Source organism: Arctopsyche grandis, chromosome 2, assembly GCF_051622035.1.
Source record: "Arctopsyche grandis isolate Sample6627 chromosome 2, ASM5162203v2, whole genome shotgun sequence".
Classification (NCBI taxonomy): Eukaryota; Metazoa; Arthropoda; class Insecta; order Trichoptera; family Hydropsychidae; genus Arctopsyche; species Arctopsyche grandis.
In genome coordinates this window covers 2,113,729-2,185,817 of record NC_135356.1, presented here as the reverse complement: position 1 = coordinate 2,185,817, position 72,089 = coordinate 2,113,729, and the positions used below count along the sequence as shown (strand labels likewise).

At 34.4% G+C, this 72,089-nt stretch overlaps 4 protein-coding genes across 5 annotated transcripts in view; 1 reads left to right on the top strand and 3 right to left on the bottom strand.

Moving 5' to 3' along the window:
• Positions 1-20,028: 20,028 nt before the first annotated feature.
• Positions 20,029-55,080, bottom strand: fry (microtubule binding protein furry). Its single transcript, XM_077446170.1, has 50 exons — positions 55,028-55,080; positions 48,100-48,201; positions 46,685-47,079; positions 46,410-46,609; positions 45,988-46,203; positions 45,312-45,435; positions 45,011-45,232; positions 44,438-44,672; positions 43,743-44,364; positions 43,488-43,671; positions 43,187-43,398; positions 42,924-43,120; positions 42,106-42,307; positions 41,857-42,033; positions 40,340-40,510; positions 38,441-38,611; positions 38,206-38,355; positions 37,433-37,596; positions 37,183-37,352; positions 37,005-37,115; positions 36,779-36,933; positions 36,543-36,706; positions 36,355-36,471; positions 36,134-36,267; positions 35,096-35,203; positions 34,010-34,144; positions 33,636-33,919; positions 32,731-32,860; positions 32,472-32,632; positions 32,275-32,391; positions 31,944-32,113; positions 31,795-31,869; positions 31,418-31,726; positions 31,005-31,171; positions 30,681-30,927; positions 30,494-30,610; positions 30,311-30,411; positions 28,605-28,820; positions 28,333-28,530; positions 27,895-28,203; positions 27,680-27,811; positions 27,219-27,593; positions 26,252-26,326; positions 25,501-25,683; positions 24,996-25,229; positions 24,325-24,642; positions 21,176-21,481; positions 20,817-20,957; positions 20,387-20,729; positions 20,029-20,307 (listed from the first exon to the last, which is right to left on the bottom strand). Exons 2-50 carry the CDS (start codon positions 48,191-48,193, stop codon positions 20,183-20,185), a joined length of 9,663 nt encoding a protein of 3,220 aa, XP_077302296.1. The 5' UTR covers positions 48,194-48,201; positions 55,028-55,080; the 3' UTR covers positions 20,029-20,182.
• A 4,408-nt stretch (positions 55,081-59,488) lies between these two features.
• Positions 59,489-61,569, top strand: LOC143922722 (uncharacterized). 2 transcript variants are annotated; one of them, XM_077446054.1, is made up of 7 exons: positions 59,489-59,792; positions 59,876-59,929; positions 60,019-60,190; positions 60,274-60,429; positions 60,509-60,532; positions 60,614-60,667; positions 60,746-61,569. In XM_077446054.1, the coding sequence occupies exons 1-3, from the start codon at positions 59,719-59,721 to the stop codon at positions 60,053-60,055; spliced, it is 165 nt and encodes a 54-aa protein (XP_077302180.1). In that variant the 5' UTR covers positions 59,489-59,718; the 3' UTR covers positions 60,056-60,190; positions 60,274-60,429; positions 60,509-60,532; positions 60,614-60,667; positions 60,746-61,569. The 2 variants fall into 2 exon arrangements, with proteins under 2 accessions (XP_077302180.1, XP_077302179.1); XM_077446053.1 differs by lacking the exons at positions 59,489-59,792; positions 59,876-59,929; positions 60,019-60,190; positions 60,274-60,429; positions 60,509-60,532.
• A 3,666-nt stretch (positions 61,570-65,235) lies between these two features.
• LOC143922821 (uncharacterized) lies at positions 65,236-66,888 on the bottom strand. The gene is made up of 2 exons (XM_077446169.1): positions 66,409-66,888; positions 65,236-65,993 (listed from the first exon to the last, which is right to left on the bottom strand). Exon 1 carries the CDS (start codon positions 66,886-66,888, stop codon positions 66,562-66,564), a length of 327 nt encoding a protein of 108 aa, XP_077302295.1. The 3' UTR covers positions 65,236-65,993; positions 66,409-66,561.
• Positions 66,889-71,396: 4,508 nt separating this feature from the next.
• Positions 71,397-72,089, bottom strand: part of LOC143922935 (kelch-like protein 1) — a 9,111-nt gene continuing 8,418 nt past the window's right edge. Inside the window, exon 12 of the mRNA XM_077446355.1 lies at positions 71,397-72,089. This exon is cut by the window's right edge and continues 341 nt beyond it. The gene's annotated coding sequence lies outside the window, so the exon portion shown is untranslated.

Genomic DNA, 72,089 nt, shown 5'->3' with positions numbered 1-72,089 from the left:
TGACTACAAGAGTCCCCTATCTGCAACTTGGGGACCTGAGCAGTTGCATGGAGCTCTGCTCTGAGCTTAGTGATTACTCCGTGCAGACGGACGTGTGTTTCCATTTATGATATATTTACATATATTGACAATTTATTCACAATCAAAATATTTATGAAATTAGTACCAAACATTAACGTTAACGTTGAGTACAAGTATCTAATATCAAATATTAAATTATCAACATTAAATATTAAACCATTCAACACTCAATATTAAATTAATTAAATATGAAATAATTCAACGTTAAATATTATCAATACTATCATTAATAAATCAATCGACGTTAATAATAAATTATTATCAAAAGAAATGTGATCGAAATTATGTGGGTAATTATCTAAATATGAAAATAATATAAATTTAAATTCCATTTAAAAAAAATATATGAAATCAAGCATAGGTAATGATTCTGAATATGTACTAACTTGCGAGGCGCCAGAAGAGTTAAATCCCAGCACCTGCTCTTTAGCTCCAATTTAACACAAAATTCTACATACTTTTCGGGACAACACACAAACGCACGTCCGCATCGACCTCGCTCAACCCGCGAATTATATAGATGTATATATTATATATAGATGTATATTATTTGTATTCATGGTATTATATAAAATGTTGACAGACATTTGTTACAATTCCCGGCGAGATAAACAACATGAGAAAAAATAAGAAAATTAAAAAGTACGCTTCGTTTGTTAAAAGTTTGTCAACATTTTAATTAATGTTGATTTTTTTTTTTATTCCATTTCTTATCCCTCGTCTAAGTCTTAATAATTTAGCTGCTAGCTCGACTGGTTTATAATACATACATATATGTAGGTATATAATTCCCTTTTTCTTTTACAAGACATTCCCTTCTTTGTTGTTTTTTTATAATTTGTAATTATTATTATTATAATTAGTTGTTTGTGTAAATATAAGTTTTACTTTTGTTATGTCTAATTTTTTTACCATTGTGGCGTATTAAGAATTCCTGTAATGCTACAATGGTCCAAACTTTAAATAAATAAATAATTGAAGGCAATGGTTAAATTCAATTTTAGTAACACCACTATTTTCTGAATAATACAATATGTTTGTATATATATGTATATATATATATATATATATATATATATATATATATATATATATATATATATATATATATATATATATATATATATGGAAGCATTTGTATGTGAATACAAATGCTTCCATATCGTATCAAGGGAAGGTTAAATAAAAATTTTCATTGATTTTAAGCAATGCCCTGTGCCACCAACCAATCGATTTATCCCGACAAAATTTTTCATATATCTCTTTTTCGAGAATAGTTTTGATGTTTTTTGCTATTTTTAAAGAAAATAAAAACACAATTCTCACTTATTGAAGTTTATTTGGGATGAAGTTTTGACTGACTATCGAGAATACAAAGTCGCCGTTTCGCTAGAAAGACCCCATACAAATGATGGAAGCGCTATTTTAGATAATCGTCATTTCTCTTATTTTCCTGTGATTGTTATGAAAATAAGTCATTGAGAGCTTCTTGGGTTAATAAATTAATTGATTTGAACACAAAAGATTAAGAATCTCGTTAAATGTAGAGGCCAAAATGACCTGTGTTGACGTAATACCTGACATTTTGCGTCAAAATAGGTCATTTTGGCTTAAAATAAAGCTGCGAGTTTGTTGAATGGAGTTGAAATCATGAGATTTTCAATTCTACCTTCCATCATTCAATTTCCAAATATCCGAATCATCATTTCGGCAATTATGACAGCCCTATTATAGTGCTATAAGTATGTACATATGTATATCTTCTATCAAAAATCTTACCACTTATTACGTTGAGTATTCAAAAGGCTAAGTTTCGACGGTAATATCAAATTTAAAAAATTTCAGTAAATGTGTGGACACACAAGCATGTCTTTACCCCCCCCCCCCCAAATCTGTATTCGAAATACATGTATGCATATGTATGTACATACAATCAGTTCCGATTATTCGTTTGGTAAACAACTACGTATTTTTCTATCTAATCTTTTACATTATGATATTTAATTAATGTATATTCTGTTCGATTGTTGATTATCAAATTTCCATTATGTTGCTTATGTGTATTAAATTTTATCACAATTAATCAAAACAGTTCAAAAGGATAATCTTACCATAAAAGATCGTCTATTTTATTTAAACGTATGGTTGTATTTTTTTATTTGATTGAATAAACTTTAAAAAATAATAATTGACTAACATACTACTTTTAACTTGGGCAGTATTAAGAGGGCTGGATACCCAAAACGTTAATTTTGTTACCGTTCTTCAATATATACATATATATATTGAGTGAATGCGACAGTTGTGACAGTTGACCAGATAATATCTATTTTAAATCGACAAAATCGAGGTTTCGTATTCTCCAGTTTTCTCCTCCGAAACTGGACCAATTTAAAAAAAAAAAATCATCATCGGTATGAGAAAGATATTTTCTATGTTTATGTCGTCGTATTTTTTTTAAAAATAAACCGTTAAATAAGCACGCTGGACTCTTTTCGTGGGTGTAAAAAAGATTCAATTTTATATGTAGATGTTTGGCGGCTCCTAACTCCTATAAAAAATAACTAATCAAAAAAATAAAACCACAGAAACATGGCAATGGTGGATATCCATATCATATTAAAAAAATAAATAATAATAATAAGACTTTGTACTGCGGTATGTGTGGCTCAAAATGTTTTAAATGATACGAGCCATGAACCCTTTAAGGATCTGCATTTGCCACATACCATCCTGTATATTATCAGTATTTACACGAATCTGAATTGAATTACAGATTTTGAGACATCGACCGAACAACACCAAGATATAGAAAAATCGCGTGATTTAAAAAACACATATATCTCCGAATCTCGAGCCAATCAACATTCATTTTTATATATATATATATATATATATATATATATATATATATATATATATATATATATATATATATATATATATATATATATATATGTATGTATATATATAAAAATGAATGTCTGTGTGTGTGTATGTGTCTCGAATAGGCTGCTAAACCACTGAACTGACAAATGGGAACGGGAACGGGAATTGCATCGTTATTATGGCATTGCAACGCATGCCGGGATTCGGCTAGTAGATCTATAAAAAAAGTCATATCTTGTCTCTGAACCATTGATGTATAATACACATAGATGGGCCCTGACGTGTGATTTTGGTCGGAGATCTTGTCTTCGCTAACTGAAGGGTGCGGGGGGTTTAACTAGCGGGGAAGTTGGGAAAAAAATGTTTTTTTCCCTACGACGCAGCGGTACCTACTTACCTACTAAGAGAAACTGTGCATGCGCCATGTATTTTGCATGCGCCAAAACGGAGACCAGTATAAGACGTGAGGGCGGATCTAGTGTATTTATTATACATCAATGCTCTGAACCAAAAAAAAAGTCGTCATTTATCGAAGATTGTTATCGGCTGCGCCCATTTTTCCATATAATAAAAGCTAGAACTAAGGTTCTTACTTTTTCACCAATTGCTCGAGTCTTACGTTGCTTGAATTTGGTCAGCAATCATATTGATATTTTCAATATTTCATCAGATAATCTATCCGCTTTTTTATTGTTATTTACTTTTAGTTCAATTTAAACAACCATTGTTTTTTTTATAATTTTTATTTCTCAATTATCAATTTTCAATTTTTTATTTTTGAATTTATTTTTAATTAGTATTTTTTTAATATTTAATTTTTTAATTTTATTTTTTTGTTGTGTATTTTCTGTAGTTTTTATTTACTTTATGTGAACGTTTATAAATTATTTTAATGTATGTATTTTATGGCCACAGTGTCGTATTGGGGTAGCCTGTTAAGACACTGTGGTATATTTTAAAGAAATAAATTTATGAAAATAAAATAGATATATTATCTAAGGTATTTGTACGTACGTAGCATATCTTATTTTGTGCGAATTTAAATATCATACGCACCTGTTTGTATTTGATATCTACAAATACAGATGTGATGTCATCAATCACGTTATATTGATCACAGGATAAATCTAATGAAATAATACATTGTTTATTCGATACGATTTCAGACTAATCTGTGACGTTGAGCGACAGGGCTTAAAATGGAAAAATTTACGAACCAGAACACTCGACTTTCTAAAAACCGCTATAATTATTGATGATTAACGTTAACACTCATTAAGTATGTATGGAATTGTAAATGAAACCTCCAAAAAGTCAGATTATATATGTAGTCTGTATTATCTGATTGAGTTTCTTTTGTAATATTTTATAATTTGTATATATGTAGAATATAGAATAGTCTTACTATATGAGACTTAAGTAATGCAAATGAGACTTACGTAAAACAACATTGCACGAGTGCCACAGCATGCTCGGTTCTCATGGGATCGACTATAGTCCTCCGATTTATCTGCCCACAGCCTCCAATTGATTAGCTAAGTGTTCCATACATTACTATACATTTTATTTGAAACAATACATTTGAAACGGGTGTTTGTCAGCTCTCTCTCTTTGTTTCGTGGTTGTGAATACGAGCGTGCGAGTGAGATGCACTAGGGGGTGGCAGTTTATGATTTTGGTATCACAAGCATTTGGTGTGCAGTTTAGTTTACGGCTCGTGACCTCTATAATAGAAAACCATTTTATATTGTTTTTGTTATAATTCTACATTCAATATTAGATACAAAATAGTGGAATTTTGTGGAAAAGTGGAAGTCTTGATATACACCAGCGCCTCCCATTTTTTTAGGGAGGCGTAGTAGCATAAAGTTTGGAAACCGCTGATATAGACCAAAACGACCCTTTGGACAATTTTCGATAAAATTGCATCCATGCTTGACAGTGTTCGATAACGAATATGGGATACACCATTATTAATCACCATCAAGCAAGGATACAATTTTACCGAAAATGGTTCAAAGGGTCGTTTTGGTATAGATCACTGTCAAGCAAGGATAAATACTACCATACAATTTCAACGACATACATAGGTCGAATGTGCCGTTTTGAGACATACCATGCATGCGTGCCATGAACGTCACACTTTTTCTATATGTTTAAAACTATCTAAAAAAAATCACGTGCTACATTCACTGCTGTGTGATTTCGCCCTAAATGTCGTTTTGACATACATATGTATGTCGGGTAATTTATTTTAAAAAAGATTATCCCTTTTTAATGTGTATTTTGCTTTTATTTTCTTATGTATTATTTTTCTTTTGTTTAATATCATACTTGGCTGGTTTTTAATTTTGAAATTTCTCCTTATTTTCTTATGTAGACTATTGTAGATTCTTCCTGCAATGCCGCAATGATCCAAAACTATAAATATATGTATACATATATATATATATATATATATATATATATATATATATATATATATATATATATATATATATATATATATATATATATATATATATATATATATATATATATATATATATATATATATATATTTTATGTATACAGAAAGTACTCAGTCATTGTTAGATTTTCTTCAGCGCAATCCTTTTGAGAGCGAACTCGCTTTCTTAAAAACAATGCACACCGAGTCTTGAAAGTCTATATCCTGAGAAAACAGGATCAGTCACGTTTTATGAGAACTACGTACATTGTTTTGAATTAAAACAAACATTCCATTAGTCTTTAAAAGCGTTCATCGGAGTGCTCGCCGTACCTACAATGTACATACGTGTTTATTAACAAACTATCGAAATGCTGTATATGTCTTAATGGTATTAATTTAATTTGCTCTCGGCTCTAGTTCTATCCGATTTACATATGTAACCTTCCCTCACCGAAGTGGGGTATGCAAGTGCCCCAATTTTTACGTTTTTCGTAATAACTTGTTGTTTTCAAAGCTATACACCTTATATTTCTCGGATTCCTAGAATGAACTACAAGAAATTTATTTTAATAGATTTTGTATGATTTAGAAAAGGGGTACATCGTCAAAAAATACATTTATACATTTCTACGTTCCAAAGTATGATTTCTAGGCGGTAGCGATAAGTCATGTTTTTGACTATTCGCTTGCATATTCTTGTTGATCGATGAAGCAATGCGAGAGAAAGAGACAGCTATCTTTTCGTAAGCTATTATTTTCGCCGCTTTTGGCGCGTGGCTATTGAGTCATGCAGTCGCCTGTTGGCCTTGCCTATGTGCGTTTGCATGTTGATGATTGTTGTTATTTTTTAATACAAAAATAGTCAAAAACATGCTATAGGACTAAAACTTTATTATGTTGATGTATACAATGATTAATAAGATATATATTGAACCCATTTGTATTGATTAAAAAATACTGGGGTCTTACTCGACCCCGGTTCGGGACACTCGTTCGATCTCGACGCTCCGTCATTCAAAGGTTAAAGGTCTATATAAGTATTTAATGGCAAACCTGGGCTTTGCGAACCCACTCCAATTACAGGTCGGTGTACATATTACAAAATGTGGTGCGATTTGACACGTTTCTCCTCGAAACATTTGTTTGGTGTCTATGTTACAGTGAAATTATAATTTCACTGGTGAGATTATAATTTCACTGACTCAAGTAGTTAGTACGGATATATGTATAGGTTTTTCATTCCAAATTGACCTCTTTTCAATGTCAATTTAAAATGAAAAAGGTTTAATTTTAAATAATAATAATAATCATAATCCATAAAAAGTCAGTGAATTTGTAATTCAAATTACAACGTACGAACTCGAATTACAACGTATGGATTCGAATAACAACGTACGAATTCGAATAACAACGTACGAATGCGAATTACAACGTACTACCTAAAAAAAAACCTAAAAACAACCTAAAAACAACCAGCAGAATAGACTAGTGGTTAGCATTTAATGCTTTGAACATGGTCACGGGTTAAAATCCCACTGGTTTCTGTTGGCCATACCATGGATTTCTGACTCCAGATCGATGGTTTCCTATCAGAATTTGCCATTTTATCTGATTTTCATTGAAACGGTCCCAACAAATTGGCAACCTTACCCATTTTCTCGAAAATCCCTAGTTTTTAGCAATCTCGAATTTCGCTGCAAATTTACACATTTGATCAAAAATGTCGCTGTAGAAGTTAATTGATATGTATTCACTTTGTATGTATAATAATACTTGTATCAAATGTACAATGTTTCTGGCTAGAAAGGCGCATTGGGGTTATCTGTTATATAGCAAATTATGTATATTGGGTGTATATAAATTTGGGCCCCTTATCAAGTTGGGGGCTCACGCTTTGTATGACTTTACTATGAGATAAAGTTGGACAATTTAAAACCTGTAAAAGCGCATCGAAATAATAATGTAGGAATCAATTTCAAAAAATTATTTGAAACTAATCGTATGCTATATTACAAATATGGTAGTAGAGATACATTGTATATACGACAGAAAGATTGGCAGTTTATATACCCCATTTTTCGACATACATAGCCGAAGAATCCAATTACAGTTCTAAATATATATAAAGTGGATATATATATGTACATCCGCGTTATTAAATTTGAGAAATTTATCTCGCATTTTTGTTTTCGGATTTCAGTTTGCGAAGATGCTATTTTATGAATATTTTTTTTATCTCAAATATTAAAATTCCATTTCATGTCCTGAGATTAAATTTCAAAGCCAAAGTTCAAACTGCGTCATCGATCATTTTGTTAAACACAATTGCATTTTAATAAACTACATTTTAATAAACACAATTGTTACTTTATCTGTGTACGTATTTTTTTATTATTTTTCCACTTAACTCAACGATTGCAATCTAGTTGACAAATATATTTTAATTCAGGAGCTCTGAAGCTAGGCTGCTATTATTTTATTATTATTTATAATGTAATATTTTCCGTTATTATAATCTAACTAGCTTTATTACCCGGCTTTGTCCGAGATGTATAAAAAAAATAAAAAAAAATTTAAATTAAAAAAAAAAATAGATTTATTTATTTTATTAGGGGCGAGGCTCCATCTGGCTGCGCCCCCTGCGGGGACTTTGAGTCCTTTGAATCGAAAAAAAATAAATCGAACGTGTTGTTCCCACCCAACGACGACCCAACGATGAACCCAACCTACGACCACGCACATGCACAAACTTTAGTGTTTTATATAGTAGATATAAGATGTATATATAATTTGGAAAGAGACTTTGTATGTACATATGAATATATGTATATATACTTCGTTTTTTTTTAAATTCGTGACGTCATAGAACAAATAATTCGCTTTTTTTCCGATTCAAAAGATTCGAAGTTCCCGGGGGCGTAGGCGCCGGGGGCGAAGCCCTATGGCTCCACCCCCTAGGGGGCGCAGTCGCCCAGGGTGAAGCCCAAGTTGTCGCAAATGCCGAGGGCAGAGCCCTAGTGGGCGCAGACGCCGAGGGTGGAGCCCTAGGGGGCGCAGACGCCAGGGGTGTACATATAATTTTCTATAAGAGACTTGCTATATATGAATATTTGTTTGTTCGTGACAGTCAATTTAATACAAAAAAATCAAATGAGTATTCAAATAAATTTATATAAAATAAAACTAGTCAAATAAATTTAATAAAATGTGTACTATTAGATTGGCCATGTTTAAGCGGTTTATATTACAAATACCAAGCGAAGCCGGGTAAAAACAGTAGTGTAATTATAATTGTGAAAGTAGGTGGTCTATTTGTTAGGGACTGTTTCAACAATGAAATCAGACGAATTGAAAAATTCTGATATGAAACGATTGACCTGGAGTCACATATATCCAAGGTCTGGCCAACAACAATGGTACATGGATCGAACCCGTGACCCCTCTGTTGTTAGCACTGTACGCTAACCACCGAGCTATGTTACTGGTGTAAATAAATGCGTTATAAATCGACTACGACAGAGTTTATCAGTATTAGAATAAAAGTAACGATTCTGTACATATGTATCTATCTACAATATATACATATATAAAAATCAATGTCTGTCTGTCCGTCAGTCACGTATGCGTTCCAATACCATTCAACCGATTGCGATGAAACTTACATGAGTTATTGTGTGTATGCCCGCAATGGTATCTGTAAAAAAATCGCCCAAAAACGGGAACGGGAAAAACGGGAACGGAGACGGGAACGGGAACGGGAATTGCATCTGTTATTGTGGCAACGCAAGCCGGTTTCAGCTAGTTACATATAATAATCATTATTATTTACATGGTATGTAGTTGTTTTTTATTGATTGTTTTCACAAAACTGTAAAAAAAAGATTACTTAAGATTACTTTTCAAAAAAAGTAATCTTAAGTAATCTTTGTTGTAAAACGTGATTACATATGTATGTGAATTATTTTTACTGTGTATGTATAAATTTAGCTGTCAATTGTAGAGATTAAATGCACAAAAGATATTTGGAATATCTTCTCACGCGATCTGTGAAAAAATAATATAATAATACGCGTCACAGATTTCTTATGAATTTCAATTGATAAATTTCAGATAAAGTTGTGTTTATTATTTTTTTTTTTTAATTATAAACAAGTATTACGTAAATGGAAATATTTTTTAATGTAATCAAATCAGGTGTTAACATACATATTAAAGTGATTTGATTTATCATTTATTCTTTACCGTACGAATATCATAATTATCGCTGTTTATTGTACTTAAAGATCGCAAAAAACACGTCACGTTTAGGCTACGTGAATAGTGACGCAACGCGACACGAAGAAACATCATTCAGTATATGAGTAGGCATATTTTTAATATATTATAAATATATAAATATTTCCCTTTCCAATGTATATTTTGGTAATTGGATTATTAGTCACATTGCGATCGCCCAAAAGACAATTTCTTACATGAAAATCGCGAATACGGAATATTTGGCACTCTAGTTCTCGTTAGTATGATAGTTATCGTTAGTGTGACGGACTTTTCGGCTGCCAGATGTTCCGTTATAGAGATTTTAGTGACTTTTGGGCGAGCGCATTGTGACCAATAATCACCGAACCATATATTTTACAGTATGAGAGTCAAATCTCGAATATACACTGACTAGTAAGTGTATGTCAGCTTTGATTTTTAGCTAAAACTTACAACTCTAGGTTCCGCAGATACTCTTACTAGACAAAGTATACATTGACTCGCAAATTCATGCACTTGCTGCTGCGCACTAGTAAATCTGCTAACGAATGAAATTTGTGTGGTTTGACAGATGATCTATCCAGCTCTATACATTTTTTTTCTCGCTTGTGACGTTCTTTGCATATTTTTTACTTTCTCTTGGGTACCATTCGAGCACTTCTCTAGTCCGCTTTTTTAACCAAATTACAGACGTCCCACCAAAAAGCCGTATATTTATATATATGTATAATATTGTAACATGAGAACCTGAGGGAGAGTATGCACCGTCTAATTGCATTCGTGAGTGAACAATAGAGACCCCGGATTAGGCTAACGAGACTGAACAAGTGCTCGAACAAAGGATACCCTGCAGTTCTCATAGACCTGGGCGAGTGCGTGCGTAAACAATGGACTCACCACGGTAGGCCTTTTCGTGCCTAGACAGTATATACATACATACATAGATGGATCGGGGAAGCTGTGGTGTGCAACTTGTCCTTTATAAGGAGGTACACACGGTAGATCAGATTATTCTGGAGTGAGCGGTGGATGCATGTGGATCTCTTGAAACGTTGAATAAATACTGTGAAGCGACTTTGGCTTTTCATTTGGATCTTTAACCCACCTTTACGCAACAATATTAAGAGGGCTGTACACTCGAAACCTTAATTTTCTTGCCGTTCCTTTCTTCGATATATATATTGAGTGAATGTATATATTGAGTGAAAGTGACAATATATATCAATATATATATATATATATATTGTCACATTGAGTGAATGTGACAGTTGCGCTTCGACCAGATAATACATATTTTAAATCGACAAAATCGAGGTTTCGTATTCTCCAATTTTCTCCTCCGAAACTGGACCAATTTAAAAAAAAATTTCATCATCAATATGAGAAAGACATTTTCTATGCAACTGTCGGCGTATTTTTTTTAAATCGACCGTTAAATAAGCACTCTGGACTCTTTTCGTGGGTGTAAAAAAGAGGCGATTTTATAGATGTTTGGCGGCTCCTAGCTCCTATAAAAAATAACTAATAAAAAAATAAAAGCACAGATGCATGCCAATGGTAGATATTCATAGCATATTAAAAAATAATTTCTCTAGTGCCATAATTGAGGAAGGGAGAAATGTTATACGTTTGTATGGACAAGGCGCTGGTGTCCAGCCCTCTTAAGAAACCCAAGAAAATAGAAAAATAAATATTTTTACAATTTTTATATTCGTCTTTATAAGGTTAATTACAGTTTTTTTTATTTAAAAACTAATAAAAACCCTCTAATAATTTAGGTAATCTTTGTCCATTTTGAATTACATTTCATTTTATTTTTATTTATTCATGATGTGAATGAGGAAAGGAGCGTTTTTCCGCAAATATTGGTTTTGGAATTCTTAATTACAGATTTGAAATAAAGCCTGGATGTTTTTAGAAATATTTTTTCGCGTAGTATACATAACTATGTCAGTTCAGTTCAGCCAACACAAAGAAACCCCGATAAAACGAAATTTGACTTTCATTTCAATGGTAGTTTATTTAATAGTTGAATTTACTGTGACTTTTGCCGGTTATTACATACATTGTATTAATAATTAGCGAACATAATATATCGCGTAATAGACTATCTGCAGTCAAATAAATTACTAAGATCATTGTTAGATTCATTGCGCGTCACAGACGATCACCTCAGATAAACCAGATAGTCATCTTCTTTATTATTTGATCACGGTCGAATCGAAAAAGATTTTAATCGTCTAAATCGTCATCATCGGCGTCGTCAGCATGTTGACGAATTGTACTTCATCGACTCTTCCGTACCGTGACATGGAAATTTCATAATAAATAACACTGAGCAACAAAATAGTGACCGAAGTGGAAAATATCGATCTTTACTAAGTTTGATGAACTAAATTCGAATAGGACATTGATTTTGCTGGCTTGTTCTCATTTGTGAGATATTAGCGTTTGAAAATATGCCAAATTTTTACAGATTTTTGGATTCTGTAGTCTTTAACTCAAAGTCTAGTATTCTTCTTCTTCTTTTTTATTCCTCTCCTCGTAGGAGGTTGGATATCATGACATATCTCTCTATCCATGGTTGCCCTGAAAAGTGTTGTGGAGTCACATTGGTACCATCCACGGAGATTGCCCATCCATGAGATGCGTCTTCTACCAACGCTTCTTTTCCCTTGTACTTTCCCCTGCAATATGAGCTGTATGATTTCATATTTCGGATTTCTCATCACATGACCCAGGTATTAGAGTTTTCTGCGCTTCACGACGCTTAGTAACTCTCGTTTTCTTTTCATTCGTTTCTGTCCACCCAGGGGATCCTCAACATTCTCCTGAAATACCACATTTCAAATGCTGCCAGCTTTTTCTCTGTAGCTTGAGTCATGGTCCAGGATTCGGCCCCATAAAGAAGTACAGATAGAACGTAGCAGTGTAGAATTCTCATCCTTAGGTCAAGATTGAAATCTCTATTGCAGAGGAGATCACGCATCTTGAAGAAAGCGTTTCGCGCCATCTCTATTCTGGTTTTAATCTCCTGTGAATGATCCCATTGGTCGTTTAGCCAGCATCCTAAATATGTATATTGATGCACTAGTTCAATGTTTTTGTCATTTATTTTTAGTGGCGTGGGAGGCATTTCCAGTTTTTTTTATTTTTGGTAATAGTCATAAATTTTGTCTTCGCTGCGTTCATTCTTAACCGCTTAGACGCCCAGCCGACGCGCTGAGCGTATAAAAGATACGGCTGTTTGCGCCTTAAGGCGCTTTGGGCAGCTAAGCGGTTAACCCACTGTTATTACTAGCCGCGTTAACTTTATCGATTAATTTTTGCAAGCTTTCCATGCTGTCCGTAAGAATGACTGTGTCTTCAGCATAACGAATGTTATTAATAGTCTGCCCATTTATGGTTATCCCATCTGATTTTAGTGGTCTGATTTAGTGATCTAGTATTGTTGTGTCAAAATTGATTATTAGAATCCATAGTCAGATATTTTTTCTATTCATTGTGATTTTTTATTTGTTTAAAATACTTGCATATAATTATCTAGCGAATTTTAAAAGTCAAAAACATATTTTTTTCTTACAATTTTTTTTCCCGTAATATTATGAGCTTATTTTGCTAATTTGTCACTTGGCCACGTTTATAAGGATTGATTTTTGTGTAGATATTTTTTTTTATTATCTAAATGCACTAATTCGAGTGGCAAATGATTTTTAAGTTGGTTGTGGCTATTTGCAGGTACTATATTTGCGACAGGCGCAAAGCCTTTTGCGCATGCGCGTGAACTTATAATCCGATTATAATTTCTTACATTTAATGTATGCTAGACTTGTTTAATCAATCGTTCATTATACATGAGGCAAATAAATTTCGCACGTTATTATAATAGATTTATATCATTTAGCTAGTTCGCGGCTTTTACTTGTATGTAGGTATTATATGTTGTATATGATTAACTAAATTAATAACAATTAATAATATTAACTAATTTGGATTATATTTTTTACTCTACGTCACTTAACGAGTTCGAACTAAATTTTAAGAGGTTTAGAACAAAATTTTAACAGTAAACATGCTGACAGTAACAGTTAACGCGCATACGCAGAAGGCTTTGCGCCTGTCGCAGATATATTTTTATTACTTTATCTATGTACGTAGTAACAATAGATGAAGTTTTGTGATCATGCGAAAATTCGAACTCGAGATTTTGACTGATTCGAACTCAGAATCGATCACTGATCACGTTTTCATGATCTAGAAAAAATGTGTGTGTGTCTGTGTGTGTGTCTGTGTACTTTGGGGATTTTTTCAACACCGTTAGTCCTATCGAACCGAAACTTAGTATCGGTTAATGAAATTCTTATAGACACTACGTAAATTTTTTTCAAATTTTTAAGTTGACCGGAAATGGTACCTCCCCTTATAGGTGTCCTCTTTTTTTTAAGTTTTTGAATTCGATTTTCTCCCAAACTACTAACTAAATCGGACTGAATTTTTTTTACATGTACTAGAAATAATAATTTTTATAATTTTATATTTTTTAAATATTTTTATCTGCACCGGAAGTAGTACTTTTACTCTAGAGAATCGAGGTTTTTTATGTTTTTCTCAAAAGCCTTTTGATTTATCGAACTGAAATTTCATATCGATCAGTTTAAGCTCAATACCAAGTTATGAATAAAATTTGGTAAGCGTTCGTCGACCGGAAGTGGCAGTTTACTCTTGTTCGATTTTTCTTCCACTATTTTTTTCGACCCCTTAAACATGTGTGGTCTTCACGAAAAAATGCAAGTATAATTCTTGTATCAATGTGATTAAAATAAAAAAAAAATCACTAAATTTAATAAACCGGAAGTGGGATTTTTTCCCTTCCGGAAGCATCCGGAAGGAAGATCAAAAATGTTGTCGCCTGGATCCTGTCCACACCCCTGAACGTATTAAGCTTAAAATTTATATTTGTGTTGTTTATGTACTAAATTAGATTTGGTAACGTTTTGGTTAGAATTGGTAAACCGGAAGTAGTATTTTTTTTAAAAACAATATTTCATTATTTTTTCATTATTTTATTTTGACCTTTTAAATTATTTTAAGCGTCTTGATATTTATTGTGTATAATAAAGTTAGTGATTTTAAGTCAAAATAAAAAATAAAACCATCAAATTTAATGAACCGGAAGTGGGATTTTCTCCTATTAGAAAGGTCAAAAATGTTGTCGCCTGGATCCTGTCCACACCCCTGAACGTATTAAGCTGAAAATTTATATTTGTGTTGTTTATGTATTAACTTAGATTTGGTAACGTTTTGGTCAGAATTCGTAAACCGGAAGTAGTATTTTTTTTAAAAACAATATTTCATTATTTTTTCATTATTTTATTTTGACCTTTTCAATTATTTTAAGCGTCTTGATATTTACTGTGTATAATAAAGATAGTGATTTTAAGTAAAATTAAAAAATTAAATCACTAAATTTAATGAACCGGAAGTGGGATTTTCTCCTATTATATAGGTCAAAAATGTTGTCGCCTGGATCCTGTCCACACCCCTGAACGTATTAAGCTGAAAATTTATATTTGTGTTGTTTATGTACTAACTTAGATTTGGTAACGTTTTGGTCAGAATTTGTAAACCGGAAGTAGCATTTTTTTTTAAAACAATATTTCATTATTTTATTTTGACCTTTTATATTATTTTTATCCTCTTGATATTTAATGTGTATAATAATTATACTGATTTTAAATAATAAAAAAAATTTGAACAAAATCCGACAACCGGAAGTAGAACTTTTGTCTTGTGCTAGTATTTGCATATATTTGCGCTCAATTTGTATCGCTATCATAGTTATTAGTTCAATATTGAATTTTGTTTTGTAACCTTCTTATATTCCTCAAATACATAGATAAAGTCATGGGTTGGTCACACCCGAATTTTTTTTATTACAATCAATGTGTACGAGAACGGTCAGATAACGTATACAGTACGTTCAATAAACATCGAATACAATAATCAAGTACAGAAATAAGATTCATAGAGACATCTATGGATTATTTTTAGATTTTGTGCACAATTATTATTACAATTTGTATACACGAAATTATAGAGACATCTATAGATTTCAGATTTCTTTACAAATTTTTACAAATTTTATCTGATCATTGCTGAAACGGTTCCTGAAAATTGGTATTAGATCTAATCCTATTGTCACAAAAATCTGTAATAATTATACACAGTAATCTGAAATCTATAGATATCTCTATAGACAACTCTATAATTTCGTATTTATTATATTGTTGCGTAGGGGTGGGTGGAGGATCCAAGTCAAAGGCCAACAGTCGTTTCACAGCATTTATTGATGATTAAGAAGATACACGCACTGGCAGTGCTCAGTCCAGAATGACCTGATATCGCCTACGTACCGCCTTATAAAGGGTAGATCTCTCAGGACGTCTAATCTGTTTACCTGTTGTATAGTCACGTATTCGGATATGTATTTCCACGACATTGGGTCTCCCCGTACCGATTCTGAGAAAGGACTAATAACGGTCATTGTTTAGCCTAAATGCACTTTGAGTCCAGATATAATATAATATAATATAATATAATAATTTTTCTTTCTCTTTTGTACATTTTTATATACTATTTTAATTTTGCTCAGTGTAAACAAAGAATGGGATTTATGGATTTTATTTTTAATTTTTACACTTTTGTTATTTTTTTTTCTCTCTGAATGAGGTATTATTTTCCTTTTGTTACTTTTTTTTATTATTTTATTTTACCATGTTTTCTGCTTTTGCTTTTTTCCTTTATTTACAGTATACTTGTTTTTATATCATGTTTTTATATCTTTTTCAAATGTAGGCCATTGTGGCGCATTAGGTTCTTCCTGTAATGCCACAATGGTCCAAAACTATTAAATAAATAAATAAATAAAATAATCCTGGAAGTAAGTGCAAGCACCTAGTTAATCCGATAACAGATATCCGTTGGTCTAAATGCAAGCACTTAGTTAATCCGTTAACAGATAACCCTTGAACGGTCACATAGTCTCTGGGATTCTATTCGCTTAATCCGCGGCGTACGTAACAATATGTATAAAAATTGTATACAAAAAAAAAAATCTAAAAATAATCCATAGATGTCTCTATGATTATTATTTCTGATTAATTGTTATATGCTATATATTCTGATTGTATATGTATGTATTACTGTATTTAGAAGATTTCTGATTGTTTATGTATTCTGTATTTCGTTAGCGTACACCCGTCGTATCGGAGCAAATCTGTAATGGCGAGTGTATATTGATTTGTAACAATAAAATAAAAATATGACTTTTGACACTTTCATATATAAAAATCAAAAGACAAAAACTTAATGTAATGTGTGGAAATTTTAAATGAAACGCTCAAGTATTTTACTATTTAATTTGTTCCATTTATTTTAAATTCACAAATACATAAATATATATATATATATATATATATATATATATATATATATATATATATGTGTGTGTGTGTGTATTTATATGCCAAAATATACATATAACAGGTTAAATAAAAAACAATAATAATAATAAAAAAAAAACACGAAACAACATATGATACTTTAGGCAGATTATTAACACAGACTAGCATCTTCTAGAAATTCACGATATTCAAAAAGCTTAAAGTGTGCAACACCCTTTTCTTTACGTTTCATTCCCTTGTAACTGTTACATCAATTGAAATTTACTTAATTGCTCGCATCAATTCACCGAAGCAACTAAAAAAATATATATATATGTATATATATGCATCATATACACATGCATAAGTATGCACATATGCTTTCACAAGTACATTATAATCTTTTTAAAATCTTTCAAAATCAATATTGCTTTTCATTTAGAAATAATATATCATTGTACTGTTTGATTCATCAACTTACAAAAATACAGCATGGTCCATTTAATTCAATTTTTCAAAATATATATATATATATATATTTGTATTTATGTAAATAGATTTGTACATACATACATGTGTACAGAGTTCCAATAAAACATTTCTAATGAAACACACGGACCAACCTACACACATAATTTACACAACATTAATAAAACATGCACGCTAGCATTTTGTATGTGTATATGAAGTAAGCAAAGATCAATTATCACATTTCATAATAAAAATGAAAAAAAAAATGCAAAACATTCATTGAATGCGTTTCGACAAAGGCTGTTTGTTTTAGAATCGAAACTGCTAGTTGAACGCATTTACAATATATATAGATATATATATATATATATATATATATATATATATATATATATATATATAACATGATTAAAAATTAATGTTAAAAGGTTTATATCCCCGTAAAAAGATTACTTTAAATTTAAAACACACATTTGACACGTCACATAAAATTTTTCAGGAAAACGTGTCAAACATTCAACTTATCGTCTATTGCAGTACATAATAAAACAATCGTAGGTTTGACTAATGAGCCGAGGCTCATTTAAATATGCCGTTTCAATACAACATTTATATATATTTCAGTGTAAAAATATATGTATGTATATGATATAATTAATTGAAGGGAAAAAATTATATACGGACGGCTCAAAAGGCTCAAAAGTCGAAGAGTGGATATATTTGTTTAACTCGCTAAACGTTTAAAAGTTTCAATATATACATACATACATACAACATTGTAAACAAGTTAATATATATATATATAAACAAAATTCTTTCATTTTCCTAATCAATTACATACATTATACGCTAAATTGTAAAGAGTGTGTCGAACCGTTAATTACACACGTAAATAAATGGTTAAATCATTACACCTCTAAACCGTCCATAATTACGCATTTTAATTATAAAGATAAAATATTTTTGCGAAAATTGCATTTTCTCAATAAAAATATGAAATATATGGATTTTTTAGAATATATTATATTACTAACTTTTTCAATTTTTCTAAGCAATAATATGATCACTTTTGACAATAGTATTATTCTCTTTAAATATATATATATATATATATATATATATATATATATATATATATATATATATATATATATATATATATATATATATATATATATATATATATATATATAAATATAATATAATAAACATGTAAATAAACCAAGTTCCAAAAAAGGAATATGAAAATATTATTTAATTAATATATAAAATACAGCCTCATAATACTTTCACGTGTTTCCGACAATTCAGGAAACTTCAACCGACGCACTATTCCATAAATAAAACCGAGCTATCCTTGCAAAGCGGTGTTTTTGTAAATAATCATAAATACTAATAACAACAAAACAGCATTGGTGGCAATGCAAAATGCATTAATACATTTGAACTATTAACAAATTAAAATCCGAAAATTTCACAATTTCGGTATAAAAATTATATTTTTTCAGAATAAACGTTTTCGGTATTGAAAATCAAATTTTCGAAAACGTCTAACTTTGCTAAAGTTTTGCTTATCCTGCGAAAACGCAGACAGTAACGGTTTAATATTATTAAATTACGGACTATTAAAATGACTCGGTATAAATATAATATTATGCAGTATATAATAACTCCTAAAAATAAAAATAAAACGAATTTGCAAATTTGCTCATCGTTGGTATGGTGGATAAATAAAGCTAATAAAGCTTGAACAAAAATAAATCTTACAGTCTATGTAATTCAATGATCGGCAATCTTTTGAATGTCATGTATATATCTAAATTGCGTGTCATGCAATTTAGATACCTAAATATAAAATAAAGGTAGTGAAAGTTGTGTTGTAAAAATCTTTTGGAGAATATTCTCCAAACCGAGAATTTTCGAGAATATTCATATATATATATATTATACTATATTTTAACAAACGTCAAATTACTTCCCGAAACTAAACTAAATTTAATAGACCGTGAATACGGGAAATTTTTTACTATCGTTTGTGTTAAGTTTAAAACAATGATTAAATCAGTAAGTTGGAACAATTTCATTGGAATATATTCAACAAAGCAATAAAAACATGTATAATTATTGCTTCCAGAGTTAATAAGCGTTGCAATCCTGTGAGAATTTCACGGAAAACGTTCATGGTGGTAGTGCGCGTATGTTAAAATGACAAAATGACATATTCAGTGTCGTCAGAATGAAAAAATGTCATTAAAAATGCTCTCAAACATTCTAGAAAGTCTTATTACTCCTATTAGGTTCTGAAAATCATATTAAAAGCTAATAAACTATCTAGAGATGTTTTATAACCAAGAAAAAACAACATTCTCGAAAATTCTCGGCGAATAATCTTTTGGAGAATATTCTCGACTTACAACACTAATGAAAAGCATAAAAGCCGAAACATAAATAGTTTAATTTCTGAAAATTGCCGACCACTGCGACTAATTTAAGCATTGTAGATATTTTTATGGGAGAAAATAATTCACTAAGTGTTACAATAATGAGAAATATATAATAATAAAAAAAAATAGATGAACGAAGGAAGCTTTTAAACGCTGTGGATTCTATCCGTATGTGGCGCTTTCAAAGCTGTGGAGACTTTGAATAGATTTTCTAATAGATAAGCCAAGTCTTCTGTTAGATATGCAATAGGGCGAGTAATCATTATTACGCCTAGAAACAAAACAATCATTAATAAGTTTTTAAATACATAAATAATACAACAACAAAAAGGATATATATATATACATACCGGGAGTTTTTGCAAGAAGTGCTTTACAATATATGTGAAGTAAGCTGCTGACGTCGTCTTCGGAGAGTTCGACCTTGCGCAGTATTCGCACAGAGTTCCGCTCACGGAAGAGATTCAACGCAGAGCTCCACCGGCGTTCGTTCAAGAGTTGAACCAGAGTTACATCGTCGTACGTGTTGTGACTGGTGGACGGCTGGTGAGAGGACGGAGACGGACACGGCGATGGACAAGCACTCGGTGTGGGCGTGCTTCCGCCTTCGCTTCCCCAGCAACCTTCAGTTCCTCGGACGCAACTCGTCAAAGCGTTTTCGATAGCCATAATAGCAGCACTGTTATCCGTCGCCTTGAAATCAAAAAAACAACCATTGAAATAAGCAGCGGCTCAGCTAACATACAAACGTCGATGAAACCAACCGTACTCGATACGTACATTTTTAGAAATGGCAGTTTGATAAATGGCCGACACCATTTTGATATTCGTCTCTAGCAATAAATGCAATTGAAATACTAGTTTGTATAAACTTCGACCGACTTCGTCGCACACCACCGAGCCGATAGCGCTCTTGAAATGCTGTGGATAAAACAAAAATTCATATTATACATATTTTATTTCAACATATTAGCCACAGTGACATATAACACACTGTGGCCTTATAAGCCTTATAATAATCTTAAGTGAAAGTAAGAAGAGGGTTAGTAAATATCGGAAAATTCTAACAAGAGACGGTCAATCTGTGTTTTTTTTTTAAATAACCACGAGATCTCGCCAGCAGTGTATTTGGCCGGGACCTCTCTACTGGTATGCAATAGCTCTACCGGTGAACTACGCAGCAAGTCATAAGTGATAATAATAATAACCTCGTGAACGTGATCTTTTCGGTCGAAGAACGTCTCCAGATGCTCGTCCATCTCTAGTGCGGCGAATCGTACCGAGTCCAGGAGCTTGGGGCAATCGATCATGTTCGACTCGACCCACATCAGCGGCGGCTCTTCGGCATTCAACAATTCCACCACGGTATTGAAGGCGTGACCGACACCCGTGCTCAAATATCCGCTGCCTTCCACGCAGAGCAAAACCGTTTTATTTATTATTTCCTGCAATGAAATCGAAATCGCATCAGAAATGAAACATGAAAAAAAAGGGAACAATTTAAACGTCCATTTTATAAAATAAATGTGTATTTAAAAAAGCCGCTCCGCTACAAATCGCTGCAAACGACGCGGCTGCATGCTCATTCCATACTTTTGTCTCGATTTTTGCCTTTTTAAACATGCCAGAAAGATTCCACTCAATTTTAACGAACATGCCCTCAGCGCGTGAGACACGCATAGATGTCTTGGAAGTTCCAACCTGTATAAGAGCCGTCTATTGTGTTAAAATTTTATAACTTGGTTGAAAATATTACTAAATGTATACTTTACCAAATTCAATAGATGGCAGTAGTCAAAAAAAATTCAATATAGGCTAAAATAATTTATAAAATATTACAACCTATATATATTACAACCTATATATATTACAACCTATATATATTACAACCTATATAACGTATAGCCGCGTACAGGGCATGTTCGCTAAATTTGGTGACGCGGTCAAAGGGTTAATAATTGCCAATCATCAATGCACATCGAAATGTCGTCTCAATGAATATCTCGTCTTTCGTACATGCTTAAATTAAAACAGTTGCGAATTTGGTCGAGACGCCAAATATCGAAATGCAGCCGCGTCGTTTGCAGCGATTTGAATCACACCCAAAAGAGCAATTTAAAAAAAATTTTGTACATTAAAAAAAGTTTCTATACATTACAAAAAATTTGTGTGCATTTCTAAATGATGGATACAGATTACATTAGAAATTTGGCTTTGATCATTGAAAAAAATATTTGCTACTTAAAAAGCGGATGACATGTGTACGTCGCGAATACCAAAATACGAACCGACAACGACCAACGCTTCCCTCTACTGCAGCCGTTTCCAAACTGGGAGACGCGCCTCCCTGGGGAGGCGCGGACTATTGCCAGGGGAGGCGCCAAAACTTTTTAATAAAAAAATAATTTTCATACCATAATATCTACAAATAAATAAAACTTCATATCGTAGCTTAAAAGTAAAAATTCAATGCATGAATGTTTATTTTTCTTTCATTTTTATATACACATTTAATTAGCAACCTTTCTCGAAGAAAACTAACATGAAGAGGCACATTTGTGGACGAACGATAATTTTATTGTTAAACTTGCCTATTTGGTTGAAATTTTTGGGAAATTGAGCGGTTTAAATAAATCAATGCAGGGATTACAAATACATCTACTTGTTCAAAAAGACAAAGTAAAAGCTTTCATTAAAAAGTTGAAGTTATGGAAATCATATTTACAAAAGAATGAGTTGGATATGTTTTCACTTTCCAAATATTTCTGGGCCACAGCCAATATTGAAGCAAGTAAAAAATAAGGATTGTAAATAGGTTTTTGAGCTCTTTTTCCTATTATGCTTTAGATTAACATTAGAATAATATAATACTGTGATTACTAACCAAATTAAATTAAATTGTAAAATAGAAAATGATCAGTAGATCAGTAGCTATTAAAATAAATATAAGATGTATTGTGAACATAATTTCATAATAATAAAAAGCATTTAAAAATCAAAATCAAGCAAGTAAAAATCTTTTTACTGAGCACTTGGATGGTTAAGTGCTGCATTTTTCCAATTATTTCAAAGACCTTGATTTCTCAAAGTTTTTGTGTATACAGAATCCATTTAACTACAATGAAGAAGATGAATTCGAACTGACAACCATCGAAAAAGAAAAATTAATAGAATTATCATGCGATAGCTCACTAAAACAAAAATTTCAAAATGAAACCATAATTAAATTTTGGATGAATCTTGGTGGAGAGTATGAATTTTTGTATTGCAAAGCAATGCAAGTGCTTCTACCGTTTGTAACCAGTGCCGGTTTTAGGAGGGGGCTGGGTCAGGTGTCGCCCGAGGGCGCCAAATAAGTTAGGGCGCCGCTCGATGCGTCAAATGGACTTTAAATTTTAAAATTAGAGTGCCAAAAGCCATAAAAAATTTTAGAATTTTAGAGCTCCAAAGGCGAAATTTTTTTCTAAGGGTGATGAAAAAATTGCCCAAGGGCGCCATTGAGTGTAAGGCCGGCACTGTTTGTAACATCTTATTTATGCGAAACGGGCTTTTCGGCACTAGCTGCAATGAGAACCAAATATCGAACCAGGTTAATAGTCGAAAAGGAGTTACGAGTGGCACTCTCCATATTGCCCCCAAGATTTGATAAACTTTGTGCCAATAAACAACATGTGTTAGATGTAGTTTAATTAGTAATTTAATATAAAAATAAATATACACGTTCGTATAAATTTATGTTATAGCAAAACCTTTTTATTATTCTGTCTATTGTAGTGTTCAGTATTTTTTTTTAAATAAAGGTTTATTATTTAAAACGTGTCTATATTATTATATCTATTAAAAAATAAAAGGTAGGGAGGCGCGGAAAAAAAATTTTTTTTTAGGGAGGCGTTGTAGCATAAAGTTTGGAAACCGCTGGATTCCTTTTTTTTAATACTCTTCGGCTTGCGACCTTCGACACCTACAATCTGACATCATCATTCATATTCATACATAATACGTAAACAAAAGTAAACACTTTTTACAGTTGACTTGTTGTCAATAGCGGAAGACTGCAACGTTGTCACTTTTTGTTTCTATTCTAATGCTAAAATCTATTTTTCGATTGATCTTTTCGTATTTATAATGCCAAAATATTTTATTCGATGCACAATACGAGATTGGTTAATGCACCGAAAATAATGCACAAACAATTTTTTTAATATACAAAGTATTTTTCTCAATGTACAGTTAAAACGCACCCATGTAATAAAATGGCGATTTTTCAAATATTTACAAGTGAACTTACTTTCAGTATAAAGTTTGATCGGTAGACTAGTTGTAGCGGCTGATTGAACGGAACGGATCTCAACGAGCTCAGAATCGTACTCCTCCAAGTGTCTTCGTGCGGATTTCTGTATATCGTATTGGCTAGCTGATGAGGCACCAGTCCCGGTGAGACGGCATTGCACGGCGTCACATCGCCAAGATCGCCGCCAGAAGACCCGCTGGACAGCGAATGCGCTCTGTGCCGAACGGGAGTGACACTCTCGTGAATTATATACGTGTCGTAAAGAGGAGATTCCGACTCGACCTCATCGTCGGAAGACTCCTCCATAATGTGAACCTGAAATGATAGATCAAATTTAAAAAGGTTTATGTAATATACGGTTACCATATCTATGGCTTGCCGCACAGATATTGTAAGTCCAGTTTGGTTCGGTGATTATTCCGCACAAAGCGATCACGGAACGTCTGGCACCCAAAAACTTCATCAATCGGAAGTTACACACGCGAAATATTGTACTAACGAGAACTCGAGTACTAGATATTCCGCATTCGCGATTTTTGTGGCAACGACTGTCGTGCGCGAGATCACAATTTGCGTAATAATCCGTTTACCAATGTGGGAAATTTTCAATACGGCAACTCTATACAAGGTATAAACATATGTATGTTATAAACTATGAATATATGTACTTCTGATTTTGTCGAGTGCAGCAAAGGAGTACTGTCCAGGTGTACAGATGACGACAGATTGAGGTTTGGTGTTAGGTCCACTGACAAATTCACCGGAATGGTTTCCACTCCGATGAGACTGTTGCTGACTCCGCTGGAGTGACTCTGGTGGCCCGTCAACACTGTGTCGACTTCAATCTCGCCGCTCAGAGGATGACGTCGCACACCCCAGTTGAAGTTATCACTACTTTCACCCTGAAATCGAAATATACATATGTGTAAACACGGACTGGTCAATGAAATCTGATCGGCTACCGTATACAAGTAACGAGCCATGGAAACATTGACTCTTTAATGTAGACGTTAACTATTCAGCTTAGTATAGTACAAGGCCGTGTAGAAATAGGCTTCGGTGAATTGAAAATTGTAATCAAACTCTTTAAGATCATTACAAAAAATCATCGAATACGACAATTTTATTGATTGACGAGCATGTTGACTGATAATTTTTGGGTTTTGCACTTACCTCTATACTTTCGCTTTCGTATTCTAGAAAATCGAAGTCTTTGAAGACGGCGAAGTGGTCCGGGGGTGCGTCGTGGCTCCTGGAGCCTCCGCTAAAATCACCATGACCACCGGAAACCTCTTCAAGACTGGACGCCATCGAAGATTCGCGCTCCAGAAGCTCGGAGCTTTGACTAAATATGACCTGCAACGATGAGAACGAGCCGTTAGCCGCGTTTGAATTGGATTTGCGCGAAGAGCATACAATTCATTTATTTCGTGTGCTTTACCAAAGTGCTGATTTATTCGGTGTGTTTGAACACGAAAGCTGCGAGTATTAAAAAAATGTGGATAACGAGTGCATTTCACGTATAAAATGTAATGTTTTTCGATTCTGCTAATTGAACTTCAATTTGAATGTACATGTTATATATATGTATATATATAAATATTCGATCGTACACAAGGTATAACAAAATCACAACTGCAGGAATGTTTTACGAATAACAAACAACCATCATACTTTCAAATAAAGTTACCTTTGAGTATATAGTGGAAATTAGATCATCCTATGTGGTGGCAGCAATTGTAAAAAAAATATCAACAAAAGTAATGTCAGATACAACAATAATAATAATGAAGGAAAACTTATCAAAATAAACAATAAGTACATATTTTAATATGAGATTCAATAAAAGATAAAATTTCAGAATAAATCATCAAAAAAACTAACTGAAGATTAGCCAAGGTAACGGAGGATGACAAAAACTTACAGAAGGACTCTTCGGGAGGCCCACCCTTTGTCCGCAGGCCGTCAACAAATTCACGAGACACTCGCGTACTCGAGGCTGTAAAAAAATAAAGGTTTGATTTTAAAACGAAAATCATTTTAAACTCTCCAATCGTCTTCAAATCCATTCGAGCTTCCGACATGCTTTTTAGATATCATTCGAGTACTTTGAAAATCCAACATCAAAGATTGTTATTCCAAGCATATACATTTTCTTACAACAAGCGTTCTTATTCATTCATTCTTTGAGTTGCTTGGGAGGATAAAAGTGAAAAAAAGCGCACAAAATGACAAGGTATCAAAACGATCGGAAGACTGTAGGAACAGATACCAGAACAGATTAGTGTCGTTTTGACATTTAGTGTCGTTTGACAGAATCGGCGTTCACCAGTAACAAAAATAAAATTTGACAGTTCAGTGAAATCATAACCAGGGTAATTCACCGGGTAATCGTAATATCTTAGCAGCCAACACTTATTTATTCAAGGGTTAGGTTAAGTTAGGGTTGGCCCTATTCATTTGAGATTAGGTCGTTAGGGTCGGTATTTATTTTTGTTACTGGTAACCCATTTGACGTTTGATTTGCCGGGCCGATATGTATCAAATCGATACATCATCACTGAGAAGTCACATTCTTCGTCTTTTTTCTTATGCCAATCCGACATTATTTATCGTACGTGCGAATTTTGACTGAAGCTGAAGCAATTTTTCGAGTCCAAGTCCCATCCACGATCTGATGTTCCGAACCCCAAAAGAGCCTCTTTCTCCCAAGCCACCGTTCGCCTTCTACTTTCCCATCCATTATTGTCGGTAGCAGGTGATTTCAAAGTACTCTATATTATTCAAGCTTGCCACTAATAGCGTCCACATACATATTTAAAACAATACACACGTACATTCAATCTTTCAAAGGTAATCTAGCCACTTTTCCTGTAATTATTACTAATGACCTGAGACATCCAAGGTCGTTTCCATCCGCTAATATTCACAACGTCGGCAGGCGACAGCGACATGGACCGCCTCGGAGATTCGCACAATATATTCTCTTGTAGGTTCATGTCGTTTTTCTCGTTCTTATCCAGGCTATTGGCCTGGCCCGTGACCAGTGACGACTCATCGGGCAGACCCGTATTGGAAATAGTGCCGCTGACCGAGTTAGGACCGCTTCCGGCGTTCGATTTTTCACCAGTCTTTTCAGAAGTCATGTTGAAAGTGTCGCTGTTCAGAGAATTTGGACCTGTGCTACCTTTGGCTAAGTATTTTCGGCCGATAACAGGCGTTTGTGAAAGATCGACATAAAAATCCATAGTACGACCCGGCAATTCCTATAAAAACGATAAAAAAAAAAAAACATTGTATTATAATGCTCATTGTATTTAGAATTTAAAAATCGAAAAAAAAAAACGATTACTTTTTTTGTTTGCAGTTCAGTATCAAGAATAGAAGTTGTAGTCGTATCCCAATGAGGCGGTACGACCAGAGTTGAGCATCTCGTCACGACTAATTTCAATATTTTCATAGCTTCCTTGAAATTTGGACCACCCTAATTTTAAAACATAAATATATACATACACATTTCTGTTGTTTTTTTTTTTTAATAAATAAAAACCGATTGAACACACTCACGTCGATAAATTTCGCAATGACGCGGAGGAAGTCAGCGTTGATCGGCTGAGCCGAATTGGTATTCAGGTCGACGTAATACAACATGCAATGGAGTATGGATAAAACTGGCAATTGTAAGCAGGTTGCCCCCTTCTCCAAGACCTCGACCAGAAACGCCAGAATCTGCATGGACAAATGCGAATACGTATCCCACAGGTATTTGACGACGCATTTGGTCCACTGGAAACTCTCCTTGCTGAACGTACGCCTGCTGTACAGAGTCATCACGGTGCCTAAATTTTCAAGCTTCTTACTCTTTTCAACGGAAACCTACACCAACCAATACATACATAATAAGTTATACTAAAGTCTTATTGAAAACTATTTGATATATACACATCGTAGGGATAGCCGTAAGATCGGCGGAGAGTATTCTAAAATATAAGGTTCATTTGTCACCTGAGCAATGTGATGAGCAGCTCGTATGCAAGTTTCGTTTGCATTCTCATAGTGCAGCAGCATGTACGGCAACAGTGCTATGACATTCATTGGAAAAGCGTGACACTGCGCCGGATCTATGACGCTGAGTTCCAAAAGCGGTGTTAACTCGGTCAAAAGTCCGACGACGCACTCGTAGATTGCAGGATGCGTACAACCCTAGAAAATGACCGACAGTTTAAAACGTATCATTGAAGACACGATTGAATTTGTTTCGATGGAACGGTGAATACCTTCAACAGTAAGGCGTGCACGCCGGGAAAGTTTTGCCACCTAAGTTGCGATTGCAGTTTTTCTACTCGGTCTCTGGCGTCCGGTCTGTCTAGTGGGAGACGGTGCATGACACGACCCAACAGTCTGACGCCCAATAAAAATTCGTGTTCGTAATCCGATTCCAACAGTGAAACAGCCAGCCAGAATAGTGTAGCTAGTATTGTCAATTTATCATCCTGAAAACAATTCAAAGTTATTTCGTATAAAAATTTTGTACAATTTCACATGGAACCGTCCTAGCAATTATTGTAAGGTAAGAATCTGCAGACTCTAACGGGAGAGTCAATTTGCATTTTACAAATAATCATCCAGCAGTGATAGTCATACTAATATTCTTTGAGAAAATCGAATACTATTTAGAACTAAAGATACATGAAAAAAATTTTAAATTGTATTGCATTATATGCAGTCGAGGCATAAACCCCGAAAAAGAGAGAAATGGACATTCTAGATGCATTGGAAATGTGGTGTTGGAGACTGACAGTGCACATCCCAGCGGAATAGACTAGTGGTTAGCATATAATGCTTTGAACATAGTCACGGGTTCAAATCCACTGGTTTCTGTTGGCCAAATTTTGGACTCCAGGTTGATCGCTTCCTATCAGAGTTTGCCAATTTATCTGATTTTCATTGATTGGCAACCACAGTATCAAATTTACTTCTCACACGCTGATGTACGTGAATAACTAAACTATAAACATTCCTGTAAGAGGATATTCAGATGGCATTGGAATGCCAGACTTTGCTCAAGACATTGATAAGAAATCATTTATATAAATCGCGCTTGGAACGCATGAGTCAGTCATTACCATCGACTCCGAGAGTGACAGTCGATACCGTTCACATTCTAAACTCACAGTTCTATAATTAAATCTGCAACTTTTCGAATATATCTAATTTTATAACAACCAAAATCGAGTTGGAGATTATAATGTTGTAAGTTTTCTGTTTACTTTAAATGCAATTTAATAAAATTTTTGTACATTAAAAAAAATTTGTGTGCATTTCTAAATGACGGATACAGATTGCATTAGAAACTTTGCTTTGATCATTGAAAAAAATATTTGCTACTTAAAAAGCGGATGAAATGTGTATTAAAATGACCGATGAACTTTGTCGGCAACGCCACGAATATCAAAATAAGAACTGACAACGACCAACGCTTCTCTCTACTGGATTCCTTATTATTACTCTTCAGCTTGCGACCTTCGACACCTACGACCTTGGCTTCGACTGACATCATTCATATTCATACGTAATACGTAAAGAAAACTAAACACTTTTAACAGTTGACATTTGTCAATAGCGAAGCAGACGACTGCAACGTTGCTATAAATCAATTTTTCGAATGACCATTTCATATTTTTTAATGGTCACTTTATAATGCCAAAATATTTTATTCGATGCACAATACGAGATTATTTAATGCACCGAAAATAATGCAAATTTTTAATGCACAAACATTAGTTTTAAGATACAAAGTATTTTTCTCAATGTACAGTTAATTCGCAACCATTTACACATGAGTGAAAGAAGAATAAAATAGAATAGACTAGAGACGGTGGTAAGGAAAACACCAATTAAATCGAGAATTTGAATTTTACGTATCAATTCTAAATTAGAACTAGATACAGTATCCGATTATAACAAATTCAAGCTATCGTACCTGTGTAGCAGTATCGCCCAACATTTTCAACGACTGTGCAGATCTCGATCGGCAAAGATTCGAACATATTTTCGAAACATCGTTACATCCACGGTTCCTTTCTGAAATTTTTCACATCCGTTTATATGTATCATTGAAACCACATATCATAGAAATACATACATAGTTATAAAGAAAAAATACCTTTCGATTCGCTCGCCGAAGACGAAGTATTCTTCCTCATGCAATAAGATACGGAATAGCTCGTACTCCGAGTGTGATTCGTCATACAGCCACCGCACCCACCCGGGGAACGCTTCCCTACGAAACAAACGTCTACAATCAAAACAATAGAATGGACAGTTCAAAAACTTGCAGATATGTAAATTACCAGCAGGAATAATATGTCCTTGCGGGTCTTTGTTGTTGAGGTTTGGCGTAGACTTGAAGATTTCCTTCATGAAGTCTAGTGGTCTGAAATTCGACTCCAACGAGTCGACGGCAGCTTCTAACGTCAACAACAATTCGGTGACATAACCTTGCATATCCTCTCCCTGTTCGGCCACCGTTTCAACAAGCCTAGAGAGTATTTCAGATACCATTCTCCCGGTCATTGCAACACCGATGAAACGGAACACCTTTAATGAAATAAAGTACAGTGAATTACAGCAATATACAGTAACGTCGCATATTTAGCATGGAGTGAATTATAAACCTGAAGCGATCTTCCGGCGTAGTGTCGCGACGAACATGACAATCCGAGTTGAAGTGCGATTTGTGCCCATCTTTCACTGATGTGAGCATGCGGAAGTGATTCTCGAAACACTTTCAGAACATGTTGTAGTAAAGTGTTTAATTGGCAGCAACTACGTACGCTCCAAACTGAAAACATTCCACATTAGGCATTTTACAAATTTATTTCAGATTGATTATATGTAACTAAGGCTAGAAGTAATGACACTTGGCTAATGAAGGTAAAACATGAGATTATCACCCCCTTCTTCAACGAATATAATCTGAAAGACCTTTGCATTGGAGAACAAGACAATTGTCCAGTTGATTAGGTGAGCAATGTGGTTGGCACTTATCAACAAAATCAGCAAACCTATGTAACAAAAAGACTATAACCTTTGGCCGTTATATCTTCGTAGTTCCAGAGAGGCGTATTTGGTGGCCGATTGGCCAAGAAGTGTATCAAAGATTTTATTATATCAGCTGTTGGCATTTCTGGTCCTGGCTGCGGTAGAACGATTCCACTGAATGGACCCATGTTTGAAGTGACTGGCGTCTTATTAAAAGTTTGTTCCAGGGGTTTTTCAATCTCGGGAGCGTCAGTAGTCTTGACATTGGATATCTGGGATTCGTTTGGAGCATCGCCCTCTGCGGTTACGATTACGGGTAGCTGAGAAGATTGATCAGTGCCTGCTTCGGCTGTAGCTAAAAGAAAACGCAATGTAGTAATAAATGTAAACATTGTTATGTATAATCGAATCGTATAGATTTACCGTCTGTGGCCACGCTTCCATTCGGATGGATCGATATGTTTCCTTGAAGATTACTATCGAATACGTTGTCCGGTTCTATATTGAAATGCAGTATGTATTTGTAATGCGTTCATTAGATATAATAAAAGTTGATAGAGAAGATACAACACCTGTAAAGACATGAGATAAAACCGGTAGCTGAGGAATCGGTAAACCCAAATCGAGACGAGAGGTACGACTGTTCAGCAAAACTCGAGCGACAGTTAAATGATCATCATGCGCGGCGACCGCGATGAGAAGGTTTAACAATAACTGGCGACAGTGGTCGTGTACAAGCGTTCTGAAATCAATCATCACATTTTTTCACGTGTAATTGTATTCGATACGTGATTTTAAGCATTATTGATAGGCTTCGAGTATTCTCAAATGCTCAATTTAAAAACGATTGAGTCACAAAGTTAAAAAAGTATCATCCAACAGATAAATTGTAAGGTTATTAACCTCGTGTGATCCAATCCTAAGAAAACGATATGTAGCATGAACGGAACGTGAATGGACCAGTCGAGCTGAACTCCATCCAAAACAACATCGCAAAGGAGCATGACGGCAACGTTGCACCTGTAAATATTAGACAGTGCAATTATTTCATTTAGTAGTGGACATATTTTCATTAAAATTTATGTATATGTATATATTACCTATGAAATCCAGATATGGGTTGAGAATTGTCCGGCAAGTAATCTTTAAGTGGTGCAAAAAAGCCACCGTATTCCGGCATCGGTAATGGATGTGGTTGCGGCACGTCAAACTTGTCCTCTCCGACAGCTTGGCGTTGATTCCCAAACAACTCTTCAGTTTGCTGTCGAAAATATAAATTTATTGTATTTTGAACATGATCTTAAAGGAAATTAATATATGTACAAACGAAATATTGATTGAAAATTAAAAAATAGTTACAGAATTATCTTGTTCGATGTTCGGAGAAGGAATTTCGTCAGAAAGTCGCAGCTGCGGTGAAGATGTAGGTCCTCTAGGTAATTTTTCAATAGTTGTAAACGTTTCCACATTTCTAACAGTTTTACTAACACTGAAATATAACAACTCTGATTATTATCAATTTATTTTGTTACAATTTTGTCGTAATAACATTCATTCAATCAATCAATTAATATATGTATGTATACTCGTCATTACAGATCGCTCCAATGCGACAAGTGTTCTATTATATATTAATACAAATTATTACATAATTCGAAATTATACATGACATCTATGATCAAACATTGCAAAGTGCATTGCAAACATTTATACAACAATACGAATTTTTACACAACAATCATCCACAGAGACATCTATGGAGACCTTGAGATATAACACTCAAGATTTTGCGAGAGAAATGAGGAGGGAATGCCAATTTTGCAGTAATCGTTTCAATGAAAATCATAAAAATTAGCAAAGTCTGATAGAAAACGACCGACCTGGTCACAAACCAAGGTATGGCCAGTGGCAACCAGTGTGAATCGAACTTGTGACCACACTGACTATAGCAAGACATGCTAAATACTAGTCCATGCTGCCGGTTAACAGGACAAGTTTTTCCCAGAATAAGACTATAACTATAAGGACAATTGTGTGAGGAACGTCTCGTCAAATATGTGTATCAGATTAGCTGAGAGCCAATCGATATGGATTTTATAATCAACTGGATCTTGCCAACAGCGATATACATACATAATCATCAAACAATTCGGGCTAGAGTTTCCAATTCTAGAATACATAGAACCCTCAGTTGGCAAAATGAGTTACCCCGTGGTCTGATTAAATATGAAGCGATATTTCAATAATAAATAAACATTGCATACATAGACTTGGCGGGATCTTCTCCGCTGTGCCTTTTTGTGTGTATAGTGCCTTTTTCAACGGTCAAATCGCAACGACCAGTGGTGTCCGGTGCTCCCGAAGTCGCAGGTCCACCGTCCGAATGGCTGCTGGAAGCCTTCCTCATACTCGTAAGTCGGTAAAACGGGGGAGTCTCCGTGCGCTCGATCAGACAATTAAGCGTCTCCACGGTTTGCAATTCCGTCATCATCTCATCCAACAACCTTTCAGGCCGCGCTCGGGCCAAGTACAACACCACTCGCTTTGCCTTAAAAGTACAATTTAAAAGGTGAAATACAGAAATTATTTAATAACATGAATGTATTTAAATTATAGTGAATCATATGTATATACATACATAAGGCAACAGTTCATTGGGCGCCATTCCAGATATTATAATAAGGTAACGCATAATGACTTTAAGGTTGTTCGGCCACGAAGCACAAAGTGTCGACCACAATTCTTCAATTTCTTTTGGATGACTGTCGCTAAACTGAAAAAGAAATAGAATATATATATTAATTCAACAAATTTATCAGATTTTAAAAAGGATTTAAAATGTATTAAATCAAAATAATCATGAGTGCAGGCTACCGGACAAATATGTTAACACTATGGCGACCGTTGACTCATATTTGTATCATATTGGGTGCACAACGCTTACTGGCCGCTGACACATACATATATGATTCACGACTGTGCGAACTGTTTCAGTCCGATGATATATTTTTGTATCACGTTTTCATTTATGACGAAAACGTGATACAAACATATATCAGCGGACTGAAACAGTTCGCACAGTCGTGAATCATATGTGTATTAGCCGCCAGTAAGCGTTGTGGACCCAACATGATACAAATATGAGTCAGCGGCCGCCAGTGTTAAAATAAAATAATTCAGGCATGACAGTAATCATTTCAATAAGAAGTCGGATAGCTCTTAGAACAGGAGCCATCCGATAAATAACTGTACCGGCAGGGGTACAACCATCAAATGATGATGAAAGGAAATGTCAGCAACTGTCTTGATATGGTAGTGAAAGATGACAGTGAAAAAGACGGATCCAATGGAATATCCGTGATAATAGACCGAATGTGTACGTCCATAGCTCATAATTGCACGTTTATTAATATTAAATTTTAGACCTAAAATAGAGCTGAACTTCAGAGCGGCGTCAATATAAGCTTGAAGAAGAGAGGCTTTCCTCTCATCCTTGACCGAAATAAATAATTTGACGTTGTGAGAGACAAGATGTGGTAGATAGAACTCTAGGGAGGTTATTTATATATATATGTATGTATATAAAAACATATCCTTGGCATAGCCCAGCAAAATTTTTTATCATTTGAGTATGGAATTTTTGACCATATCAAATGTGTTTTTATATACTTGGACGATATACCAGGTATAAGTGCTTAAATAAAATTAATAAATGCATATATACCTTGGCTGTAATGTAAAACAAATTATTGAGGACCATTTCTGTAGCTTCGGCAGAGCCGAGTCCTTCACGACGGCAACCCACATGTTTTGTTTCAGTCGGATAATAATGCTAAAAAAAAGTTATAGTACATAGTTATAAATATTAGGCAAAAAAGTATTTGGTTAGTTTATAATTCCAAAATTGGTCAGTAATAAAATGAAACATTTATCAGTAATTAATTATAAAATTGATCAGTAACCTATTCTAAATGATCAGTAGAATATAATAAACGATCAGTAAATTATTCATTTTCGTTCAATAAATAATTCTCTTTTTATCAGTAAATAAATCCTTTTTGATCAGTATTTTATTTAAATACTGATCAAAAAGGATTTTCTATCAGTGAAATTATAATTTTTGACAGTTGGATAATAGCGCGTCGCCCCGCTACTGTCCATTCCCACTCTCCTCATGATCCACACCCCGTAATATTTTTTTTTTTAGTTTTATTTCATCAATATTTTTACAAAAAAAAAAACATATCTTAGCAGTCAACACTTATTTATTTAAGGTTCAGGTTAGGTTAGGTTAAGTTGGGGTCGACCCTATTCATTTAAGATTATATTGTTAGGGTCGGTATTATTCTGAACTGAACTGAAGCTGGAGCGAGGGGCGAAGACCGAAGGGGTTGAAAACGGAGGGGGGAGATTATTAAAAGAATGCTGCTAAGTTGCAAAATTCATCAGGATTTTTTATACTAGGAGCCATAATGCGATATGGCAACACTGGTCATTTTTAAATGATATATTACTGATCATCTTATAATAATCATCAACCGTTTCATTTTATTATCTGATCATGTTGGTTTAATAACTGATTATTTCGTTTAATAACCGAGTATATGACAACTGATCACAGCGTACTGATCATTTAGAATACTTAGTGATACTTTCGAAATATTTACTGACAATTTAGTTATTTTTGTTGATCAAAAGCTGAATAAATTACTACACGCCTACATATTATATTGTTTTGTAGTATAATATAAAAAGCAAGTACCTGAAAATATGATAGTGGATTTGTTGGCGGAACATTAGGATCTACCAATTCAATATTGACAAGCCACGGCAGTAGATATCGTGGTAGCAGTTGTCGAACTTCAGGTCGTGCGGTTTGAAAACGATATGTTATTTCTAAACATATTAAAACGATTTTGTTTTTAATCATATTAGATTTTTTGAATGTATGTACGTATATATCGTGTGGGTATTAAATAATACCTGAAAACATAGGCATCGTTAGCTCCGGATGCAGTTGTGACAGCTGTCTAGAGAGGTACAGCTGAGAACGACAATACGTCTTCGATAGTAGCACGTCGAGAGTTCCTCCAGGGCGTTCTGCAAATAAAACAAAACATTTTACATCATTTTCGTCGCATACAAGTCAACAAAGTATGAAACGAACATACCGGAAGTATCTCCATCGGCCGGCAGAAGGTTTACATTTCCGAAAAATCTTTTGTCTAACAACTGCAATAGTTGTAAGGCAGTTTCGTGCACGACTTCTCTCGGACAACCGGTGCACATTAGCGTGACGTTGATGACTGCGGTGTAATGATCGCAGGGATATTCTCTGGAAACGGGAAAGCCTTTAGCACACATGACAAACATTTACATAATTTGGCAACTGAAGATAAACCCATACCTAGTGCTGAATATGGTGGCCAATGCTAGAAATGCTCCATCGGCGACACGAGGTTCTCCCGTGTAGCATTTGTCTATCACCCAGTCTAACAGTGGACCAATATCATGGTTCATGTCCAACAACAGCACAACAGTTTCCCTTGCTAGTTTGTATATCTAAACATTATAAGGGTATAGATTTTGAGCCTGTACAGTTCGAATATTGAAAATAGCTGTTATATACAAACCTTTTCATTGCTGGATGATAGTAACTCGTGCAACCAAGGATAGAAGCATCCCTCTTCTACTAAAGCGATGGGTGCAAAACATGGACCACAACAAGCAATATCACACATTGCCTGAAAAGTAATCACATTAAAAATAAAATGAAATTTAATCAAAATTCACTTTGATATCAATCATTACTTGTAAAGCGGCGTAAGATAATTCTACATCGGCTTCGCTGGTGCATGGTAAGACTGGCAGAGTGGTAGAATAAGGGCCTAAAAACTTGGCAAACGGCCCAGACCAACCGACGAAAAGTTGAAATAAGTTTTTACGCAGATCTCTCTTTAACAATGTCAGATATGTTTCCACTAAAATGAAAAGAAATTCGTTTCATACATTTGCAATGCACTTCGTTCATAGAAAAAAATGATTAAAACTTGGATCTCACATGGAAAACTCTTTATGATCTTTGTGACAAAGTGGCAAAATATTAGTTTCACTTCTTGAATTGACGGTGAATCTTTTTCAGCTTCAGATTCCAAGCACAATCGAGCTCCATCAATGTACTCAACGTATGTAGAATGGAGTGAACCATTTTCAAGAACGGAAGGACTAAAATAAAAATTAACACTTTAAACAAAAGGAACAAGAAATTGGGAGCGGGGAGCCCCGATGCACGGAGACAGCATGCCTACGGTGTTGGATACAGTAAAACTAAGGTGGTCGTACACTTTGTTAGTAGAGAGGCATGTCCGATTGCTATACAGCACTTCAGCTGTCGTGAAAGAAAACCGAGATACAGACAAGATGCATACAATCTAATGGGACCTAATCAGGTCCATTGCAATATACTCGAACATGCTTTCTTTTTGAATCGTTTTATTACTCAAACACGAGTCTTATTTTTACTCAAAACTATTTTTCAACATATTGAAAAATAATGTCTAAGGCATTCAATAGTTTGGAGCTAACTAATAGCGTCTTGCATTGTTAGTACATAGTCTACGATTCCTACTTATAGAAAATGACTCTTGAATCAGCTGAACAAACCATGAACGGGGACAACCAATCTGCTTTTCTACTTCCATCGTGTGCAGCCACCTTAACGACAATGGACCGAACAAGCGCACAAAAGTTATCCACGGTTGAATAGGAAAATGTGTGAAATATTAAGACGGAGGAGACTCGGTGAGGCTTTCAACAATTGGACCTTGTGTGTACCTATTGGCAAATGTTCCGTTTTCGGATATTAATTGTAGAACGCGGCCAAGATGTAGCCTTAAAGCATCTCGTCTTCTGCGTCTTCGCATATTTTCTTGTTTGCGATCGACGGCTTCTCGAATCAAACCCACCAACTCCTCCATGAGATCTCTGAAAGTAGAATCGGAATATAATGCAATAACTATTGAATATATAAAATTGTAGACACACGTGTATTATTATATAGCACACATACTTCAGGGCGTCAGAATTTATGTGCCCGATGGCATGAACGGCGACATCTCTCACATCTGAAAGCTCGCATTTGAGCAGCGGAACAACTAATTTGTATAAAATGCACGGAGATGCAGTTCCACCGGGAGATTTGCTATCGCTTCTTTCACCGCTCAAACTGTCAGGTGATGAACTATAATAGAAAAAATCCACATTAACACCGGAAAAAAAAAACCGACAGTGTTTTATATATGTATGTACATATCTAATCGATATAATTGTCAAAATATTATAGTAGTATGATCGTCTAGCTCAATTGTGATCTTTTAAGAAGCTAAAAAACGTGTGACCAAAACTGTCGACAGAAATAAAAATATAATATACCTAAATTTACTGAAAATCAAATCAACACTACAAACTATTAACTGTCCAAATTTTAAAAATGACTCTGTTTATGAATGACGGTGATGATTTTCTGCTGCCGACAGGTTGTTATTTAAAAGGGAGCAACCGCTCATGTTCAAATTTATTTAATGTTTTGATTTGGAGACTTATTTTTAAAGGTTCAATGAAGACTGACTTACTTATCAGTGTATCGCATATGTTTTCTATAATATAAGAACAATTCAATTTAATAATTTTAATTTTATTCTTATTTTTCTATACCACTTACTCGTTTGAAATTGTCAATATTAAAAAAATGGGTACGATTTAACTGTAAATTAAGAAAAAAAAAACTTTATACCTTAAAAAAAATATTTGTGCATTAAAAATTATTTTCGGTGCATTAAACAATCTCGTAATGTGCATCGAATAAAATATTTTGGCAACATTAAGTGACCGAATATGAAACGACCATAGATTATAGCATTAGAATAGATACAAAAAGTGGCAACGTTACAGTCTTCCTCTATTGACAACCGTCAACTGTCAAAAGTATTTAATTTTGTTTCTCACTAGTGAAATATAATCTTAAATAAATAAAAACCAACCCTAACTTAACCTAACCTAACTAAACCATAAATAAATAAAACCTAACCAAACGTTGGTTCGTATTTTGGTGTTCGCGACAGTTCATCTGTCATTTTAATGCACATTTCATCCGCTTTTTAAGTAGCAAATATTTTTTTCAATGATCAAATCAAACTTTCTAATGCAATCTGTATCACACATTTTTTGTAATGTACAGAACCTTTTTTTTATGCACAAAACATTTTTTAAATGCACGTTTATTTTATAGAATGGACGTTTAAATTGTTCCCTAAAAAAATTACTCACAATAGATAGGTTTGTCTACTTTTTCATAGCGAAACGATTCAAAAGTACATGGATGTGTATAAAATACACTTAAAATATCTTTAGTGGAAAGATTTACATCAACGAGTCCTCAAATTGACAAACATGTTAAAACTACAGCAATGGAGATCAACTTCACTCGTCGGTTCAAAAGTTATAAACAATCGAAACCTATTAATTATCAACATCACCTGGTATTTTCTTCAAAGTAAATAACATACAGCATTAATATTTATATGAAATCACACTAAAAAATAAAGTAAAATAATATACCTTCATGCATCTAACTAATAAAACATGAAAATGGTGTTAATGTGTAGTTCATGCGCGCCGTAGTTTTAGTTCAACATACACTATACTTTGTCATTTGAACTAAAAAATGACAATATCATGCAAATAAAATACAAAATGTGATTGCTACAGCTAAGCTCGTATCAGGGTAGCGGAGTCGGATTTTATCATGTATCAGGGAAGTGGATTTTGTAATTATAAACGACTCTACGTCCCTGATTTCATATATAATATGTACGATATGTATTAATCTTTGATAATAAAATTTGTTTTAAATATTAGTTCAAAGATTAACAATACGTACTGTTTTTTTTTTTTTTTTGAAAGACATTACCTGGTTCTTTTGTGTTGTTTCTCTTTGCGGCCGTACGTCAACGGAATTGTAAATCGGCCGTGAAAAGTGCTTTGGACATTCAAATTTTCCAACGAAGCACTCAACGTATGTCCAGTTAAAAAATTAGAAGAGGAATTCTCCAACCATGAATCAGTTACATCCACACTACCACTGGTTAAAATCATGCAAAAGATTACAATATCAACATCTACTAGTTAGAATTATTACTTCAAATCGAATTGAACTACTCGAATATTAAAAGGTAGATATTTTAGTTTTATTTTTGGTTAGTAAGATGAGCATGCAAAATATACGTAATTAAACATTCAATTAGATGTTCCCATGTTAGATAATATAATATTGTATATGTCAATATGAAATTTCACCATTTTTATTCTTATTACAATTTAAAACACATCACATATGCGAATTTGGTAATACGGTATTAAGCAAAAGCAATTTTTATTAAGTACAGTTGATTAAATTAATCTGAAAAATGAATTATAAAAAAAAGCGATAGTTCAAAGTTAGTATAATAATATTATATAGCAAATTATTATAATGGCAACCACTGTACTAGTGCAATGTAGTACATATCTATGGTTTTGTTGCAAAATTTCCACATTACAATGCACATAAAGAAAAACCAATGTTAATATATTATTTAAAAACTATTACTGTGATAATTTAAAAAATTATAATATCATCAAAAATAAAACGAATATTCTTTATTGATTATTTAAAATAATAATTAACACAATAAAAGCTACAAATACACATAAAAAATTAACACACATAGTAAAAAATCGCAAAACTATAATATAAAATAATAAATAATTGTAGCTTTTATTGTAAAAAGGCAAAGATATATTTAATGCTTTAAAATTTTTGACAATTTCTGAGCAACATTATAATTATATGTAGTCCTATTAAATTTTTAATATTTAATAAAAAGCCACTGTCATTATTCTAGATTTGTTTATATCCGGTATAAGCTTGACTTTAATAATGCAAGGTGCGACAAGTCTCATTACTATTTTTTAAATTGTAATTTTCATCGTCAATACGCACATGGGATTTAGATAATTTTATGAAATTGGCATTAACAGTTTATGCAATAAGAGCTGTGCCACGGAAAGTAACAGAAATACTCTCATTTCCAATTTATTCACTTCATCAAAAATAAATCAGCAAGAAGACTTTTGCATCACCTTGTATTAGATATACATATGTATACGTGTAAGCAATACATACATAGAAACAATAGATAGTAAAAATTCATTCATTGCACTCGATTATAAAAAAATAAAAAAAAATGAGTTTCAAATCGATGCATACATATTACATATATAAGGAAAATAGTATCGGTGAACGAAAGAAAAATTGTGATACATTGAATTATAGAAAAGAATGAGAATGAATTAAAGCAACACGTTAGTAATAATGAATACAATTTTACCTCAGACAGACACACGGAATTATTTCGACTGATTTGATTGAATTGCGATGGTGATTACCTTAGGCTGAGGTCGGGGCTGGCACAACGGACCACGGGGCTGGGTATCGGAGGCACGACTCTGAACGCCATCGTCAGGTAATTTTTCCACACGTGCATATAAACGTCCCTCTCGTTGGTGGGCTTACGAGGGGCAGTCGCACTCCGGAGCAGAGACGCGCGATTGTCGTTGACGGGACTGCGGAAAGAGGCAATCGAAGACGTTCAAAACACCAGAACACGTACCTCAATCCATTACAAGACCACTTACATGGGATCGATGACGACGTATAGAGCGTTGATCCGAGCGTGGAGGATAGGCCAGACATAGTGCACGGCTGTCGGACACTTTGACGGAACCTTGTCCCGTTCCATGAAACCTATTATGAACGTTCCCCAGGGATCTTGTCCGAGATTTGTATTCGAATTTACGCTCGGAGTGCTCTTTCCATTGCTCTCTTCGTACTGACAACCTATGTAATTGAGGGGGAATGGATTATATATGTATATAAATATAAATCGACAGCATAATGAAACGTCTAATAGACAATGCTACTTCAAAACCTGGCGCTCACAGATATGATTAGTTAGACAATTTACCACTTGTGATAAACTAATACATATATAGCTCAAAATACTATTAAACCTTTTGGCTGTTAATTTACCATATATTGTTGTTTGTAAAAGGCTTTTAAAAATCAAATCAATAAACAAATGTTGTTCCCGTTGCAGATGATGTCTTTTCTCTGATTAGAATCTTCCATAGACGTTCAACATTTTTAACTTTACTAGTCAAAAATTGTTTACTTCGATATATGTAATAATACGACAAAAACATCATAGCGGTCTCTATGATCAATAGATCACTCCGTCTGTAGTCTCCCTGATAATAAATTTATGAGTGATAGAAGTTTATACACACATAGTATCACTAAAATATGAATATTGGATGGCAAACGCAATATTGATTAGCGCAACGCAACTAATTATACATGTAAAACTGTAGATATCGGCTAAATATTCAACAAGAGTCTGTAGAATTGTCTATGAAACGTAGCTTAACCTATTAAGTGAAAGCTGAAAGGAAACCTGGACTCCAAACGGAATGGGTACGATCACAAAACCACTGCATGTCAAGCTGTGGAGCTGATAATAGTGCTGCTTTTTCAGCGGCCGGCAGCAGACTCAAGCACTGTTCCGAGATTGAAGCGCAACAAGCGTCCATCGCGTCCATCACCGGCATCTCATCTTGGGAGCCCATTTTCTCCAAGAGTAATTTAGTCTCTCTGAAACATACAAGTGTTAGTGAATAAACGTCGAAGGTATTCTACGTCACCTTCAAGTGCAATCACCTCAAGATATGCGCGGCTAGTCGTCGCGGATAGACTCGGCATTGACACAGCATGGCGAGAGCGAGCGCTTCGACGATCCTGATGACGGATATCGCAGGCTCTTGTTTGGTCATGATGATGCTGGACGTGGACACGGAAACGTTGTTTCTCCAACTGGTCACGAGTTGTAAAAGCATGCGTAGTCCATTATCGACAAGTTGGGGTGATGTATCCTATAAAAAGAGAATTAGAGTGATTAACAACAGAGTGATGGTGGCGGCGACGACAATACTTTAACATATCACCACTGTCTAATCATCACCTGAACATCTCTTGCCAAAAATTGAGTGAATCCAGAAAGCACTTCTTGTCGCCAATCTGGAAAATCTACAACGAAAGTCTGCAAGCTTTGGTATGCTAACGCGCGTAGTTCCTCGTCCATGTGTGTCGTCAACCGAGACAACATTTCAACCAGTTCGACCGGACTCATACCATCAGGAATGAGTCTGAAAAACAATAGTCATTATATAATACATATTAAATAAAGAATAAATCATATTTATGAACATTTAGACACCTCGGAATGGCGGCGACGCAAGTTCTGAACAAGTCAATACGAGGTTTGCGATCTCCCGTGTTTATTTCCTGTTCTTTGGTAATATTTTGGGTGTTTGTCATAGATAGAGGTCGGCCATAATGCAAATCCAGAGCGCGTAAAATATCAACTAGGATTCTCCTCACATATGGAAAGTAAACGCTCATTCCGATGGAACGTGCCGCCTCATCCGTGAGAACTTTGTTCAAGAATGTCTTTTTCACGCGGAGCGTGTTTCCAGATGGCATGGTGCCGGTCGCTCTCGGCATAGGAGGTTCGCCTTCTTTTTGTTGCAGGCTGTCGGCGACGACAAGAAAGGCTCGGAGTCCGATCGACATCCTCTCTGGTGTTAAAATCATCTTGATCGGTCTTCCGACCATGAGCAGATCGAATACTATTTCCCTCATCGCAAAATCCAACCTCTCTTGAGCGATGAATTGTATGATCTTTACGAATATATTCAATGGTGTATCTCTCGGCACTACACCTTTAGACCCCTTGGGAAACAGTGAATTGACTATGCTTTGCAAACGCGACTGAGTCGCAGAATTGCTCTCGCACTTAATCCGTATCATATAAACCCACAGAAGGCGATACAGGGATTCTGCAACGGAAGAGATATTAAAACAATGCAAAAAAAATGTAAACATTTATGGTTCATCGGGACGCATACATACCTAGTGCCACTCTACACATTTTAGGATCTTTATTTTTCAAATGCGACAAGCACATGGCTAAAAAACAGTGCCAATTTGCTAAGAAGAAAGCCTTTTGTGAAACACATAAGAGATAAGTAACTAATGGAAATAGAGCCATTCTATGTTTGGATTTAGTACTAGCATCCAATGTTTGGCTATATAACATATCTACAAAATTTTTAAGGCAAGGCACATTAACTTCATTTTTGACAGACTGAAATAAGAAAAAAAAATTTAATACACAAATAACAGAAATATACGAACAATAATAATACTATGTACTTTCTAAAATTTTATTTAATATATATGCAGTACTTTTTATAATATATTCACAGGAATGACGTTCTCAGTACCTTCTTTTTGTTTTTTAAATCATGTTCAATTTTGAATGCTCTTTCTATGCGCTCTTTGGCATAGGAAAAATTGCTTTGAATTTCATTTAAATGATATTTGAATAAAATTTTCATAAATAAAACGTTTCAGCGCCTTGTTTTGAAAAAAAGCACTGCATATATGTATGTGCATAGAATAAAAATTTAAAAGTATTATTACGGCAGCTACGGGAACCAATATTTCCACAAATAAGCCAGCTAAAGAATGCTTTATATCCTTGTCCTTGACATCTAAGAAATACTGGGCGCACTCTTGTAAAAACTGGAACGAAGCTTCAAATTCTTCAATAGGCACCATTTTTACACGGAAAAACTTCATTCCCATTAAAAGCGATATAATACTTTGAGTATTGTGTGGAGAGGGCTCTTTACTTTTCAATTCCTAAAACAATAAAAACAACTCCATTATGTCGATCTTCAACGATTCAATACCACATATATGTAAAAAAAAATAAAAATACTTTAAGTTCTGCAGTAAATTTCTTCCGTACGGTCATAAATCTAGTTTGAGCTAATACTCCAATTACTTCTGCGTAGAGATCAGCTATTATGTGGATATTAGCAGCATTAGGACTAGATTGTATACTAAAAAAAAAAAGTTGAAATATGTGATCAAACACACACACACACTGAAAAATCTTGATACATATGTTTTTTGGACCTCACACTCACAGTAATATAACACTACTAAGACTAAATAAGAATTTCAAACATTTATATTATTTAAATTTACACAACCCGATTGAAAGTAAAGATGAGACCTGTATAATACAACAATGCAAAATGCTGACCTCATCAAATTCTTACGGTCTGGTTTAAAGTAATATGAGACATATAAATGCAATAATGTATTCATACAAGAACACTAGACGAATACTACACCACTTGAAAAATTAGCATCAGCAAATCTTTGCTGTATACTCCGTTCTTTGGTATGAAATTTTAGTACGGTTTCAGTAGCGCGTGCCACAGTACAGTATTATATAACAGTGCATCAGTTCAGTATAAAAAGTAGTCAATACAATCGTTAGTACAGTATGGTAAGTACACCGGACTAAGCTATTTAATAAATTAACTGCTACACGATAAAGTCTCGCGTTCAAGTTTGTATTTAATCAAATATCCTTCTTCACTTACCCTTCTTTGTAATGAAAACGTTTGAAAGCCAAACATTCAATATATTGCACAAGACCCTCGTGGCCTGGATGAAAAGGAAGTTGCTTCAAGACTTCTATTAATGCTAAACAAAATAAAAACTCCACTGCGAGATCGCGCCGTTCGGCTTGCAGCTCGTCGGTACTTCTTTCAACGGTTTCAGTAACAGGACCGCTACCGGATACTATATACATGATACTGAAACATTAATAAACAATTGCATTACAATAAGATGCGACGGAGAAGCAAATTTCGGATTTTCCACGTCGCATATGTTAAATTGATTTTATACAATGTACCCGTGGATTCAACCAATTGATTTATTTTAAACTATGCGTTAAATTATATATCAAAAGTTATGAAATGTGATGAATGAATTGACTGATGAATCAAAAAATACAAACCTTTTGTTTTTTTGATCGTGTTGAGGTCGTTTTCCTTGGTCGCTGGCATGCAAGGAATGTTGCATCTGTCTTTCGAGCCAGCCGAACAGGGCTCTGAGCAGAGACGGCAAACAGTACTCGGCTACTGTGCCAAAAGCACACAGAATCTGATCCAACTGTGGGTCTTCGCCTCTTTGCAGTGATTTCGACAACGGCTTCTCCTGAAAATGCACACCGTCAAAACATGACACATCGCCGCACGCTAATATCAAACTGACACTTAACGATATACCGACCAGACACTCGTTCATGATGATCTCCATTTTCTTTTCGGCCTGTATGGTAAATTCGACAAAGAGTGTGCGCATGACGAACTCTCCGGGCCTCAAATCTGTGTCTACGGAGACCATGGGCAAGTTGGGTCGCTCCTTGTGAGCGCCCCACGGAAGCATCGTACCCCTCGACGAAGGTAACGAAGTGGAGGCGTGACTCGACGAGTTTACACTGTCGACTGTGTCACTGGCGACTCTCGGCGAGCCACTGTTGACTGTGTTGTTTGGATTGAATTGATATAGTAAAGTTCGGTTCGGCTCTTGGCTTGTCGTTTCTTTGGACGTCACAGCCTCCGATTGAGATGGAAATACGACTTCTTCTGTCGATACCGATGTCGCCGGAAATGATTCATCGGCCCCTTGGAATATTTCAAAACAAATTTCAATTATTACATTACCTATAACATACATATGCATGCATCTACAAGCCTTTTAACACTATTATACATATATAGGTATGTATTTTTGACGCATTCGAAATGTGGTGCTGGAGACGGATGAGATGATCTGACCAAATCAAAGAATTGTCCTTTAACTTGGCACAGAACCAGGAGGAGTGGAAGTCCGTCATATTCAAGATGACACCAACGAACATGATGCTCACCATTGAGCAAACGATAAAGAAAAAGATGTATTTTTGGTAATAGAAATCCAAGATGAAAGAAACATTATAAAATGAAAAACCAGGTATGATTTTAAAATTAAATACATATCTACTGAAATTAAATTTTGAATTGTGAATTGGATATATATATATATAATATTAACGTTGCGTATTATTGAATAGCGAAACATTTTGAAAGATGATTCGAAACACGATGAAACACGTGTCAAAAAAATGCTTTTATTCATTATTTCAGATTTAGAAATATATTATACAACTTAAAGTATAGTTCAGATATTCAACAATTTTATCACATTAGTATATGATTAAAAATTGTATCATACAATCAACAAGATAGATTGATTCAAATCATATTATCTCGAGTCGGAATTGATCATACTTCTGGATGAAATCTTAAAGTAAGCCGGGAAAATCGGCTTATTATTTTCATTCACAATTCTTCCGTCAACACAGCATCCACGTGAATATCGACGTCTAAAAGGCTTATATCGTTTAATTTTCGGAATAGCGGCATTCTTGTATGCGGTCTACGCATTTGTTCGTTTGGTCTACCGTTGCGTTGGATTTCCAATACACTTTCGGAACGAAGCTTTCGAAAGATCAAAAAATGCTTCCAATCTTCAGTCGACTCTATACGTGGTTCACACGTTACTTTTACAATTCCAAATTTGATCCACGCAGCAAGGCGTGTTAAGTAGACACAAACAAACAAACAACGGCAGATCTCATACGAGTAGAACGTCGGTAGAAATACCTGTAGCTTCATCGTCGTTTGTATTCATCGTTAAATTATTATACGTATCGACCTTTTCCGACGGGACTCCATCCTCATCCCTGGACACCAACATGATTTATGCTGAAAATAATACACAATTCAATTACACATTAAATAATGCGCAAACACACAAATCACAATCGCAAGAACAGTCGGCACATTATCAAAAGTAACACAATAAAAGTAATGTTTCACTGAAAAAAATACACATGTAATATTATAAACAAAGCCGCTAGATAGCCATTGCATTATTAAATCTACAAACATGTATTCATACGCAAACAGCGAGCACCAGATTAATAAACAATACGGTATTAATATGAGTCATTTCAAAAGTGATTTACTTGATGTATTTTAAAACACTCCATACATATTCACAAAAGGAAAACCATTTATAAAACTACAATGATGTTGTTTTATCTGTTGCCAGCTTATTCAAGTCGATTAGATTCAAATTTGATTTATGTATGTATGTATGTATGGGATTCATTATTCTAACTTTATATTCATATTATTCTCATCTTATTGTTATGCTGAATATGGAATAAGGTTCAGCGCGTTTGGAAAAGTATAGAATGAAAAAAACAGGAACGAGACAGAAGCCAAATAAGATCCGAAGCAAAATAAATAAAGACGATACTCAAATGCTTTCCGAGAGATTGTATAAAGTAAGCCACAAGTAGTGTGGTTGTCCAGTGGGTTTACAAAGGTTTCCGGAAACCCGTTCATAAATAAACGTATGTGTTTCTGAACTGAAGATGTGACAACGGAACATTTTAGAGAAAAAATAAATGCCTCGTTCTTAGGTTTCTATGAAGGAATCCAAATCTCAAACGTCTATTCGTTCGTTTATTAAAATTATTATAAAATAATCGAATAACCTTTTCTGTAATGAATGAATCAACGAGTTATAAATACATTTATATAGTTTGTACGTGTGATTTTTTTTGTTGTTGTTCTTGAGTTGTTGAGAATTTAATCTAGCGATGGATGATTGACAATGACTATCGGTATATAAAACAATAAAGTACGAATCCGAGCCGATCCACAAACGTACTCCTTGTATCAACATGTCTATTATTATCTTTTCTCGGAAATCCCGAAATGTTCAGTTATTGGATTCGAGGTCTCACATCTCACATCGCAACCAAATATGACAAAAAAAGACATAATTCGCACTCTCGCATAGATCGACGAGTCCAACGACATTTACGCGACACATTTGACAGTAATGAAAAATTGACTGTGGCGTTTTCAATCGATCTGAAGTGCACCCTATATATAAAGCTATTATTTTACACGTGTGTTGTGTCCTTTCTAATTATTTTGAAGGTCGAACTTTTAAAACCATTATACGATGAGCCGAGCACGGGATTCAGATTCAGAAAATATGTATAAAGATGTTATTAACCCTTTGAGTGTGGACGTATTTTCTGTTGAAAGCCCGCCACACTTAAAATTTCGCCAACATTTCCAACTAGAATTATTTAAAAATCAAATAGGGAGCAGGTATAAAAATTGTAGCTAATCCAAACAAACCCCAGATAACTACCGCCGAGGATTTCGAGTTTTGTAAAGGTGTGTTTAGACTCTCTAATATATCTTGCAACAATATATGTAAAATAAACAAAATAAGTCTATTAATGAATGTATTCTTCCAAAACTAGTTCTATGTTCTTCATTGTTGTTAAAATGTAATGCTCTAAATGCCAAGCTACAATCTAAAATATCCAGTTAGCGATATCCATCGGGAAATTCTGCTATGGTTATAAATTCAGAAATTCCGGTGTAAACCAGTCTTGATAACCATTGACACGGATTACACGAGCCATGTGCAATGCATTTCTTTTCAATGCTACCTGGAAAGGCTTAACAGGTATTTAAAAAAATAATTCGAGACTGCGAATTATCAGTTATATCTATTTATTTATTTATTTATATATATTTTAGCTATCAAGCTAATTTAAAAATACATCTTAATTATTATACTTAACTCTAAAATTTATAATTAACTTATATGTACTGTCCCTCACAGAGGTGTCTCTTCGCACCTCTCAGGAATGCATCCATGTTTTTAGCAGACCTGACGCACTCAGGGAGGGCATTATACATGAGCACACCCCTGTGAAAAACACCCCCAGCCGTCTTATTCTTTCTTACTCTACTTACAACTAGTTTGTCCTTATTTCTAGTATCAAAACTATGTTTATCTCTATTCCTTATTATATAATCATCAAAATACTTAGGTAATAACTTATGATCTAACTTATAAACAAAAGACAATGTACTAATATTTAGACTAATTCTAATACTCATCCATCCTAATTCATCTAACATACTTCCAATACTCTTAAATCTACTCACATTCAAAATAGCTCTCATAGCTTTATTCTGTATTTTTTGCATTTTTTCTAAATCTTGGCCACTAAACAAATTAAGCACAGTGGCACAATAAACCACATGTGGCAAGACAATTGAATTAAATACTAAAATTTTACTTTTTTTACTTAAAATATTTCTTAATCTACATAATACACCAACTTTTCTAGCCATTTTTTTTATTATATAGTCAGCGTGCATTTTAAAATTTAGTCCTGAATCTATGTATACACCTAAGTATTTTATTTTTTCAACTTTTTCAATTAACTTATCATCAATTCTAACTTCATTCAATATATTTTTATTTTTACCAATCAACCACATCATTTTTGTTTTATTCACATTCAACTTTAATTTATTTTCACACAACCAGTCATTCACATAGTTTAATTCTATATTTAAAATCTCAGACATTACATCAACATTCTTTCCAATTATATATATATCAATGTATCATCTGCAAACAAATGTATTTTACACATCTTAATTACCTTAACAATATCATTTATATATAATATAAATAATAAGGGTCCCAATTTGGACCCTTGCGGCACTCCATGAGGTGTTACAAATTCAGAGGATAACACCTTATCAATTTTTACTATTTGCCTTCTATTATTTAAGTATGATTGAAGCCACTTTAATACTATACCATTTATTCCTAACTTATATAATTTTTGTAATAAAATATTCCTATCTACTGTCTCGAACGCTCGCTTAAAATCTAGAAAAACTGCTCCAACAACCATGCTAGATTCATCCATCGCCTCCATCCAATCAGAAACCACCAATTGGATAGCGGTTTCTGTTGAATGTTTCACTCTAAATCCAGACTGTTCCACAACCAAACAATCATTTATACTAATGAACTCTTTCAATTGAATCATAACGATTTCCTCCAGCATCTTCTCAACAATTGGTAACATATTGATGGGCCTCATTTCACTGGCTTTATGTGTGCCAGTAACCTTTGGTACCGGTACAATAGTAGACACCTTCCATGCATCCGGGACGGATCCCACTTCTAACGATTCATTTATTAATTTCAGTAACAGAGGTCCAACCATGTCCCAAGTGTTGATTAAAATATCTAGAGTCAATCCATCCATACTAGAAACTGATTTCATGCCCTTCAATACACCATTTAATCCCCCCATTTCCACTAATTTAAACCTTTCAAACTTATTTAAACCCAAATTAATATCATCATTCACACTATTATGCCTTGTTTGTATTGAATTAACTATATCATTCACACTATTGATGTAAAACTCATTCAATCTTTCAACCATATCCTCTTTATCATTATATACTACCCCCTCGACTTCTAATTCATTCAAAGAAAGATTTTTTTCCCCCGGAAATCAAAGTTTTAATTATTCGCCACATTTTTGTGGGATCTTTTTTTGCACCATCTATATTTCTTTCATGCCAATCCCTCTTCGCATTCTGATCGTATCTGCCATTATATAATGACGTTGCAACGATGAAATAGAAACCAGTGCGTGCATTAAAATCAATTGGCTTAATTTACATACAACTCGTATACATTCGCCAATCATAACCATCTGTCAACATGAAAATCTGAAGTGCATTAGTCATGTCGATGATTATTATGAACGTAATTTATTTTCTGTTTAGTCTACTTCATGGATTCAAATCTAAAGTTTGTTTAATTGTTTCAGTAATCAAACACATAATGGCGACAAATAAAAACCTCATTAATTCGAAATTCGAATTATTATTTTTATCGACGTTCAAAATTTGTACAAAGCGGTCACTGTCAATACAAATATTCTCAAACAAAGTATTTTTAACGTGCTATTTGCATCGCAAATTTACAGAGAACTCAATCAAAATGTCTAAGACTATTCATTACAATACTACAACACTGTTGAATGAGTCGTTTTATTGTAAAAAATGTCCTAATACTGTTTTTCAACACGATCCCAGTTGGCGTCGACATATGTTTGAAATGGTAATTGGACTATTCGTCACTTTGCTGTGGTCACAAAGACAATTTTTGCCATGAAAATCGCGAATACACAATCTTTGGCACTCAAGTTCTCATTAGTATGATAGTTATCGTTAGTATGATGGACTTTTCGGCTGCCAGATGTTCCGTTATAGAGATTTTAGTGACTTTGTGACGAGTATTTTGTGACCAGTAATCACCGAACCGTTTGAAATAGGGAGATAAGCTTGACGATCCCTTCATTTTCAATCAAAAAATCATTTCATTTCAAGAATAGTACATGATTTTTGACAATGTTCTGCTATTTTCCCAGACAATAATCAATTAAACGATTTGACGACCCTTAATTGTGGACGAGTCGACCGAAACCCAGTCTAAATACTTGTTGTATTCCCTTTAATAAATTGTATTCCCATTCTGACGAAGAACCTATTTTGGCCCAAACGATTCTGACTGAAAAAAATGGGTTACGATCGATCGAGGAATTATCCAACAAGATCATGGTACAATAGCCAGATATATAATAGCATTACAGAAATTGGCAAGTGTCGCATAGAATCCAGATCTCTGGATCTGGCTCCTTCCGACTACTATTTATTTTCCGTTCGTGGAACATTTTTTGTTCTACAGAAGAGATAAAATGGGCTTGTATTATTATTTCGACTCTAAAACGGAGGCATTTTACAGAAAAGGCATAAATGTTTTAACGGAAAGATGGAAATCATATTGTTCAAGTAAATTGCAACAGTTTGAGAAAATAGTATTGAGTGTTTGATTGGTACCTCAATGTGGTAAACGGATTATTCGGCAAAAAGGCGATCTAAAATCCCAATCACGGAACATCTGGCACTCGAGTTCTCATCAGTACAATATTTCGCGTGCGCAACTTTCGATTGGTGGAGTTTTTGGTTGCCAGATGTTCCGTGATCGAGATTTTAGGGACTATATTAGCGGAATAATCACCGAACCACCCAAAATATCTATATAAAAAAGGACGAGATGAACTAATAATGAAATAATAATGAAAGAATAATAATTGAGGAAATAATAATGAAATTTATCATTGAATAGATCGAAGTATAGTAACATAAAAAATATACCTTAGTATAGACGTTGAAGAACAAGAACCAGCAGAATAGACTATAATGTTCACTCTGTTCAGAGCATATGTTCAAATCCCACTGGTTTCTGCCGGTCAGACCTTGGTTTTGAGACTACAGGTCGACCGTTTCCTATCAGAGTTTACTAATTCATCTGATTTTCATTGAAACGGTTCCAACAAATTGGCAATTTTACCCATTTTGCTGCAATCTCGAATTTCGCTGAATTGTATAAAATGTTATCTTTATTTTTAGTTAAAGGTTTTCTTTATTTGTGTATACAAATTGATGTTTTTAAACGTATTGTGCTAATTTGTACTGAATCAAATTTATGTGATGCGAAACTTGAGGCTCTCTACTTTCGTTCTAGTAAAACAAAGTTTTCCGGAATTTTCACATTAATATAATAATAAATCGTATTTCGTAGGTTGTATTTTTTACTAATTTTCATCCTTTATTTATATTCCAGTTACTGAGGATTCTGTCAAGTCTATGACCCGAAAGCATCTACATGATATAATGAGAGGAAGCACCGAAAGGCTTTTAGATCGAAAATTCAAATATTCAGAGAAAAAAGCTAGCAATTGTCACAAGTTGCCTTCTTGAGGAATTAAAAACGTCATTGGGAATTGTGAAAAAGGATTTATTAAAAAAAACAACTGTCAAATTCGAATACGTATACGTCACTGATGAAACCTAAAAATGAGACACGATAAACCGTACTGATTTTACCAAGACGGTACTGGTGTTTTAGGTATCTGTCTTGATAAATGGTGTGATAAAACCAGTACACTTTTTTATGTAATAGAATTTTTTTTATCTAATAGATAGATGAATATACAAATTCTTCGGCGAAAATGATGTCTCCTACAAAAATATTGCCAAATTGGTCGAATGGTGTTTCCATTCATCAGGAACAACTGCACCAGCCGACAGGTTTGATGAACAATATATAGTTCGGTGATAGAGCGAAATTGAATGTTTGCCAATCGCTTAGTGTGATTTCAAACCAGTCTTGTGTAGAAAATGAATTCATTTTCGTTTTAAATAATTGAAGTATTTATAAATTTGGAAAAAATGCCCACCTTACGACAGACGAATGTACTCGGGAGAGAGACATTCGAAGATTGTCGCGTGAAATTGATAACTGTCAGCGGGGTTGTGGACGAAGGTGGGGTGAAGGCCTATGGTGAAATCGCAGATGACATGTCGCAATCGAAAATGTGTACAAGTAATGTGTGTGCAATTCGCGGAGAAACTCGCGTGTGCGATAGACAAGTAGACCCGGGATACACGAGAAGGCAATGTTAGGCAAACGTCATACGCGAATGTGACGTGCGATGCTGAGACAGGACGCAGTGGGAACGCTTTCATTGTGAGGTTCCGATGACGATTTGACGCAAAGTGTGAAAATAGCAAACGCTGCTGGCCTGTGGATGAGCTGATCGCTTACCTTCCATGGACCGGGAGCGGCCGTCCTCCGTCACGCTACGATCCTAGCTAACTAATGTCAAACATTCACCGGCCTCAACGTTCCGCATAATAGCCATAGCCAACCGAGAGGCTTTCGTAAATTAAAAGTATCCACTCTTTTAATGCCGCTCACACCATTGGCTCCGGAAGGTCGCTGATCGTTGTCTAGAAGCCATACTTTTTGGTATGGAGTTTTAGTTTAAAATAGTTATGTAAAACGATTCGGCGATTATTGCCCACAAAGTGCTCGCCCAAAAGTCACTAGAATCTCTATGACGGAACACCTGGCAGTCGAAAAGTCCAACATACTAACGAGAACTCGAGTGCAAAATATTCCGCATTCGCGATTTTCGTGGCAAATATTGTCTTTTGGGCGAGCTCAATGTAAGTAATGGACCATTTACCCTTTAAAATGCTTACTTTCCTCTAGGTACAATTTCGCTTATGTACAATTTCATTTTGTCGAAAAAAGAGAGAGGAATAAAATAAAATTTAAAAAAAATTGATCATCATCCCCTAGTTGAAAAGTTACCGCACGCCACTGATATATGTACATATGTATGAATAACATTTGGCATTCTCATCATTATTATAATTATCACCTTTATTATTCATACCATCATAATAGTCAGCATTATTATCATAATTTTTGACAGTTGGATGATAGCGCGTCGCCCCGCTATCATCCATCGTGCGTAATATCCAGTGGTGTCACCCCAATTTTATATATATATTATTATTTTATTTTACCATGTTTTCTTCTTTTAAATTTTTCGGTTTTTTACTAATTTTACGTGCATTTATATCTTTGTTAAATGTAAGCCATTGTGGATCATTAGGTTCTTCCTGTAATGCCACAATGGTCCAAAACTATTAATAAATAAATATATATATATATATATATATATATATATATATATATATATATATATATATATAAATATATATATATATATATATATATATATATATATATATATATATATATATATATATATATATATATTTTATTTTATTTTTTTTTTTTTTTTATATACATATATATATATATATATATATATGTACATATATATTATGATTTTTATATTATATATATCTTCTTCTTGTTAATGCCTTGTCCACATCCGGACGTTGGCGACCACCTCGTCGATTATTTGAAGATATCCGCATCGGTCTTCAGCGGCTCGGAACAACTCTTCGGCGCTCATATCGGTCCACATGCGCATGTCTCGAAGTCAAGATAACTTTTTCCTGCCAATCCATTTTTTTCCTTCTATTTTCCCCATGGTTATCAAACGGAGAAATTCGTATTTTGGACCTCGTATCATGTGTCCGAGGTACTCTTTCTCCGCTTGATGACAGAAACAAGTTCCCTGCCTCTCCCCATGATGCCGAGGACAGCTTCGATATCTTTTTGGTCCACGGAATCTTCAGCATACGCCTATAGACCCATATCTCAAAAGCTTCGATGTGGCTGATCATCTTGGTCTTCAGAGTACACGTCTCACATCCGTGTAGCAATACTGTCCAGACGTAGCTCTTCGCGAATCTGAACCGCGTATGAAGATTGAGATGCTTGTTTGTAGCCATCTATCAGCTGTTCTAGCCATCTCGATGCGGATTCTTAGATCTTCATCTGGGTCCATCTCTTCATTCAGCCAGGTACCCAGGTATTTGAATATTTTTACTCTTTCTATCACCTCTCCATCCGGGAATCACCCGGTGTCTGTTTGCATTCTATCTACTATCATAAATTTTGTCTTCTTTAGATTTATGCGCAGACCTCTTCGATTGCTTTCTTGATGTACACGGTCTAGAGATCTTTGCAGGTCTGCTAAATTTTCAGCGACTAGTGCCGTGTCATCAGCATATCTTATATTGGTAATGGTCTCTCCGCCCACCTTGATACCCTCCGGTTCTTGGAGAGCATCTTGGAAGATGGATTCGGTGTAGGTGTAAAAAAGAGTAGGTGTTTCTTCGTCTCCAACTTTGGCGTTGAAATCTCCCATTATAATGTTAACATAATTTTTTTTCGTATATGTCATAAATTCTTTGATTTGTTGATAAAATTCTTCAATCTCATTTTCTTCTTTATCGAAAGTGGGGGGCATACACTTGTATTATGTTAAAATTTATAAGTTTTCCTGCCAATTGTATCATCATGACTCGTTCAGATAACGGAATAAAGTTTCTCACACTTTTACTGATGTCGTCTTCCAGAATCACAGCAACACCATTCTTATGAGTGTCGTCAAGCGATCCCGAGTAATAAGTCGTATATCTATTGCAATGCGTCGTTTTTCCAGCTCCAGGCCATCTAGCTTCGCTTATCCCGAGCATCTGTATTTGATTTTTTTCATTTCAGGATTTTTTATACTAGGGGTCATAATGCGATATGGCGGCACTGACAATTTTCTGGATGTCAAAATGAAATGATAATATTTAAATGATATTACCGATCACGTTATAATGATCATCGACCGTTTCATTTTATTATATGATGTAACGCGACGTTCTCCCAAGTGTCCCTTAAGTTGGTAGCGGTGGTAACCTTTAGGTTGGCACCAACTACTTTACCGCGCGAAACACACTACCCGCCTCGAGAAGGATCGAGACGTGGCCTCTTCTTCGCCAGCTTCCAACCGGGAAGGACCTCCCTCCAGCACCTCCGCCGAGCGCTTCAGAGACGCCCAGAGGTCGCCATCTTGTGTCCACACGAGGCAGTACGGAGTTTGTCTCCTGCCTCCCCCTCCCGCTGCTGTGACGAAACCACAGGGCCAGCTTCTGGAGAAGCTGTTATCAACGCACACGACTTGCAGTCAGGAACCTCCCAGACTATATACATTAATACAACTACCCCAAGGTTAGTCCACGTTTCCACCTAACTTGACTCTTTGGAAGAATAACGATATATCACGCCCTCTGCATAAAGACGCGCGTAATATCGTTCATTACAATGATCATTTAGTTTAATAATTGAGTATATAATAACTAATTGAGTATATAATCAAAGCGTATTGATCATTTAAAATACTTACTGACAATTTAGTTATTTTTGTTGATCAAAAGCTGAATAAATGACTGATCAATTAAATACACGCCAAAAGCAGTGGTATCACCCCAAATTTGGAACAATGGGTTTTCAATATTTTTTCAAAAAAATTATTTTGAAAATATGTACATATATTATATGAATTTTTAGACGAAAACCAGTTATTTAATAACGGGTTTTCGGAAATTTTTGGTTTTTCTGAAAAGGAGTCGGGACTGAAAATGGAATCTGGAAGCGGAAATTAAAAAAAAAATCCGGATATGGAACTGGAAAAGGAATCGGGATCTGGAACTGATAAAGAAAACGGGACTGAAACAGGAATCGGGATCCAGAACTGAAAAAGGAATCGGGACTGAAACAAGAATCTGGAACCGAATCTGAAAATAAAATTCAAAGAGTAAAGTAAATTTTATCGATCAAAATGCATTTGATTTATAAATATTGAAAAAATAATATTTATCCGGTTGACAACAGTTTAAATTTTATTTTATTTCTAAACGTAGAAAATTTGAGTATTAAATAAAAATTTGAGTAATGTCAATTTTAACAAACTTGAAATTTTTGCTTTTTATTATGCACCGTGGAAATTCATCTCGAGCTATTTTTTTTATTATATTATATGCAGATATATTAAAATAATGGCATACTCTATAAAATGATTTTATTCTCGTGATTGATTTAGTATAAATTTTTTCAACTCCATTTGCCAAAAACATATGTTAAAATGTATGTATTTGATATGTTTTGCATAATGAAAATCCACTTTGAGGGGAATGAGTTCAAAGTTATACTTGAATGCGTGTCAATATTAATTCATATATTTTTTCAGGCCTTAAAATTCCGACTGCAGGCAGTCGAATTCTTTCCTATTAATTTACCATTTATTTTGAGCTGTAATTACCGTGGGCGTTCTCGTTCGCTAGTTCATTTTATTTTCATACTCAAATACGATTTTCATTTCGTTAGCATTTTATTCGGTGAGTGAAATTTTCTATCAATCCGTGAACGAAATTATAGCACAAACGACTCACAAACTAGCCGGGAATTACCGTCAATAATTGCCGATAATGCTCGCTATTTTTTTCGATCGTTTCGGGTCACGGTCATGCGTCTGATCGAAAATTAGAAATACATTTTGAATTAGAAAATGCAATCGAAAAAATATACTTATTTATCCGGTTGACAACAGTTTAAATATTATTTTGTTTTTTAACGTATAAAATTTTAATAATTACATTTTATCGATCAAAATGATAATTTATAAAATACAATCGAAAACAAAATTATTTATCCGGTTGCAAAGGGTTAAATATTATTTAATATGTCGAAAGTAATGGACGGAATTATGAATGTTATGTATGAGTAACGAGTGTAGCGAGCAAATGCCACAGTCGGTGTGTGGCCTCGGTCGCGAGTAGTTGTGTGCGCACGATCGCTTGTATACACTACATTCGAAACAATCTCGATCGCATTTTTTAATTAATTACATTTCAGCTCGGATAGCTGTGTGTGTGTGTGTGTGAAGATGAGGAGACAAAGCTCGGTTACGCAATGCCAAACGTCAGTTTTTATACATATGTACTTACTTACATATACAGTGTGTGTAACATTAGTTGACGATGATTGAAAATATTCATCATGACGTTCACTTCAATTTCAGGTTTTTCAACGAGACAGCGAGCTCATCAACAAAGTAAATCACATTTATATTTATTTATTTACACACAGTCTTATTATCAATTCCTGTGTATGTTAATAATCGCTTTTAAATTTCAGCTCGAATAGAAGCATGGAAATGGGTAGTCAACGTTCGGTAACACAATGCGAAACGTGAGTTGTAATAATATTTACTTAATGTCTGCGTACGATTATTTAACGACGATTGAAAATATTCATATTAACGTTCACTTTACTTTCAGGTTTATCACCGAGTCAGTCAGCTCGTTGATAATGTAAATGAAATATATTTATACTATGTTTTGTGTTATTATCATTTCTTGTGTATGTTAATAATCGCAATCGCTTCTTAAATTTCAACTCGGATAGCTGTGAGGAAATCAGGAGTCGAAGCTTAATCACGGTATACAATACGTGAGTTGTTTTACAGAATGTGTAAGATAAATTATTATCGATGATTGAAAATATTCATACGAACACATTCACTTTACTTTCAGGATTATCACCGAGGAATCGATCTCGTCGATACAGTAAATGACATCTATTTATATATTAATCAAATCTTGGGTGTGTTTATAACGGTGATTGCATTTAAATTTCAGCTCGGAGAATGATAATGAAATTAGTCGAAGCACGACAACGCCATCGATACTGTAAGTAGTGCCTATGCTTTGCATGTGTATGTTTATCCTTTACTGACAATATTAATCATCATAAATATATTTCTTTCAGTTTCAATAGGGAGGCAGCATCCTAGTAAGTCACACTGTTTTATTATTTCTGTATTACTATCAATTCTTGGATATGTTTATAATGACGATTGCATTTAAATTTCAGATCTGACAGCGATGTAGAAACCAATAGTCGAGACTGGATAACGCTATCCGAAGAGTAAGTTGTAGCTTCTTACATACATTAATATTTGTCGATAGCCGACAATATTAATCATTACAATTACCATTCTTTCAGGTCCAATAGCGAGGCTGCATCCTCGTCAGAAGAGTAAGCCACACTGATTTATTATTTCTGTATTATTATGTCCAACACGCTCGCCTGATGGAAACATTAAAAAATATTGGCCTGGATGACAGAGATGTCAGATTGCTACGAAATATTTATTGGAATCAGACTGCAGTAGTACGTGTCGATGATCAATTCACTGATGAGATTCCTATAGAACGGGGCGTCAGGCAAGGATGCATCCTATCACCTACTCTTTTTAACACCTACACCGAATCCATCTTCCACGATGCTCTCCAAGAGGCGGAGGGCATCAAGATGGGCGGCGAGACGATCACCAATATAAGATATGCTGATGACACGGCAATAGTCGCTGAAAATTTAGCAGAGAGGTGATAGAAAGAGTAAAAAGATTCAAATACCTGGGTACCTGGCTGAATGAAGAGATGGACCCAGATGAAGATCTAAGAATCCGCATCGAGATGGCTAGAACAGCATTTGTAAAAATGAAGGCGGCGCTTACAAACAAGCATCTCAATCTTCATACGCGGTTGAGATTCGCGAAGAGCTACGTCTGGACAGTATTACTACACGGATGTGAGACGTGGACTCTGAAAACCAAGATGATCAGCCGCATTGAAGCTTTTGAGATGTGGGTCTATAGGCGTATGCTGAAGATTCCGTGGACCAAAAAGATATCAAACGAAGCTGTCCTCGGCATGATGGGGAGAGGCAGGGAACTTGTTTCTGTCATCAAGCGGAGAAAGATGGAGTACCTCGGACACATGATACGGGGTCCATAATACGAATTTCTCCGTTTGATAACCATGGGGAAAATAGAAGGAAAAAAATGGATTGGCAGGAAAAAGTTATCTTGGCTTCGAAACATGCGCATGTGGACCGATATGAGCGCCGAAGAGCTGTTCCGAGCCGCTGAAGACCGATGCGGATATATTCGAATAATCGACGAGGTGGTCGCCAACGTCCGGATGCGGACAAGGCATTAACAAGAAGAAGAAGATTATTATGAGTTCTTGGATATGTTTATAATGGCGATTGCATTTAAATTTCAGCTCTGATTTAGAAAGAGATTTAGAAACCAAGAGTCGAGACTCAACAACGGTATCTGAAAAGTAAGCTGTAGCCACTTACATATGTATATTAATATTTATCAATGGCCAACAATATTAATAATTACAATTATCATTCTTTCAGGTCTAATAGCGAGGCTGTATCCTCATCAGAAGAGTAAGTTTGTTATTTCTGTATTATTATCAATTCTTGGATATGTTTATAATGGCGATTGCATTTAAATTTTAGCTCTGACAGCGATGTAGAAACCAATAGTCAAGATTGGACACCGCTATCCGAAAAGTAAGATGTAGCTGTTTATATTATGCGTATTATTACTTATTGATGTTTGACAATATTCATAATTACAATCGCTTTACTTTCAGGTCTAGCAGCGAGGAAGCAAGCTCGCCAGAAAAGTAAATCGCTTCTATCTGTATATTGTTTATAACATTTTGGTTATGTTAGTAATCGCAATCGCATTAAAATTTCAGCTCGGATAGCGACGTGGAACCGTTTAGTGTGGGATCACCGATGGCTTCAGAAATGTAAGTCGTGCTTGCACAATACATATTTATATTTATGTACACATTATTATTAATCATCTGCTGCATTAATAATTACTTTTATGTCAATCCTCCAATACCCAGGTTGGCGTTTCGGCAATCAAAAATGTTGCAAAAAAGGCGATTTCCTCGTTATCACCCGTATTCAAGACCTCAGCCAGAATTCTGAATCATCAACTGTGCATCGATAATACTTTTTTTCTTAATGTCCTTAATAATACTTAATATTTGATGTGGACCCCTTTTGGGTAACATCTCATTTCAATATTTAGTATTTTACATGAATGTAGCTTTATATAGCGTAGCTATTGAATATTGTGATTGGTGAAACAAAGTTATGTGCCTTTATACATATGTGCATATGCATTAGTAATTGTAGTAATCAATAAAACTGATTCAATGTGATAATTGTTAATAGAATGCACCTACATACATATTTCAACCAAATATGGTGTGTTCGATACACGCCCTTCTATTGTACGATTTTTAGAATGTGTATGTATTAGCTATTGGTCAGTTGTTACAATAATATGAGACTGATAAATTCAATATGGTATTTTTTAATTGAATATTGTTTGTTTGATATACACACCCCTTTATTGTATGTTTTTTTAGAATGTGTGTGTATTGTGTGCTATTGGTCAGTTGTTTCGATACATATAAGACTGATAAATTCAATATGATATTTGTTAATTGAATATTGTTTAAGAAAATATCGTGATTTTTATTATAGAATATGAATTTTGAATTTGTGGTGTAAGGTATTAATTACAGTTATATAATACTATACTAGTGAGTTTATTTTTTTGTTATTTAGTATGAAATCTAAAATATTTATATATTAAACATTTATGTTCAAAGAATTAGACTGATGTTAGAGTAGAATTTCCTTAATAATTTTTGTATTTGATGTGGACCTCTTTTGCGTAACATCTCATTATAATATTTAGTATACGTGAATGTAGCCTTATATCATAGCTATTGAATATTGTGATTGGCGAAACAAAATTATGTGCCTTTTTACATACATACATATGTATTAATAATTAGTAAGTTCAATTAATAAGACTGATAAGTGCAATGCGATAGTTCTTAATATAATTTCAACCACATATACAATAGATACATTTCGAGACAGTAGATAGGAATATTTTATTACAAAAATTATATAAGTTAGGAATAAATGGTATAGTATTAAAGTGGCTTCAATCATACTTAAATAATAGAAGGCAAATAGTAAAAATTGATAAGGTGTTATCCTCTGAATTTGTAACACCTCATGGAGTGCCGCAAGGGTCCAAATTGGGACCCTTATTATTTATATTATATATAAATGATATTGTTAAGGTAATTAAGATGTGTAAAATACATTTTTTTGCAGATGATACATTGATATATATATATATATATATAATTGGAAAGAATGTTGATGTAATGTCTGAGATTTTAAATATAGAATTAAATTATGTGAATGACTGGTTGTGTGAAAATAAATTAAAGTTGAATGTGAATAAAACAAAAATGATGTGGTTGAATGGTAAAAATAAAAATATATTGAATGAAATTAGAATTGATGATAAGTTAATTGAAAAAGTTGAAAATATAAAATACTTAGGTGTATACATAGATTCAGGACTAAATTTTAAAATGCACGCTGACTATATAATAAAAAAAATGGCTAGAAAAGTTGGTGTATTATGTAGATTAAGAAATATTTTAAGTAAAAAAAGTAAAATTTTAGTGTTTAATTCAATTGTCTTGCCACATGTGGTTTATTGTGCCACTGTGCTTAATTTGTTTAGTGGCCAAGATTTAGAAAAAATGCAAAAAATACAGAATAAAGCTATGAGAGCTATTTTGAATGTGAGTAGATTTAAGAGTATTGGAAGTATGTTAGATGAATTAGGATGGATGAGTATTAGAATTAGTCTAAATATTAGTACATTGTCTTTTGTTTATAAGTTAGATCATAAGTTATTACCTAAGTATTTTGATGATTATATAATAAGGAATAGAGATAAACATAGTTTTGATACTAGAAATAAGGACAAACTAGTTGTAAGTAGAGTAAGAAAGAATAAGACGGCTGGGGGTGTTTTTCACAGGGGTGTGCTCATGTATAACGCCCTCCCTGAGTGCAGTCAGGTCTGCTAAAAACATGGATGCATTCCTGCGAGGTGCGAAGAGACACCTCTGTGAGGGACAGTACATATAAGTTAATTATAAATTTTAGAGTTAAGTATAATAATTAAGATGTATTTTTAAATTAGCTTGATAGCTAAAATATATATAAATAAATATGGTGTGTTTAATACACACCCCTTTATTATATGTTTTTTTAGAATGTATGTATTAGCTATTGGTCAGTTGTTCCGATAACATATAAGACTGATAAATTCAATATGATATTTGTTAATTAAATATTGTGATTTTTTAATTTGCGGTTAGGGTATTAATTACAGTTATATAATACTATACCAGTGAGTTTAATTTTTTGTTATTAAGCATGAAATCTAAAATATACAAAGTCTATCTGTAACTTGAAGATTTAATCGAAATATAATTTGGTATTGAAAAAGGCTATTTTATTTAATTATTTTCTCCCTTTGTAAACAATCATTCATCGATTTTGCCTGCTATATCTACTTGCACAATTGAATTGACGTCAATTCTTTGGCCCAATAATGTAAGAAAAGAATGACCATCACAAATGGTAGACGGCCGTTGCTGAAGCAATTTCCATGTTTGGATGTTTCATTAAGAGGAATTTTCTGTGTGATACTCATATTTGTATCTACATTTTTGTGTAAATCTTCACGTACATGCATAATGATTATTTTTTAATAAATACACTCTTTTGTTCTCAATGAAAATATATATTTTACATTATTTTTTTTGTAATACTATTTTTACGGGGGGGGAGATCACAACTTTATGAATATTGTAATACTAAATAACAAGTATGTATAATAATCGTAACAATATAATACAAATAATAACTGGTGGCTATCGAAAGCAATTTATAACAATAAACTAAATGTGTACAAGTTAAAGTATTCTCGTTGAACTAAAAAATAATTTTCGATAGCCCCACAACCACATTCTGGCCAAGTATTCTCAATGACTAAATAGAGTAACTTATACAATAAAAACGTGAAAGTTTGATTGTTTATGCCGGCGACAAGGTCTAAATTCGGAATCATTCGGAACAGCGATCAGCCGTACTCTCATCTTTGTAGTAATAGTTTATGTATATCTCATACTTCTCGAAACTCACGATGCCGTGTTTGAAATATAAGTGCTGCATAAGCGTCCTTTTTCTGTAAAACCAAATACCACACAGTATGCACTGATGTGCTTTGGGTATATACATATTGTCTCCAAATGTGCATTACAGACAAGTGCCGGATTATAGATTCATAAGAAGAATAAAGAGAATTATCCGAATAGACGGATGTAGAGGGGTTGGGTTCGAAAGATCTGGCCTCGGGTATAAGAAAATTAGCAGTAAAGATCGATCTCAAATAAAAATGGCGGTATATTTAGATCAATTAACGGCGTTAATTTAGATCAATTAGTTCCTCGATTTTCCTTGCGTCGAAATCCATCTTCAGCAATATCTGAAAATAACAATAAAAAAAAATACTATGAAATTGTAGGTAGTGAAAATATTAAATATTTGAAAACGTGTTTAATATAAAAAAAAAACATTATAATTTGATTTTAATTAAAATTTGCTTAATATGCAGGGGCGTGTTTTCAGCTTTTCCCAGGGACGGGGGCAAAATTTTTGACCAGTAAGGAATGAATTTCTAGGAGGGGGGGTGTATTATATTAGAAAAATAGGTGTATATAAAGTACAAAATAATCTCCTGAAAATCTTTCATAGCAATACAAACCATAAAACAAAATATATATGATTTTTTTTTTATTTTTTATGTTTTTTCTGGAAAAAATCGACGTGTCAGTGCTCTAAAGAATTTCAATATTATATTTTTGTTAGTTTAGTATTTTAATTCAAATTCATAATAATACATTAAACAATGTGGATAGTCCCGTTCAAACCTAGGAGGGGGGCAGCGTTCTGTGACTCGGTGCGATACCTCGGAATCCAGCTCGACAGGAAGCTCAGGTTCACGGAGCATGTGGAGCGGGCATCCGCCAGGGCAGACGTGACGGGCAGGCCTGTCAGTTAGCTCGCCTCATGCCGAATGTAGGGGGACCTAAGAGTGTTAGGAGGAAACTCCTGAGCTCAGTGGTCCACTCTATACTCCTATACGGAGCTCCTGTCTGGTGTGACTCCCTTAAAGTGGTGCGCACTAGGCGGAAAATGGCTGGAGTGCAGAGGCGGAGTGCTCTGAGGGTCGTCTCGGCGTACCGCACGGTATCGGAAAATGCCGCTCTGGTGCTCGCTGGCACACTACCTGTGGACCTGCTTGCGATTGAGCGAAAGGCGACATAATAACAGGCGACACACGGTGGGCTGAAAATAAGCGAAGCGAGGGATGCCACCATGATACGGTGGCAGCAGCGGTGGGAGTCAGCTACTGGGGGAGGTGGACGCAAAAGCTCGTCGGGGACCTGAAGCAATGGTGCGGAAGGAAACACGGTGATCTGAACTACCACCTCAACCAGTTGTTGACAGGACACGGTTGCTTCGGAACCTACCTGCACAAGATAGGGAAAGAAGCAACACCAAGCTGCCACCACTGTGAGGCAGCTGACGATAACGCGGAGCATACATTGCTTCACTGTCCTGCGTGGGACGCCCCGAGAGAGGTCCTCAAAGCCGCGATCGGGGAGGAAACGCTGAGGACGGGGATGGTGATGGGTTCCATGCTCCGCGACAGAGGGAGCTGGTCGGCTTGGGAGGCCTTTGCTGCATCCGAGATCGGGGAGAAGTTACAGTCCGAAAGGGAAAGGAGACGCCAGGGGCCCGCTTCTGAGTCGTAGGACTCGATAAGAGCACCGCGACTTGAGGTGGGTCTCTGCTGTCTCCTGTGTGAGCGTATTGCGAAGAAGAGGAAAGAGAGAGGAACCGAGCCGTTTCCGTGAAAGGGGAAAGCCTTGTATAGGCCCCCCCGGCCCAAATTCCAGGGGGAGTGTGAGATTCTTACGCACTAAAAACCCCTCTCTCTTTCAGCTGCTGCCGGACCCGCACTTAAGCATTACCAGGCAGCAGCTGGCCTTGCGCAATACGCTCACACAGGAGACAGCAGAGGGTTCGGTGATTACTAGTCAAATGTGAACCTGTCACAGGACAACTGGTCGCTCTAGGTCGGTCACTCGTGATCATCCGTCACACTAAAACTGGTCACGAGAAAACTAGTCACACGCTAAAACTGGTCACGATAAAACTGGTCACACGCTAAAACTGGTCACGAGAAAACTGGTCACACGCTAAAACTGGTCACGAGAAAATTGGTCACACGAGAAAACTGGTCACACGCTAAAACTGGTCACGAGAAAATTGGTCACACGCTAAAACTGGTCACGAGAAAATTGGTCACACGCTAAAACTGGTCACGAGAAAATTGGTCACACGCTAAAACTGGTCACGAGAAAATTGGTCACACGCTAAAACTGGTCACGAGAAAATTGGTCACACAAGAAAACTGGTCACACGCTGAAACTGGTCACGAGAAAACTGGTCACACCCAAAAATTTAAAATTGGTCACACAAACAAAAATATTCTCAAATACTTTTTATTTACGAAATTTTTATTATTATCGACTAGACATATGTTCGAGCCAAAGGCCCTCGTGACCGTGGCCGTGGCCGTTGTTTGAGGTCTTCGCGAAGAGTTCGCGGCCATCCCATCAGAGTCAGCTCATCTGACGCTCTCTAGCCTCTAGCCTCTAGCCACGCCGAGAAGGTTGGCAATCGCTTTTGCGTTCATTTCACTTTGACAGTTCGTATGTCAAATCACAAATCTTAATTCACCGCGTTGAATGTACCGCAGGGAGGTCTATGAAAACACTGATTGTATACTAACACTAAGAGGATCCTTTATTTATGTTATGACATTGGCGCGCAGAATACGGGAGACAAATTTCAGATATTAGTTAATATTTTAAACATATCTTACAAAAGTTCACGTTTTACAATATAAGTCAGCGGTTTCCAAACTTTATGCTACTATGCCTCCCTAAAAAAAAATTTTTTTTTCCGCGCCTCCCTACCGTTTATTTTTTAATAGATATAATAATATAGACACGTTTTAAATAATAAACCTTTATTTAAAAAAAAAACTGAACACTACAATAGACAGAAAAATAAAAAGGTTTTGCTATAACATAAATTTATACGAACACGTATATTTATTTTTATATTAAATTACTAATTAAACTAAATCTAACACATCAAATTTGTACATTGTTGTTTATTGGCACAAAGTTAACCTGGCTCGATATTTGGTTTTCATTGCAGCTAGTGCCGAATAGCCCGTTTCGCATAAATAAGACGTTACAAACGGTAGAAGCACTTGCATTGCTTTGCAATACAGAGATTCACACTCTCCACTAAGATTCGTCCAAAATTTCATTATGGTTTAATTTTGAAACTTTTGTTTTAGTGAGCTATCAATTTTTCTTTTTCGATGGTTGGCAGCTCGAATTCGTCTTCTTCATGGTAGTTGAATGGATTCTGTATCCACAAAAACTTTGAGAAATCAAAGTCTTTGAAATAATTGGAAAAATGCAGCGCTAAACCATCCAAGTGGTCAATAAAAAGATTTTTACTTGCTTCAATATTGGCTGTGGCCCAGAAATCTTTGGAAAGTGAAAACATATCCAACTCATTCTTTTGTAAATTTGATTTTCATAGCTTCAACTTGTTAATGAAAGCTTTTACTTTGTCTTTTTGAACAAGTGAATGTATTTGTGATCCTACATTGATTTATTTAAACCGCTCATTTTCCAAAAATTTCAACCAAATAGGCAAGTTTAACAATAAAATTATCGTTCGTCCACAAATGTGCCTCTTCCTCATCCTCAAATCCTCAAACGAGAAAGTCTGCTAATTAAATGTGTATATAAAAATGAAAGAAAAACAAAAATAAACATTCATGCATTGAATTTTACTGTTAAACTACGATATAAAGTTTTATTTATTTGTAGATAAAAAGTTTTGGCGCCTCCCCTGGCAATAGTCCGCGCCTCCCAGTTTGGAAGCCGCTGGTATAAGCAAAACATTATAAATAAACAACAAAATATTGGCATTGGCTGGAAAACGAACGATGGCTACCAATGTGCTAAGGGCGATAACCTTAGCACATTGGTAGGTCTATTTATAGGACACATTCTATATGCCCATATTTGGTCGTGAAATTACCAGACAACGAATCGATAGCTGGAATTTTGATTTCCTGCCAGTGCGAATATTACTTTCTATAATGTTTACATCGTATGTCAATTTTATTAATTCGTATTATTTCATTATTCATAAGTAATATGCAAAACACAAATGAGTTTCTATAGACTGGGACACTGGTCAACACACATTTTTGAAGATCAATATGTACAAAAGTAAAGAAAACATTATGGAAAGTGACAAAAGTCTGCTTAGATCACATTCACACTATCGGTGAAGAAATTTTAAAACCGATGAGGAATTTAATTTTGGGAAATAGGAAAGACTACATAATCGCAGAATTATGAGTTTCAAAACATTTGAAATAAAATGTTTCCTCCATGTTCAGAAGAAAATGAAAAATTGTTGCATGTGAAGATCAATATGTACAAAAGTAAAGAAAACATATGGAAAGTCTGCTTAGATCACAATCACACAATCAGTAAAGAAATTCCAAATTAAAAGCAGAAAGTTTAGAATCGACGAGGAAACAAACGGAATATTACATATGGCATGCAGTTTTTTCAAGTAAGTATATATGGGTGTATTACATAATAAATTATTTTTAGGGATTTATTTTGTATTACTTGGAGCTTGGAAAGGTTAGTATTCGAAGCGTTATTCCATACAGGTGAAGCATAGGTTTCATAAATAGTGAAACATACATATGTAGCTCTAAGAGAAAATATCAAAAATGTTAAAAATGAAGAGTACGTTAAAACAGTTATTATACATAAATACATATGTAAATAGGTTGTAAGATCATACCACATAACAACTTATTACAAGCCAAGTAATTTAATTTTTATGACCCCCCCTCATATTTTTTCATTACTTAAAAAACTTATTTATTTATTTACGAATTTGAACGAGACAAATATACGAGGAGAATGACAACAGCTTAGCAAATCTCACCAATACTGTTTATCAACTGTCGAATCAAATGGCCGTAATGTCAATTTGTTGCACTAATATGATGGCAAAGATGGACGAATTGTAGAAATAATTCAGTGTGTAATTCCATATTGAATATAAATTCATTTTAAAATTGATTGATATAATATTGTATGTATGTATTTATCATATTTTGCACAAATAATAAACACACAAAATCTCCATACCTTGTTTTTTTGCACCGTCTATACTAAATGTATTATACTATGGACTTAAGTATTAAGCTTTTTTATAATCTTAAAAAAAGTTTATTTATGTATATGTTTTACTTTCAATTGATATTCATGTACATTATAAAACTACACTTCTGTTGTTTTATGTTTTTGTAAGTTTCATTGTAAATGAGAAATTGGCGAAGGTCTATTTTCAATTGCAAAAGCACTATTTTAATTTGACTTAATTCATAAATTGTTATTATTACTTATAGTTTTAATTGCTTTTGAAGTGAATCAGTGTTTTAACCATACAAAAAACAATGTAGCAAATTAAAAGTTAAACTCACGAGGACCTTGCCACAGTTTTCGAGCTACATATGTAGAACTTCCTACATCGAGATGAAGATTATAATGGTGTACATAAGTCTTCTGATACTTCACACATTAAAACATCATACATAAACACATAAAAAATAATCAGATCTGACCATCCCATGATATTATCTATGTATTTGAGGAATATATAAGAAGGTTGCAAAACAAAATTGAATAAATAAAGCAATTGCGATTTTTTTCCAAATTTTTTTATTACTTAAAAGCACTATAATCACTATAAAGCACATTAAATATTAAGAAACTAAAAATAATTTATAAGGTCAAAACAAAATAATGGTATATTGTTTTAAAGAAAAAAACTACTACCGGGGTTCGAATTTTGTCCAAAACCGTATCAGCTCTAAAAAAATACAAATACAAAAAATACAAATTTTCAGCTTGATACGTTCAGGGGTGTGCAAGGACAACATTTTTACTTTTCTAAGGGGAAAACATCCCACTTCCGGTTTATGAAATTAAATGATTTTTTTGGATTGCACTTAGCTATTTTCGTGAAGATCACACATGTTTAAGGGGTGGAAAAAAGTAGTGGAAGAAAAATCGAACAATAGTAAACTGCCATTTCCATTTGATGGAGACTTATAATTGAATACATAACTTAGTATTAAGCTTAAACTTCTAGATCTTACATTTAACATACAAAAAACGCGGCGCGTTATACATATATGGGAACATTCGAGCGAAACGGTAACTTTGAATTCTCACCAATCAGTCAAAATCCATCATAAGCGACCCAATTAAACTGTCATAGATGAATATTGAGAGTTTGTTTAATTAAACAATACTTTAAATTGAAGTCGAAACTATTCCCAAAAACGAGATATATGTGAAAACACATTACTCGAAAATTTGTTGAGATA

Coding starts and splice junctions, on each gene's coding strand:
- LOC143922722 (XM_077446053.1), top strand. CDS start 61,183: ATGGACCCAGATGAAGATCTAAGAATCCGCATCGAGATGGCTAGAACA.
- LOC143922821 (XM_077446169.1), bottom strand. CDS start 66,888: ATGGTGGCATCCCTCGCTTCGCTTATTTTCAGCCCACCGTGTGTCGCC.
- fry (XM_077446170.1), bottom strand. CDS start 48,193: ATGTTGGTGTCCAGGGATGAGGATGGAGTCCCGTCGGAAAAGGTCGAT. Junction 45,233..45,311: donor AATTTACTGCAGAACTTAAA/GTATTTTTATTT, acceptor TTATTGTTTTAG/GAATTGAAAAGTAAAGAGCC. Junction 37,597..38,205: donor AACGGAACATTTGCCAATAG/GTACACACAAGG, acceptor TTTTTATTTTAG/TCCTTCCGTTCTTGAAAATG.